The 72,089-nt window shown below is 38.6% G+C and overlaps 3 protein-coding genes across 7 annotated transcripts; 2 read left to right on the top strand and 1 right to left on the bottom strand.

Annotated features, from left to right (window-relative positions):
* LOC109226559 (WD repeat-containing protein VIP3-like) lies at positions 30,541-33,296 on the top strand. The gene is made up of 2 exons (XM_019391348.1): positions 30,541-30,970; positions 32,515-33,296. Exons 1-2 carry the CDS (start codon positions 30,632-30,634, stop codon positions 33,148-33,150), a joined length of 975 nt encoding a protein of 324 aa, XP_019246893.1. The 5' UTR covers positions 30,541-30,631; the 3' UTR covers positions 33,151-33,296.
* On the top strand, positions 37,279-43,505 carry LOC109226557 (long chain acyl-CoA synthetase 8-like). 2 transcript variants are annotated; one of them, XM_019391346.1, is made up of 12 exons: positions 37,279-37,410; positions 38,367-38,976; positions 39,084-39,164; positions 39,251-39,523; positions 40,372-40,503; positions 40,641-40,814; positions 40,897-41,126; positions 41,263-41,380; positions 41,866-41,997; positions 42,081-42,215; positions 42,622-42,828; positions 43,127-43,505. In XM_019391346.1, the coding sequence occupies exons 2-12, from the start codon at positions 38,428-38,430 to the stop codon at positions 43,289-43,291; spliced, it is 2,196 nt and encodes a 731-aa protein (XP_019246891.1). In that variant the 5' UTR covers positions 37,279-37,410; positions 38,367-38,427; the 3' UTR covers positions 43,292-43,505. The 2 variants fall into 2 exon arrangements, with proteins under 2 accessions (XP_019246891.1, XP_019246892.1); XM_019391347.1 differs by lacking the exon at positions 43,127-43,505 and adding an exon at positions 42,899-43,120.
* LOC109226556 (nuclear transcription factor Y subunit A-7-like) lies at positions 44,050-49,784 on the bottom strand. Of its 4 annotated transcripts, none has more exons than XM_019391342.1 (6): positions 49,600-49,784; positions 47,561-47,779; positions 47,087-47,172; positions 46,946-47,020; positions 46,427-46,588; positions 44,050-44,699 (listed from the first exon to the last, which is right to left on the bottom strand). In XM_019391342.1, exons 2-6 carry the CDS (start codon positions 47,757-47,759, stop codon positions 44,394-44,396), a joined length of 828 nt encoding a protein of 275 aa, XP_019246887.1. In that variant the 5' UTR covers positions 47,760-47,779; positions 49,600-49,784; the 3' UTR covers positions 44,050-44,393. The 4 variants fall into 4 exon arrangements, with proteins under 4 accessions (XP_019246887.1, XP_019246889.1, XP_019246890.1 ...); XM_019391344.1 differs by having other exon boundaries at positions 47,561-47,723; positions 49,600-49,782; XM_019391345.1 differs by having other exon boundaries at positions 47,561-47,720; positions 49,600-49,782.

Genomic DNA, 72,089 nt, shown 5'->3' with positions numbered 1-72,089 from the left:
CACGAGGTGGCTTGTGATTGATATGAGGTCGAGAGCTTGTTTATGATGCCACGAGATGGCTTAATATTGCGCTTGGGCCGTAAGGGGGGCCTCCCGGAGTCTGTACACCCCCAGTGAGCGCGGGTACCCATTGTGATATGAGATATAGCCCGAGGGGCTGGTATTGTTCTATGATATTGCCCGAGGGGCGGTTCTTTTGTGTTTACCATTCTAGCTGCTTTTCCTTTATTTGTTTAATTGTTTAAAAGGTGTTTCATGAGATTTCACTGTTTAATTGTGTTTATTGATTTTGATCTGCCTCTTATAGCTTATTGTTGTGTTTAACGTGATTTTTTTATCACTCAGTCTTCATTTATTGTTATTACTCACTGAGTGGGAGTACTCACTTTACTCCCTGCACCCTTGTGTACAGATTCGGGCGCTACATGTCCTGCTAGCGAGGGTTGAGAGTTGTCCAGCAGATTTCGGAGATTCACTAGGTAGTTGCATGGCGATTCGCAGCCCAGTGATTCTCCCTCTATCTTGTTTCTTTCTGTTTCAGTTATGTAGTAGTGGAGTAGACTTTCAGACTTGTAGTATTACTTTAGATTCTCGTGACTGGTGACACCCCGATGTCAAGCTTTGTTGGTTTTAATTCCGCAATTTGTATTGTTTACTATTTATTTTCGGATTTTAATTCTGTGAAAGACTTAGTATTTATTATTTTAATTGCTTAAAGTGAATTGGAAGTGTGTCGGTTGGCCTTGTCTTCACAAGAGGAGCCATCACGACCGGGTCCGGGTTTAGGGTCGTGACAAGTTGGTATCAGAGCCTAGGTTACATAGGTCTCACGAGTCATGAGCAGGTTTAGTAGAGTCTCGCGGATCGGTATGGAGACGTCTGTATTTATCCTCGAGAGGCTGCAGAACCTTTAGGAAAATTCCATGTTCTTGAAATCCTTGTCGTGCGAATCTGTTGATCCCAGTACTAAAATTCTGTTATTCTATTCCCTCACAGATGGTGAGGACACGCGCTACCGGTCAGGATGGATGACCACCAGTACCACCAGCTGGAGCCACTAGAGGCCGAGGACGCGGTCGAGGCCGTGGTAGGGGCAGAGGTGCAGCCCACACAGCAGCTGGGGCAGCACCTGCAGATCCACCAGCCGTCCCAGTTCAGGATCAGGTCCCAGTTGTGGACGCTCCAGCAGCACTAGCTCAGGCACCAGCTGTGCCCATTGTGATTCCAGGTCTTCAGGAGACTTTGGCCCAAATTTTGACAGTATGTAAGAGTCTTGCTCAGGCGGTCGCGGTTTCTACTGTCGTAGCCACTTCTCAGGCAGGGGGAGGCTCTCAGACTCCCACCGCCCACACACCCGATCAGGTGGTTCAGGGATTGCAAATACCGGAGGCACCACTAGCCCAGCTAGTGGCAGTTGCTCAGGGTTACGTAGCTCCAGTTATGACAGAGGACGAGCAGCATAGATTGGAGAGGTTTGGCAGACTCCAGCCTCCTACTTTTAGTGGTGTAGAGGGCGAGGATACCCAGGGTTTCTTAGATCGATGTCAGAGGATTCTTCGCACCGCAGGTATTCTGGAGACCAGCGGGGTTGCATTCATGACCTTTCAGTTTACCGGAACTACCTTCACTTGGTGGGAGGCATATGAGAGGCGTAGGCCTGTTGGTTCGGCACCTCTTACTTGGCACCAGTTCTCTGCTCTTTGAGATGTATGTCCCACAGTCCCGTAGGGAGGAGCTGCGTAGGCAGTTCGAGCAGTTACGACAGGGGGAGATGACTGTTACTCAGTACGAGATGAGTTTCTCAGAGTTAGCTCGACATGCTATTTGGTTGGTTGCTACGGAGAGAGAGAGGATCAGGAGGTTTGTTGACGGCCTCACCTACCAGCTTCGGGTTCTCATGACTAGGGAGAGAGTGTTAGGTACTACGTTTGAGGAGGTTGTGGATATTGCTCGTGAGATTGAGTCAGTTCGTCGCCAGGAGCACGAGGAGAGGGAGGCCAAGAGGCCTCGAGGTCATGGTAGTTTTGGGGGCGCTCCTTCAAGGGGCCAGTATCAGCACGGTAGAGGCCGTCAGTTCAGGCATGCTCAGTCAGCTCGCCCAAGTTATCGTGGGGCATCATCAGGCCATGGTTCTCACGGTTCTCAGCAGGGTAATTCCTCACTCAGTGCACTTCCAGCCCAGGGTTCTTCCCGTGCTCCATCAGTTCAGGATTCTTCTATGCCAGGTGCATCTGCTAGTCATTTCGGTGCTAGGGGCTCCCATCAGTCCCCGTCTCCAGCACCCGGGAGTTGCTATGAGTGTAGAGAGATGGGTTATATGTGGAGGCTGTGTCCTCGTCGTCTTGGGGGTTCATCCCAGCAGAGGGGTCAGCCATCAGCCTCAGCCCCAGCCACTTCACCACCCACCCAACTAGGGGTGGAGGACAGTCATCTAGGGGTCGCCCTAGAGGGGGAGGTCGATCCGGTGGTGGTCAGGCCCGATTCTATGCACTTCCAGCTAGGCCTGATGCGATTGCTTCAGCTGCGGTGATTACAGGTATTATCTCAGTCCGCCTCAGGGATGCTTCTGTGTTATTTGACCCTGGTTCTACTTTCTCTTATGTGTCGTCTTATTTTGCCCATTATTTGGATATGCCTTGCGTGTCCCTCGTTTCTTTTGTTCATGTCTCTACGCCAGTGGGTGATACTATTGTGGTAAACCGTGTGTACTGGTCGTGTGTTGTGTCTATTGGGGGTCTGGAGACCCGAGTGGATCTATTGTTGTTATGTATGGTGGACTTCGATGTTATTTTTGGCATGGATTGGTTATCTCTGTGCCGGGCTATTCTGGACTGTCATGCCAAGATAGTGACTTTGGCTATGCCTGGTGTGCCACGGATTGAGTGGCGAGGTTCGACCGATTATGTCCCCAGCAGGGTGATTTCTTTCTTGAAGGCCCAGCGCATGGTTGGTAAAGGTTGTCTTTCATACTTAGCATTTGTGAGGGATGTCAGTGCATAGACTCCCAGTATTGACTCTGTTCCAGTCGTGAGGGATTTCCCCGATGTATTTCCCGCAGACCTGTCGGGCATGCCACCGGACAGGGATATTGATTTTGGTATTGATTTGGTGCCGGGCACTCAGCCCATTTCTGTTCCTCCGTATCGTATGGCACTAGCGGAGTTTAAGGAGTTAAAGGAGCAGCTTCAGGAACTCCTTGACAAGGGGTTCATTCATCCTAGTGTGTCACCGTGGGGTGCGCCGGTTCTTTTTGTGAAGAAGAAGGATGGCACGATGGGAATGTGCATTTATTACAGGCAGTTGAACAAGGCAACAATTAATAACAAGTATCCTTTGCCTCGTATCGATGATTTGTTCGGCCAGCTTCAAGGAGCGAGAGTGTTCTCCAAGATTGATCTCTGTTCAGGTTATCACCAGTTGAAGATCAGGGACTCAGATATTCTTAAGACAGCTTTCAGGACCTGATATGGTCATTATGAGTTCTTGGTGATGTCTTTCGGGCTGACCAATGCCCCAGTAGCGTTCATGCATCTAATGAACTGCGTGTTCCGGCCGTATCTCGGCTCGTTTTGTCATAGTCTTTATTGATGATATTCTCGTATACTCGCGTAGTTAGGAGGAGAACGCGGAGCATTTGAGAGTGGTGTTACAGAGATTGAGAGAGGAGAAGCTTTATGCAAAGTTCTCCAAATGTGAGTTTTGGCTCAGTTCAGTGGCTTTCTTGGGGCACGTGGTGTCCAGTAATGGTATTCAGGTTGACCCGAAGAAGATAGAGGCGGTTCAGAGTTGGCCCAGACCGTCCTCAGCCACAGAGATTCGTAGTTTTCTTGCTTTGGCGGGTTATTATCGCCGGTTTGTTCAGGGGTTTTCATCTATTGCATCGCCCTTGACCAAGTTGACTCGGAAGGGTGTTTCATTTCAGTGATCTAATGAGTGTGAGGAGAGCTTTCAGAAGCTCAAGACTACCTTGACCACAACTAAAGTGTTAGTTTTGCCATCAGTTTCAAGTTCTTATACCGTGTATTGTGATGCTTCGAGAGTTGGTATTGGGTGTGTTCTGATGCAGGACGGTAGAGTTATTGCTTATGCTTCTCGTCAGTTGAAGCCTCATGAGAAGAACTACCCCGTTCATGATTTGGAGTTAGCCGCCATTGTTCACGCGTTGAAGATTTGGAGGCAGTATTTGTATGGTGTGTCTTGTGAGGTGTATATTGATCATCGTAGCCTCCAGCACTTGTTCAAGCAAAAGGATCTCAATTTGAGGCAGCGGAGGTGGTTGGAGTTGCTTAAGGATTATGACATTACTATTTTGTATCACCCGGGGAAGGCCAATGTGGTGGCCGACGCTTTGAGCCGAAAGGCGGTGAGTGTGAGTACGTGATTTTTGCCACGCTTAAATTACTCCCATAGAATTCATTAGAATTATGATTTTTCTTTTATTATCTGAATTTTATGAATTAATTACATGATTTTTGTGTTTTGTTTGCATTTTTGTGTGCATTTTAATTGATATATTTCGAAAAAAAATAATACAAAATACTACGCATTTAATATTACAAAAAATAAAGAAAATAACAAAAATGGTTCCTTGCATGTCTACTTTTAATTTTTTTAAAATTTGTCTTAAGTTTTCTTTTAAATTAGGACCTAGTTAATTTTAGGAAATTTAATTAGTCTCATTCAGAATTAAATCAGGTTTTGGCTACTTTTAATTTTTGCTTCTTTGTAAAATCTAAAATTCAAAAAATAATAATAATACAAAAAGAAAAGAAGAAAATAAATAAAAAGGAAGTTGAAATTAAAGAAAAGGGAGCAGGCCACCATTTTGGGCCAATGACAAGCTAGCCCAAACCAAATCCCCCCCAAACCCCTGAATTTCGGCCAAAATGGCCCAAATGACCTGCTGATCCGGTCCAGTGCTTTTCAAAACGACGTCGTTTCAAATTAATCAATCCGGGTCGTCCATCCACTTTAATCCAACGGCCCCCAGTTGATCCTGATTTTACATAAAAGTGTCCAAATATTTCACAAACCCTAGAGACCAAAAGCCTCCATCCTCGTACCCCTGTTCAGCCCCACCGTTCTCCGCCGCCCTTCCGCCGTCGCTGCCGGCCGAAAATCGTCTCCGCCGGCGGCGAAGCCCCAATCAACCCAAAAAATACACCTTAGAACCGTCTTCCCCTCCTCTTTCCAAACCCCAAAACAATTTCCTTCAATTCTTAGCCCATCTTCTCGAATATTGATTTGAAAATCCGGCCAAAACACCACCACCTCCAAACTTCGCCAAATTAACACCGCATGATCTCCTTACACCCATCATCCCAAATCCACAACCCTTAGCCTTCGAATCATCCCCATTTGGTTCGAATCTCAGATCGAAGATTGACCTCAAAACCCTAATTTTTCAAAACTTCGTAGTTCGTTTTATTTTGGACTGTGATAGTCCTTAATCTTGTGTTTCTCATGGAAACACACGATTAAGGACAAGTTTCGGTCCGGATTTTGCAAGGGCCTGGCCGGAATCACAGTTTTAATTAGGTATTTTCCTTTTCTTATTTTAATCTTGATTTTTATTTTTTGATTCTGATTGTGTTGAGTCAAGATTTAGCTAGTCTATTATGATTAATCATGCTTTGGTAATTTTGATAATTAGTTTAGTCTTTGGTTTGAATGCATTTGATATAGCTTTTAATTCAGTAGCTTTTTCGTTTATTTCTATTTTTTATTCTTAGTTTTGGTTTCCGTATGTGTTTCATTCTGTTCTAATAATTGTTTTGTAGTTTAATTTTGTTTCATTTTTGTTTAATCCTGGGTTGGTAGTTTTAGATTTTAGTTTAATTTTTGTTTCAAATCTGTTTTTATTAGTCTTGATATTCTTTAATCGATCCCATTTGGGCACTGTTTGATTTTAGTTTGTTTAATTAGTAATTGTGTGTTGATGTTATTAGTTAGTTTAATTAGTTTAGTTTAGTTCATTTCAATTTAATCAATAATTGTCCTTTAGTCAGTGTTTGTTTTCAAATAGTCCTTAGGCTTAGTTTAGTTAACCCTAGTCAAATAAATTGTTTGGTTATAGCTGATAGGTTTAACTAGGGTAAAAGGGATTGGGGGTTTAGTTAGGCTAGTTCAGTAAATTTCAAATCAAATTGAAGGGTAGTGTAGGCATTCCTAAATAAGAATAATGTTGTAGATAAAGCTGGAACACTCTAGACTCTTCTAGAAGAGGGTCTTAGTTTAAATTTCAGTAGTTCTAGGGTGATAACTTAAGCAACAAGTCAATACTTTAGGACTAAGGAATAAAATCTGAAAATAAAAGAGGGGGAAAAAGTGTGAGTGAAATCTAGAAGCTTCCCCCTGAAATTTGCCTATAAAAGGCAGCCCCCTTGCCTTCATTTACAAGTTCCAATCTCTGAAAATTCCCCAAATTTCCAGCTTCTAATACCCCCCCCCCCCCCAAAAAAAACCATTTCTGCAAATCTGAGCCTCAAAATTTGAATTTCAAATCAAAAGAAGTTCAAAATCTGAACTCTCATAGTTCAAAACTCCTTTTTAGATATTAATTTCTTCCAAAAATCAAAAAAACAAAAATACAGTAGAAAACTCCAAAAAACACTATTTCATTGAATTCTCTAGGTGAATTTTGAGTTCTGGGCATTGATTCTCACCTCTCAGCTTGATTTTTAATTGCAGAAAACTTCAGAAGTGTCCTGGGTTCACATTCGAGTTAGTTTTGGGTATATTTGAACTGTTTTGGGTGTTTCATTGATTGAAAGTGGTCTTGGTTGGTTAATATGGCTTCCTGAACTTGTGAGCTTCCGATTGCTGTTGTTGAATTGCTGTGATACTGCTGAGTCTTGTTGTTGCGATTTAAATTGCTGCTGACTTTCCTCTTTTCCTTTGTTACCTTACACTTCCAGGTACGCACCTGAATCTGCACTGATGTAGCTTTGAATTGGAGTTAAAAATTTGGAAAAATGTTCACCAGATCCATGCTTGTTTAATTTCCTCTGTATTTGTAGTTTAAAACAGATATTAGTTGATATATATTGCTTAGTATAGCTTTGTTTTGATATATATTTTTAAACTTCTAGACTGTGTAATTGGACTGTTATAATTAGACTGTGTAGCTGATCCTAATTGTATACTTTGTTAATTCATATGCTAGCATGTATATAGCTCCTAATGACTGTGTAATCTGGATTGTTTTAGACTATTCTGGACTGTTTTGAAATTCGTCATGACAAAGTATAGTGCTGATTAGGAATAGAGCTAATTTGGTTAAGGTTGATTGTTCGAGCTTCATGTTAATGTGCTGTTAATTAGATAGTAGATATGATGAGCATGCACAGTCATAATCCATATAGACAAACCTGTTAGTTTAGCTGTTAGATTTCAGTATTTCGATTAAAAAAAAATAAAACTCAAAACAAAAATTGTATTTCAATAAAATAGGAACCTTGAATATTATGTTAAGCAATTCAAATTTGGTCTTTTAATTGATTTCGTTAGTTTTGGATTTGAAGAAGCAAATTTAGAGTTAAATCGACAGTTGCATTGAATTTGAATGTTTTTGTTCATTTCTAATTGTCTAAGGCTATTGCAATAATTTTGTTTGGGGCTTATTCATAAGCCCAAAGCTGACAGCCCACTCCACGTTTGTTGAGCCACAATGCACCAACGCCAGGTCAAATCCCAGGCCTACTTGCTCTTCTCGAATGGGCTTTCCCCAAGGCCCAAAAGTTGGTCTCAGTTACAAATGATCTTGCCTTATGTTGCTGGGCCCATTAAAACATAAAATCCAACTTCAGGGACCTGAACTTGTACTGGGTTCGGAGACTGAAATTCACAACGTAGGGTTTGGGCCTTCCAACACTTGGTAGAAAATCGTAGTTTACTTTAGGTTGGCCTTTAAATAATAAACGAGGTGCGCCGTGCCAAACAAAATTCCTAAATATAGCGTGGCCCTCTTAATTGTTTTCTGTAAAATATTTAGACCTCGGGACGTGCCATTTAGCGAATTTCATGGCTTCCCGCAAAATTAATAATACGCTAGTTGCTTTAGGCCCGGCATTTAATAATATTACCTTCTTAAACTCGGGTGCACATTTATGTGACCCAAATCCAAATCCCAACGAAGTTGAAATGTGTCAAAAATCACGGGTGCATTTATGTGACGTGGTTCGAGACATGTTTTCACGATGTTGCAATTCTCTTTAAAAATAATAATGAAAGCAGTTTAAAGTCTAAAAGCACATAGGTTGAAACATGTCTTAAAATCAGATAAATAAGCCAAATATGACAGTTGAGCGACCGTGCTAGAACCACGGAACCCGGGAATGCCTAACACCTTCTCCCGGGTTAACAGAATTTCTTACTCGGATTTCTGGGTCGCGGACTGTTAAACAGAGTCAATAATCTCCTCTATTCGGGATTCAACCGGTGACTTGGGACACCATTAATATCCCAAGTGGAGACTCTGAAACTTAATAAACAAATCCCGTTTCGATTGTCCTTTAATTGGAAAAACTCCTTTACACCCTTCCGCGGGTGTAGGAAAAAGAAGGTGTGACAGTGAGTATGGGGAGTTTGGCATATATTCCAGTTGGGGAGAGACCCATTGCAGTGGATGTTCAGGCTTTGGCCAATCGGTGCGTGAGGTTGGATATTTCGGAGCCTAGCAGGGTATTGGATTGTGTGATTTTTCCGTCTTCCTGATATGAGCGCATCAGAGAGCGCCAGTATGATGATCCTCATTTGCTTGTCCTTAAGTACAGAGTTAAGTATGATGATGCCAGAGATGTGACTATCGGTAATGATGGGGTGTTGAGGATGCAGGGCCGGATATGTGTGCCTAATATGGATGGGCTTCGGGAGTCGATTCTAGAGAAGGCCCATAGCTCGCGTATTCCATTCATCCGGGTGGCGCAAAGATGTATCAGGATCTGAGACAGCATTATTGGTGGAGCAGAATGAAGAAAGACATTGTGGGGTTTGTAGCTCGATGTCTCAATTGCCAGCAGGTGAAATATGAACATCAGAGACCGGGTGGCTTGCTTCAGCGGATGGATATTCCAGAGTGGAAGTGGGAGAGGATCACCATGGACTTTGTAGTTGGGTTCCCACGGACTTTGAAGAAATTCGATGCTATTTGGGTGATTGTGGATCGGCTGACCAAGTCCGCGCACTTCATTCCTATGTGTACTACTTATTCTTCAGAGCGGTTGGCAGAGATCTATATCCGGGAGATTGTTCGGTTGCATGGTGTCCCAGTTTCCATCATTTCAGATAGGGGTACTCAGTTTACTTCGAAGTTTTGGAGGTCTGTACAGCGAGAGTTGGGTACTCAGGTTGAGTTGAGCACAGCTTTTCACCCTCAGACGGACGGGCAGTCCGAGCGCACTATTCAGATATTGGAGAATATGTTACGCGCTTGTGTCATTGATTTTGGAGGGTCATGGGATCAGTTTCTACCACTCTCCGAGTTTGCTTATAACAACAGTTGCCAGTCGAGTATTCAGATGGCTCCATATGAGGCTTTGTATGGGAGGCGGTGTAGATCTCCAGTTGGTTGGTTTGAGCCGGGCGAGGCTAGGCTATTGGGTACAAATTTGGTACAGGATGCTTTAGACAAGGTGAAGGTGATTCAGGAGAGGCTTCGTACAGTGTAGTCGAGGCAAAAGAGCTATGCGGACCGGAAGGTTCAGGATGTGTCCTACATGGTTGGTGAGAAGGTTCTGTTGAAGGTTTCACCCCTGAAGGGTGTCATGAGATTTGGAAAGAAGGGTAAATTGAGTCCATGGTTCATTGGGTCTTTTGAGTTACTTCGGAGGATTGGGAGGTGGCTTATGAGCTTGCTTTGCCACCCATCTTGTCGAGTGTGCACCCGGTATTTCATGTTTCTATGCTCCGGAAGTATGTTGGGGATCCGTCTCATGTTCTGGATTACAGCATGGTTCAGTTAGAGGGTGATTTGACCTATGATGTGGAGCCAGCAGCTATTTTGGAGCGTCAGGTTTGAAAGTTGAGATCAAAGGATATAGCTTCAGTGAAAGTGCAATGGAGAGGTCGGCCCATGGAGGAGGCTACTTGGGAGACCGAGCGGGAGATGCAGAGCAATATCCTCACCTATTTGAGGCTTCAGGTACATTTCTGGACTCGTTCGAGGATGAACGTTTGTTTAAGAGGGGGAGGATGTAACGACCCGGCCGGTCGTTTCATGAGTTACTGCTCTATTTCCCCTATTTTTGCTTCTATTTTCTTTGTTTATCAGTTCTATGTGTGATCGGATTGGTTGGCTCGGGTTCGAAAGGTTCTGGTAAGGTTTTGAGACACTTAGTCTCTTATAAGAAAGCTTAAGTTGGAAAAGTCAACCAGATGTTGACTTATGTGTTAGCGGGCTCGGATGTGAGTTCTGATGGTTTGGATAGCTTCAAGAGGTAATTAGGGATTTAGAAGCGTGATCGGAATGTGTTTTGGAGGTCCGGAGTAGATTTAGGCTTGAATTGGCGGAATTGAGTTTTTGGCGTTTTCCGGTTGATAGGTGAGATTTTGCTATAGGGGTCGGAATGGAATTCCGAGAGTTGCAGTAGTTCCGTTGTGTCATTTGGGATGTGTGTGCAACATTTCAGGTCATTTGGACGTGGTTTGGTTGGGTTTTTGATCAAAAGCGTAATTTAGAAGATTTTGTAATTCTTAGGCTTGAATCCGATGCAAATTTGGTGTTTTGATGTTGTTTTGAGTGTTCCGAAGGTTGGAACAAGTTTGAATGATGTTATGGGATAGGTTGGCATGTTTGGTTGAGGTCCCGAGGGCCTCGGGTGAGTTTTGGGTGGTTAAACGGATGAAATTTCATGTTGAGAAGTTGCAGATTTTGCTTCAGGTTTGTTGCAGACCGTTTGTTCTCCGCGATCACGTATAAGGGGTTGCGATCGCGTAGGCTTCATTGGGGGCTGAGGCAGAGTTTCCCTACGCGACCGCGTGGAGTTGGTTGCGATTGCGTGGGTCTGTGTAGTGTATCTTCGCGTTTGCGTGAGTCTTGTTGCGATCGCGTGGGTCTGAGTGCTAAGGCTTTGCGATCGTGTGGAGCTTTGTGCGATTGCGTAAGGTTAAGTGGGGGCAGTCAGCATTTGTGCTTCGCAATCGCATTGAAGGAAATTTAATAGCTGGGCAGAAAGTTTAAAAGACCTGTTCCGCGACTTTAAACCTAACTTCCACCATTTTTTTGAGCGATTTTGGAGCTTTTTGAAGAGGATTGAAGAGGGATTCAAGGGGAAACACTTGGAGGTAAGATTTATGGACTTAATACTCGATTCTTATGTGGATTCTACCTAATCAATCATGGAATTTAAGCCTAAATTGAAGAAACTAGGGCTTGGAAACTTAGACCTAATCTTGAGGATTTGGAGGACCATTTGTGGTCAGATTTTGGAACTTTTGATATGTATGAACTAGTGGGAGATAAGGAATTTAATGACGTAAACTTTATCGAATTCCGAGACGTGGGCCCGGGGGTCGGGTTTTGGTTAATTTTGGGAATTTCATTGTTTTTTTATTGTTTTCGAGTGGGCTTTGTCCCTTTAGCATAATCTGATGGTTACGTTCTGATTTTGGTAGATTCGGAGCATCCGGAGGCCGATTCGAGGGGCAAAGGCATCGCGAGCTAGAGTTTGGGTCGGATTGAGGTGAGTAATGATTTTANTTTAAATATTGTCCTGAGGGTATGAAACCCCGGATTACACAGCGTTAGGCTATGTTGAAGTGACGCACACACTAGATGACGAGCGTCGGGTCGTGCACCATTGGGGAGTGTGACTTACTCCATCCCGAATGACTGTTTTACTTCGTATTTGACTGCAAATTGTCTGATATTATCATGTTTTGGGCTAAATGCCATATTTGGGTTTCATGCCAATTGTTTGGACCCTTAGGTGATATTTACTGCTATTTTCCTCACTATTTTGACTTTATACTTGCACTCAGTCATACTATATTTTACTGTTTTCAAAATTCAGCCATGTTATTCTGTTTTAAACACCTTAAATGATATTTTCAAAAGATATTTTGAGCTGAGCATCATGTTTACTGTTGCCCGAGAGGCTTATGAGATTCTGACTGAGTAAGGCCGAGGGCCTATATTGTGAGGTTACTTTTGGGTCGGGCTGCACGCCGCAGCGGTGATATACTGATTATGATAATAAGGCCGAGGGCCTGAGATTGTACGCCACGAGGTGGCTTGTGATTGATATGAGGTCGAGAGCTTGTTTATGATGCCACGAGATGGCTTAATATTGCGCTTGGGCCGTAAGGGGGGCCTCCCGGAGTCTGTACACCCCCAGTGAGCGCGGGTACCCATTGTGATATGAGATATAGCCCGAGGGGCTGGTATTGTTCTATGATATTGCCCGAGGGGCTGATTCTGTTGTTGTTACTGAGCCCGAGGGGCGGTTCTTGTGTGTTTACCTTTCTAGCTGCTTTTCCTTTATTTGTTTAACTGTTTAAAAGGTGTTTCATGAGATTTCACTATTTAATTGTGTTTATTGATTTTGATATGCCTCTTATAGCTTATTGTTGTGTTTAACGTGATTTTTTTATCGCTCAGTCTTCATTTATTGTTATTACTGAGTGAGTTGGAATACTCACTTTACTCCCTGCACCCTTGTGTGCAGATTCGGGGGCTACAGGTCCTACTAGCGAGGGTTGAGAGTTGTCCAGCAGATTTCGGAGACTCACTAGGTAGCTGTCTGGCAATTCGCAGCCCAGTGCTTCTCCCTCTATCTTGTTTCTTTCTGTTTCAGTTATGTAGTAGTGGAGTAAACTTTCAGACTTGTAGTATTGCTTTAGATGCTCGTGACTGGTGACACCCCAATGTCGGGCTGTGTTGGTTTTAATTCCGCAATTTGTACTGTTCATTGTTTATTTTGGGATTTTAATTCTGTTAAAGACTTAGTATTTATTATTTTAATTGCTTAAAGTGGATTCGAAGTGTGTCGACTGGCCTTGTCTTCACGAGAGGCGCCATCACGACCGGGTCCGGGTTTAGGGTCGTGACATCAATTGAATATGAAGTCCTTATAAGGGAGAATACTGTAACTTATGAGACTAGGAAAATGTACATAAATTCAGGAATATGAATTTCTCTTTATGTCTCGTTATCAAACTCGTGTAATTACGAGATCATGCCAAAATGAAGGAAGGGCTTAGCATAACATACCTGAGCCGATTCTCTTGACAATCTCTCCGACACACGTTGATTGCGACAAAACATGTAACGGAGGATCGAAGTAGGGGAAAATCCATATGATATTCTTTGAGAAAGATTGCACCGTACTCTCTTACAATCGCAAAATCCCACTGCCATAACATTACGTAGTCTTGTATGATTTTTGTAGCGAGATTCACGTTGCTAACATACATGTTCTTCTATGAACTTGCTGAAGACTCCCCTCCTCCAATTGTAGAGATACCAACACCTTTTTAAGTGATTTAAAGAGGCTTTTAAATATTGGTGGGTGTGGGACCCACTTAGGATGACTTAGCAACCTAATTTTCTAATTTTGCCACCTTACCCTATAACATCAAGAGACATTTATTTGTGACTTGTTGGCTGCCATGTTAGAAGCATTTAGCCTTATCCATTTTATGCTTAATTACTTAATTAATCTCCCACTAATAATTTATAATTACCCAATTATCCATATACTTAAGAATTATCTCAAATTAATTAAAATAATACTCACTTTTAACACACTTTATGTACTCTACTATCATGGGCATGTGGTACATTGTATGGCATGAGTCCCTAAATACCGGGTATTATAGCTCGAGCCGTATTTTTTTTCAAATTGCCAAACTTCGACGAAACTCATTTCCTTCGATTTGCTTACCCTCTCTCCTTCACGAATTTACTCATCACGTGTTTGAAATAGCATAATGCTTATAATCTTAAAATAACCTCATTCCCGATCTTACCTCGATTAGCTTCGACGAAACTTTAACGTACGAAAATGCGGGATGTAACATCTCATTTTTCTTGCTTCCATCAATTTACTTATGGCATACTTTCACGTACGAAATTATGGGGTGTAACAAAAATACTTTTTAGCTAATTTTACCTGAACATTTCTTTCATAGCCAATCATTGAGGGGCCGGGTTCTCAATTGGGTTTTATCAACCCCAGTGCCAGGTGATTTTTCTCAAAGTGTTCTCTGCTTAAGGCTTTGGTAAATATATCTGCAATTTGATCTTCAGTGCTGCAGAATTTCATGCATATAAGCCCTTTTTCAACATTGTCTTTGAGAAAATGGTGACGTACATCAATGTGTTTGGTCCTCTTATGTTGAACTAGTTTTTTTTTTGCCATGTTGAGTGCACTTGTATTATCACATAATAGAGGCACTCAATCTGAGAACACTCCAAAGTCATCCAATTGCTGCTTGATCCACAGTAATTGAGCACATCAAGAGGCAGCTGCTACATATTCTGCCTGCAATTAAGAGTGTCACTGAGTTCTGCTTCCTTGTAACCTATGAGATTAGGCAAGAACCCAAGAAATGTGCCATTCTAGACACGCTTTTTCTCTTCGCCAGATATCCTATATAATCAGCGTCAGCATACCCAATAAGATCAAAGTTGTCACCTGAGGGATAGTAGAGAACCAGGTCCTGCGTTCCTTTGAGATATCTCAATATTCTCTTGGCAGCCTTCAGATGAGATTCCTTCTGATTGGATTGAAACCTTTCACAAAGACCCACGCTGAAAACAATGTCGGGTTTGCTTGCAGTGAGATATAGGAGTGACCCAATGATACTTCTATACATGGTCTGATTTACAGAGGAACCAGGTTCATCCATGTCTAGACGGGTAGCTGTGGCAATGGGAGTGTCAATGACTTTTGATGCTTCTATGTCAAATCTTTTCAGTAGCTCTTTGATGTACTTCTATTATCTGATCAATGTTCCCTTCTAAGATTGCTTCACTTGAAGTCCTAGGAAGAAATTTAATTCTCCCATCATACTCATATCAAACACACTCCCCATGAGTTTTGCAAATTCTTCACATTGAGAGTCAGTTGTGGCTCCAAAAATGATATCATCAATATATACCTGAACAATGAGCAGGTTCCTCCCTCGTTTCTTCAGAAAAAGGGTGTTGTCAATTTTCCCTCTTGTAAAGCCATTTTCTAGAAGGAATTTTGACAACCTTTCATACCGAGCCCGGGGAGCCTACATTAGCCCATTGCCTTGTCCAGCTTGAACACAGGCTCAGGATGCTCATGACAGTCAAACCCAAGAGGCTGCTTGACATAAACTTCTTCTTTCAGGTAGCCATTTAGAAATGCACTTTTGACATCTATTTGGAACAATGTGAACTCCATATGAGATGCAAAGGCAATAAGAATTCTAATAGCTTCCATTTGAGCAACTGGAGCAAATGTTTCATCATAATCAATCCCTTCTTCCTGATTGTAGCCTTGAACTACAAGCCTTGCCTTGTTTCTTGTTGTATTTCCAAACTCATCAAGTTTGTTTCTGAATACCCACCTGGTTCCTAAGATAGTTTGATCTGCAGGTCGAGGAACCAGGTGCCATACCTTGTTTCTTTCAAATTGATTCAGTTCCTCTTGCATGGCTGTGATCTAGTATGCATCTTTCAACGCTACTTTGATATTTTTGGGCTCTATTTGGGAAAGAAAGTCTAAAAAGGCAAGTGAGTTTCTTCTCTTGATATGGTTTAAACTCCTAAGTCTAGAGGGGTGATTATGTTGTAAAGAGGATGTGAGCTTTTGTGCTTCCAATTTTGGTACATGAATCTCATTGGTAGAGAACTCAGGTATGTCTGACTGAGGTTCTTGGGCGTTTCATACTTCAGCAAGTGGAGTACCTTGGACTGCATAACAACTCTATTTTCAGCTTCAGTTGATGTGATCATGGGACCAGGTTCCTCTCCAATAGATGGAGGTTATAACGACCCGGCCGGTTATTTTGGGAATTTACACCCCGATCCCCTATTAACTGCTTCCCACGTATCTATTTATGCTATTGTGACTTGGCGGGGTGATTCGTTTTGAGTTTGGAGTGTATTGAGACACTTAGTCCATAAATGAGAGCTTAAGTCTTAGAATTTGGACATTAGTCGAAACAGTGTGAAGACGGCTCCGGAATGGAGTTTCGTCGATTCCGTTAGCTCCGTTGGATTATTTTGGGAGCAGGGGTGTATCCACATTGTATTTTGGAGGTCTGTAGCTTATTTAGGCTTAAAATGGCTAAAGTTGAGTTTTGTTGGAGTTTCGGGCCGGTAGTGAAATTTTTTATACTGGGGCCGAAATCCGATTTCGGAAGTTGGAGTAGGTCTGTAGTGTTGAATATGACTTATGTGCAAATTTGAGGTCAATCAAATGTGGTTTGGTTGGTTTCGGCATAGGTTGTCGAATTTGGAAGTTTCAAGTTCTTTAAGGTTAAATCGGAGGTTGATTGATGTTTTTAGCGTTGTTTGATGTAATTTGAGTGCTTGAATAAGTTCATATGGTATTTTAGGATTGGTTGGTATGTTTGGTTGAGGTATCGGGGGCCTCGGGTGAGTCTCGGGTGCTTAACGGATTGGTTTGAGACTTATGCAAATTGCTGAAGTTGTTGCACCTGGTGTTTTCGCACCTGCGCACTTTGGGCCGCAGGTGCGGAGCCGCAGAAGCGGCCGTGGAACCGCAGAAGCGGAAATAGGAAGGAGATCTGGGATCGCAGGTGCGAGGGGAGTTCCGCATCTGCGATGCCCGCAGGTGCGAGTGAAGGAATCGCAGGAGCGGTCTAGGACCACAGAAGCGGACAAGGGTCCGCAGGTGCACACACGCAGGTGTGACCTCTTGATCGCGGATGCGGACGAGGTGCTTTAAGTGAAAAGCCGCACCTGTGATGGAAATTCCACAGGTGCAGGACCGCAGATTCGGTCGTTGGCCCGCAGGTGCAATAATCGCTGGGCAGAAAAGGGTAGATTCGAGGGTTTAAAATTCATTTCACAAAATTCAATTTAGAGCTCGAAGGCAGGCGATTTTTCAAGAGTTTTTCATAGGAAATCATTGTGTAGCGATTCCTAATCCTATTTTGATCATATTTCATTAATCCATAGTTGTTTTCTTCATTAAATTAATGAATTTGAGTGAGGAAGTTGGAAAATTGGGGAAAAAGTTCCCCAACCAAAAATCTGATATTTGAGTAGGATTTAGGCGTCGGATTTTGATGATTTTTGCACGAGTGATCTCGTGAGTGAATGGGAGTTCATAATTTGTGACTTTTACCCGATTCCGAGACGTGGGCCCGGGGAGGATTTTTGGGCGTTTCCTATTTTAGCTTTGATTTTATTAGCTAAATTAGTTGTTTGTAGCTATATTTACGTTATGTAATTGATTTGGCTAAATTTGGGCCATCTGAAGCCGGATATTCGTGGAAAGAGCATTATTTCGGATTGATTTTTGAGCTTGGTTCGAGGTAAGTGGCTTGCCTAACCTTGTGTGGGGGAACTCCCCTTAGGATTTGGTACTGTTTGATATATGAGCGTCGTGTACGTGAGGTGACGAGTGCGTACACGGACTATTTGTTGAAAAACTCCATTTTAATTAGGTAAAATATTTGTTTACCTTAAATTGAGCCATATTAGCCTATGTAATTATCCTGTTTAGTTTAGAAAAGCATGCCTGCGTGCCTTAACTGCCTATCTGAACTCTGTGTAGCATGTTTAGTGAAATTTCATGTTCTTCCTTGACTCGGACTTAGCGTAAATTGTGGTTTTCTTGTTGTAACTATTATTTATATTAGTTGAGTTGCATATTTACTTTGGGACTACGAAACGGTACTCCGGTAGATCCCCCTGTATATTTACTTTGGGACTATGGAACGGTATTCCGATAGGTCCCCCTGCATATTTTCTTTGGACTACGGAACGGTATTCCGGTATATCCCCCTGCACATTTACGTTTGGCACTATGGAACGGTATTTCGGTAGATCCCCCTGCACATTTATGTTTGGGACTACGGGACGGTATCCTGGTAGATCCCCTGTTGTTATCTCTGCGTTTGAGCTGTTGATCTTCTTCGCTTACATTCTTGTTAAATTTTAGTAATTATTCTTACTGCAATATTTCATTCTGTTATATTTTATTATATATATACTAGTAGGGCCCTGGCCTGATCTCGTCACTACTCGACCGAGGTTAGGCTTGGCACTTACTAAGTACCATTGTGGTGTACTCATGCCCTTCCCTACACATGTCTTTCGTGTGCAGATCCAGGTACCGTTTATCAGCCGCATTATCAGTGAGGCGAGCCAACTGTAGAGACTTCAAGGTATATCTGCCGCGTCCGTAGACCTCGGAGTCCCTATCTACTCGTCCCCCATATCGACACTTCCTTGTATTTCCTTTGTTTAGACTCTGGAGTATAGAAATACTATTTTCCTTTTGTAGTTTGTGACTTACGATATTCCGAGTCTTGGGAGCTGTTATACCCCATTTTAACACGGGTCAAACTAGAGTATAACATATTGGTGATTCTGAAGGTTTAATTAGTTAAAGAGTCGCCACCTAATTATTTCAACGGTGAATTAGGACACCAATTTTAGCTAAATAATGCTTAAAATTAACTCTGTTTTTATGGTCTGCTTAATCTTAGAAATTTTAGGTAAGGGTTCAAATTAATCCTATAGGGAAGGTTGTTAAAGCACCCTATATGATCCGTTAATTACGGTTAACCGGCCAAACTTAGGTTAATTAGTTGAAAGTATTTGGAGCGCAACTAAATAATTCACTTTGAAAACACTACAAAATGCCTAAATAACTGAATGGATATGCAATACAGATTAAGAAAACGGCCTTTAAAAGTGAACTCTGAAACATGATTTTGTTTAACTCCAAATACGATACAAGTCCAAAAGCGTTGAACTCTATAACTTAAAAAAGAAAGCCTGCCAAATTCCATTTTTGAAAAAGCTCACGTTTTTTAGAAAGAAAAGTGTTCCAAAGTTTTTTTGACTTATTAAGACATGCCCATACGAAATGTATTCTTTTAAGTCCTTTCTCAAAATAAATATTTTGCCAAAAACTAAAAGTTGTAATTTTAAATGATCAATCATAGTTTCAAATAAAAAATCACGCAGATTAACAACGGCAGACAGAGTAAGTAAAAAACAAAAGCCGCCATAGGCGACCCCAAGCAATTCGCTTGTTTTCTTGCTATTGGGTGCTAGAAGGAAGATGGTATGCAATGACTCCATGTGGTGGTGGTGGTAGTGTTGAGTCTCCATGAGACTCCACTGCGAGTGTCCCGAATTAAGACTCCATTTGCTCCAAAGTGCACATGCAAAGAAGAGAACAAAATAAGAATTAGAAAGAGGACTGGATCCTTGATCATGCCTAGCAAGACACCAAAACAAAAGGAAATAAGATCACATAGTTATTCAAATTGCAGTAGCTTGGGAGCTATACTAACAGTTTCATGGCATCATGTTTCACGTTTTAGTGCAATTCGATTCTTAAGTTGAATACCATATTTCATTTGAAGTCTAGTAAGTAGTAGTAGTTATGAACTTATCATGATGCTCCAGAACTGGAATTCAACTCCATTGATAGTAGGAAGAGATATAAGCCCATTTTCTTAATTCAGAAAAGCACATTTTTATTCACACAATATCCAATTTAAACTTGAGTCTTCTAAGAATCCCTATTTCATACAAGGTAGTCCTAACACGTCATTACGAGAATACATACACAAGTTCATCTATGCTATAAGTAACGGATCAGGGAGGCAATATGAATTTATCCTCAAGTTCAACAAGTAATCTATAATTTCCAAAAGACTTGTCCGAAACCATGAATTAAGTGAGAATAGGGGCTCTAATTAACAAGGTCTCATATAATTTATAAAACTACATTCCCAGGTAGAAGATCTGCCCAGTCAAGGAATATGGCTCATGACTTTTCTAACATGTAACATATATGAAAATTGAGAAGAAATATTTCATATATACATGGTATCTAGTTCTTTTAATGAGAGACAATTTTTAGATCCAAGGAAAATAGCAGCTTAATTTCGCAACATTCTAATCAGAAAATAGGTACTTCATCGAACGTTTGTCAGTCATGATCTAATAATGTATAACAAAATATAAGCCCTCATAATAACATGCTTTCTGTTTGTAAATAAACTTCAAATCGTGAGTTTGTATCCTAATTGAATGGTATGCCGTACTTTATCAGAAAGATAGCTTAATGACAAAGATTATAACTTCATAGGACTAATAAAATTTAGAAGCATAACCTCCGCTTTATACAAGTCCTATTACATGATTTCCATTACATGTACAACAGCTAGATTTTAGTTTCTTAAGAGAAAAACTTTAATCTTGGTTTCTAACAAAGGAATAAGAATAGAAGGGTAACAACTTCGATCTGGACAAACACTATAGATTAACAAGTGACATGCTAAAATACAGGAGTGAAAGGAAATTAACAACATTTTCACAATATGGACAAAACATAAACATGTTTAAAGCTTCAGAATCAAAAATAAAAGGGAAACCACTGACCTATTTTGAAGCAGTGAACCGGGGTGGGGTCTCAAATCTAACGGACTCCGACCTCGATCTCGCTACCTCGAATTAACTTTAATCGGAGAGCAAAAACAAAAATAATTCTCTGTTGGCTATAAATCAACTGAAGTCGAGAGATTGCAAGAGGGAAATAACTCGATTTTCAAGAGGGCGAGCGAAGGCAGTAAGCTTTAAGGGGGGAGAGAGAGCGGTTAGACCATAAGTTTAAGGTGAGAGTAAGCGGCTAAAAACCATATACTGGAAGGGTAATCGAGTGGCGGCTAAGAGTGGTCGTGAAAATAGCTACAAAATATGTATTTATAGGTGTAAAGTTAGGGTTCTTGAGCGGAATTTTGAGGTTTGAAATCAAGTAAAAATACCCGTTTGAATCCGATTTTTGAATTCCTAATCGGACAAAAGAAGAATTCAGCTTTTGCAGCGAAAGGAAGAAAAATCTAATGGAAAGAGTCGTTTCTTCAAAGTAAAGACGAGTTTTGCTTCAGAGTGAAGACGAGTTTTGTGCGAAAATAGGGTGTACTTCTTCTGTCCAAAGCTGAAAGGTACTGGGTTTTAACATGTAAACAGAAAAAGGAAGAAGAAGGGGCAGCGTTTGTTTTTGCAAAGTGAAACAGGGAACCCTAGGCTAACTTTAGGATTGGGCTTGATACTTTTGATTGGATCAATTGGCCGAATTGGGCCTTTCTTCAATTTAGTAGTAGTAGTAGTAGTAGTAGTGATAAAAATTAGTGATAGTGATATTAAGTAAATAATAATAATTACGTCTAGTTTGTGCTAAAAAATGGTAAAATAACTATTCTTACATTATTAGATTCCTTTACATGACTCATCATGTCTGCTTTTCCATTTGCCATGTCAATAACTTCTCCTGGAACAGATAAGGGTTCTCCATCTTGATCAACATGTCTGTCCTTCTCACAAGAGAGGTGAGATTCATCAAAGATCACATGTATACTTTCCTCAACACATTGAGTCCTTTTGTTGTACACTTTGTAAGCTTTTGTTTGAGATGAGTATCCCAAAAAGATTACTTCATCGCTTTTGGCATCGAATTTTCCAAGAGCTTCCTTTCCATTGTTGAGAACAAAGCATTTACACCCAAAAGTCCTTAGATGTGTCAGCTTGGGCTTCCTTCCATTCAGCAATTTATATGGAGTTTTGTTCAGAAGGGACCTAATCATGCACCTGTTCACCAAGTAGCAAGCAGTGTTGACAGCTTCTGCTCAGCTTGGGATTCCTTCATCGCTTTTGGCATCGAATTTTCCAAGAGCTTCCTTTCCATTGTTGAGAACAAAGCATTTACACCCAAAAGTCCTTAGATGTGTCAGCATGGGCTTCCTTCCATTCAGCAATTGATATGGAGTTTTGTTCAGAAGGGACCTAATCATGCACCTGTTCACCAAGTAGCAAGCAGTGTTGACAGCTTCTGCTCAGTTGACAGCTACCTTATTACACATCTTCAGTTGGATCTTTTTGACAAAAGCAACGAACACTTCAAAGGCTTCATCCTTGGTTCTGAGAAACAAGGTCCAGGTGAATCTGGAGTAGTCATCAACTATCACAAAGATGTACTTCTTTCCTCCTCTGTTTGGCACCCTCATAAGTCCACATAGATCCATGTGAAGGAGATCAAGTGGCCTTGAGGTACTGAATTTCTTTTTGGGCTTGAATGAGGATCTAACTTGCTTGCCTTTTACACATGCGTCACACACTTTGTGATCCTTGAAAGTTGACTTGGGCAGACCACGAACCAGGTCCTTCCTGACCAATTTGTTCAGCAATGTGAAGCTTGCATGACCCAGCCTCGTATGCCATAGTTCAACATCATCATCTACGGCACTTAGACAACTGAGATCACCATTCTGCAGAGACTCAAAATCAGCAACATAGATATTTTTGTATCTTTTTTCTACTAGCACCACCTCACCAGTCACTAGATTTGTGACTGCACAAATTTTTGACACAAATTCTACCTTGTTTCCCTTGTCACGGATCTGGGAAACACTTAGCAAGTTGTACTTCAACCAGTTTATGCAGTACATATTTTCGATTGAGTGTGAGAGAGACTTCCCAATCCTTCAAACTCCCAGAATGTATCATTTCTTTCCATTTCCAAAGGATACACTCCCTCTTTGCAGGGCCTTAAGTGAAAGGAAATCATTTGTACTTCCAGTCATATGCTTTGAGCAGCCACTATCCATGTACCATTGTAGACTGCTTCCTTTCATTATTCCCTGCATAAGAAAATCAGGAGTTAGACTTAGGAACCCAAACTAGTTTGGGTCCCTTGTAATGAGGAAAAGGGTGAATGGGGGATCTTCTGGTCCATGCAGGCATCATGCGTTTTTATATAAGGGACAAGGTTTTCTACCAGTAGTTACTTTTCAGCAAAAAAATATATTTTCCTGTTGTGACTGAAATCTGGTCTACAGTTTTCTTTAAAGTGCCCATATCGCAGTGAGTGCAAAGCCAATTGTCAGGTACACTAACGTACTTGCTATGAGGGTTGTAGGGAATCTTTTTCCTTTGAAATCCATTCCCTTGCATGTTTACTCCATTGTTGGTGTACATGACAGTGATAGCATCAGAGGACCAGGTCCATTTGAGTGACTTTTCAAGATCACTCTTCACTTTGTCTAGTTCTTCCTGAAGTTGTTTGTTTTTCTCAAGCTTAGCACACAGACTAGACTTCACTGAATTTAACTCACTTTCAAGCTTAATGTGTGCCTCGCTTGTAACTTCCTTCCTTTTTGAGAATTTTCAAGCCTACTCTCCATTTTAAGTTCCCCAATTATTTCCTTCAAGTCCACTACCACCACTAATAGGTCATTTCTCTCATGCTCAATGTTAGCAACTCTCTCTACTAGGACTTCTTTTTCCTTTCTTACACACTCAATGGTCTCTTTTAGGTCTACCACAATGACCATTAGATCATCTCTTTCATGTTCAATATTTGCAATTTTTTCATCTAAGGCATCTTTCTCTTTCTTCGGGTTCTCAATTGTTTCCTTTAAATCAACTACAACGACTACTAGGTCATCTCTGGTCTGTTCTGCTTCTCCTAACTCCACAGTTAAAGCATCTTTATCATTTATAAGACTGTGATAAGCATCAATTAACACATTTGCCAATGACAAGAGTTTTTTAGGAGAATAAGATTTTAGATTTCCCTAAACATCCAAAAAATTTACCTCATCATCGTCGTCATCTTCATCATGATCAAACTAAGCCATCAAGGAAAAGATTGAATCATACGCGGTTGCTTCACTTTCCACTGCCATCATTGAACTATCACCATGATCATTTTCTTCTTCAGATTCACTGGAGGAGTCTCGCTAAGCCGCAAGAGCTTGCTTTATAACATTGTCAGCGACATTCTTTCTCTTGAAGTGTTTATCAGGAACCGGGTTCCTCTTGGCTGCTTTATCAAAGTTGTTTTCTACTAATCTTGCTTAAGGAGAGGGCAATCCTTGATGAAGCGTCCTGGATTGCCACATTTATGACAGAGGTCATAATTTTTTGGCTTGCTAGAGCTTCCCCTTTTTAGAATGCCCCCATTCCTGCGAACCATCTTCTGGAATCTTCTTGTCAAGTAAGACATATCACCATCCTCACCACTTGAGTCATTTTTGTCCGTCTTGAGGACCAGGTTCTTCTCCCTTTTGGGCTCTCTTCTTTCATGGTCCTTCTTTTTCTTCATTTCATATGTTTTCAGATTGCCGACAAGCTCATCAATGGTTAGCTCCTGCAAGTCCTTCGCCTCTGTAATAGCGTTCGTTTTGCTTTCCCAAGAACTGGGCAGCACACTAAGGATTTTTCTGACAAGCTTGTTTCTTGGAATAATTTCACTAAGAGAGTGAAGCTCATTAATGATAGAGGTGAACCGAGTATGCATATCTTGGATGGATTCATCATCTTTCATCCTAAAGTTCTCGTATTCAGTTGTGAGCATGTCGATCTTGGATTGTTTAACTTGTGTTGTTCCTTCGTGAGCTGTCTGAAGGGCTTCCCAAATTTTCTTGGCTGACTGACATGCTGATATCCTGTTGTATTCATCAGGACCAATGCCGCAAACAAGAATTTTCTTTGCACGAAAATTCTTTTCTACTGCCTTTCGATCAGCGTCATTGAATTCATTCCTCATCTTGGGAATGGCTACAGCTGGCTCGCCAAGATTCTTGGTAGGAACAAAGGGTCCATCACAGATAACATCTCATAGCTCTGAATCTTGAGCCATGATGAAGTTGTGCATTCTATTCTTCCACCATCCATAATATTGTCCGTTGAACCTTAGTGGTCTCTAAGTAGATTGGCCTTCTTCGAAGTTTGGGGAGCAGCCATGAGGATCCTTTCTAGGTGTTAACCTGATAGAAAGAACCCGCTCTTATACCACTTGATAGAATTTAAGGGTTCACCAAACTTTATAGAGAACCAGGTTCTCTATCATTTTTAATAGAACACACGCACACTGCAGTAAGTAAATGACAAGAGGAATTTTACGTGGAAAATTTCCAGCTCAAGGGGATTAAAAATCACGACCTACCCTTGTAGGATTTCAACTTCACTATTGAGCAACTTTCAGATTACAACCTATGCAACCTAGGAATTAACCTCTTAATCCCTCACTAACTTGAATACTTTATTACAAGCCACTTTGTAATAACTCTATTACAAAGACTTTACAACTCGACTAACTCTAGCCAAGACTCAAACGCAAGGGTTTAAGATTTACAAAGAGTTTCCTACATATTACTTCTAAACAAGCTAAGTAGGAATTACAATTGAAGAACTATTACAAAGTTACAACTCAACTAAGGACATACAATGACTTGATGTGGGGAACTGGTCCGTAGTAGTGTTGTTCTTTGTTCTTGATGCACTTGAGAATTGTTTGCTTGATGATCAAAGACCGTGAGAGTGCTTGAATAAATTCTCTAAGTGTTCAAGTGATTTGTTTTACCTTCCTTGGTGTTAGTAATACATTTGTGACATCACTTGGGATGATGTAAGCAAGGTAGGTAAAAGACACTCCCCATAAAGTTGACTGTTGCACTGTTTCTGCACTGTAGCGTATGTAGACAGCAACTTTACAGCTGGGGCAGTTGACTTGTGCAGTTTCCTCGGGAAACGGTAGCTATCTGTTCCCTCTGTTGTTCCTCTGACTCTGAAGAGTTAAAGCATATCCCAACCTGGAACCTTTTGATCTTAAGGTCTTGAGAATATGTAACAGGTTCCTTATCTGGTTCTTGACAGTAAGTTTGTTAGATCCTCAAAACATAAAACAAGGTACTTGTAACCTATCATTTAAGATAAAGAAATGGTGTGTAATAGTCCTTTATTGAGGAGATATAAAACAAGCTTACCTCCTTCCTTTCTCAATCGCCTTTTGGTCATCTTATTAGTAGATGTATCTATTGGTTCGAGTCCTATGAAGACTCGCTTTCGCTACGGCTCTGTGGTTCCAACTTCCAAGTACTTCAACAAGTGCCAAGAAAAAGTATTCGTTTGGTGGTATTGCAACTATTAGCCAGGTTTGGTAAGCTTGCAATCAAGTTATTACTATCTTATGAGCGTCTCATGTAAGACAACTAACTACACCTCAATGTGTTGCCGAGGCGTACACCGAGCAGGTTCAAATTTCGTTGTTCCGGTGCACAATGTAAGCACATAATGGGTATGTAAATCTTTGGTCTGTCAATATTGCCCATATTGGGATGACTCCATTTTTTACGCTGATATATACCTGAAAGATGTAAGTTAGTAACAATTCCATGGGTGAATTGCTATTCAGTTCTTGGACATTTCAAAAGAAAGACTATTGACATAATGCTAAATGTGTCATCCCAAAAATACTTTTACTATTTTGCGATCTTCGACATCGTACAAATTTCAATAAGAATATGCCATAATGGCAAAACAAAAATATTAGAATTAAATAGTTTCTAAATTTGAAAATGGCCACCTTTCAGAAACAGTTGTCGTCAAATCTTCTATCTTCTATCTACGGCTCGTTTTAATTCCTTTTCCATTCCCTTTTTGCTTTGGTCAAAATACGAACTTTACAAATATGACTACAAAATTTCATGACATCAGATAAATTTCAAGCAACTCCATGCAATGGAATTTAAAAGTTAGAGTAGTTTGAATGTGAAAAATTCCGGATCGCTACAAGCCTGAAATACCTTATTTGATAGAGTTGATATTGCAAGATGCAAAGGTAACATATTTATAATTGCTTTAACTTTTTTCTTCCTCTTCTCTGCTGCTATGGTTCGTAAATTTTTCAATATGCAATTGTTTATTAGTTTCCAGCAATCCTCAAAAAGATGAAACTACCTGCTTGAAGTGATTATGCGGTATAGTCTTATTTCTATTTCTGTTTGTGAACATCTGATTGATAATTGCTTACTTATTTCCAGCAAAAATAAATTATTAATAATATATTACATCTTATATAATTCATCCGAGAACCAAAATATGATGTTCCTCCTGAAACTGCTGCAAATTCTAACAATATGCATATATTATGCCAAAGGAAGTTACACTGTTTGTTGACAATTGTTTAATCTCTATAGCTATTGCAAATTCTAAAAATATGCACATTCTGCCTAAAAACTTTACAATGTTTGTTGAAAATTATTTACTAATTTCCAGCATTAACAATTTATACCAATCTAATACATCCTAATAATTAATATGAATTTCTAGGGTGATCGTATACATGCCTCAATCGGGAAGTATGTTATTAAGTTCTTTAGGAATAAGATACAGGAAGTCGGCTTATATCGCATGACCTACTTTTTTGTCGGACCAAATAATTTGAAATTAAAGACTACAACACACAAGTTGAGGCTGACATTTTCGCAGATAGTTGACGAAACTACTGATACTATATTTCATATGGACATCTTTAACTTGCGTTCTTTTGACCAATTCTCAAATTAATATGATGTCGATGAGGCAGAATTATCTGGTAATTCTTCTTTTCCATTTAATTTTAATACTACGTATATTAAAATTCTGTGATTAACTTTTATATTTGTAGATGTCGTTGGTCAGGTTTTGACCTATGAAGCTGTTCAGACCTTCAATCAAGGAGACAACAAAAGTGTCTTTATGAATATTGAACTTGAAGATGATCAGTAAGTCATTCACAAATAGAAATAATACTTTGTAGTAAAACTAACTATTTTTTATTGTGGTTTATCCATGAAACATATAGGAGGAACATGATTTCGACAACCTTATGGAGTGAACTTGTGGATCGAATTCAACCTCACTTGAAGCATCTACGACTGATCCTTTGATTATTGTTCTTCAACTTATGAGAGCTCAAAAATTTCGAGGTTTTCCAATAGTTACATTTATATTTAAAAACCAGTTTCAACATAATTTATAGTTTTTAATTTATAATTTTTTATTTTATTCATAGGTAATTACTTAGTGCGTAGTTGTTGGTATGCTTCAAAAATAAGGATAAATCCTGTTTTTCCACAATTATCGAGTTTAAATCCAGGTTTGTCAAGGGTATAATTCTTATTTATATGTACTAAAAATATAATATTATTATTTAAAACATAAAGTTTTTGACTTATGCAGATTAGATGCAGCGCTCCAATACAACTACAAATAATTTGGCTTTTCTTCCCGTCCTCTATTTAATAGAGTCTTTACACATTCCAAGTTAAGTTTGAATGTCAAAAATCAGTTGATTATGATATCTTATCACTTTATCTTCATATTCCAGTGCAGTCAATATTTATGAAAACTGAATATCTTACATTTTTGAACAAAGAAAGTTAACCATTAATTGTAATTTTTTGGGATGCAGAAGAAAGTACAAAGTGAGGAGATGCAAAGCAATGTGAGTAGTGAAGGATCGGATAATTTAGTGTCCAATGTTCCCCAGAAAAACTTGTTTAAGGGCTATTGCCCAACCTGTTGAAAATTTTATTTGTTTCAGCCAAGTTGCCTTTTATGATAAGATAATATACAATAGAGTCAAAAAGCTTATTAAATTCGTCAGCCTTTTTAACTTTATTGATTAAAGTGGTAATTTTGTTCAACAACCTTTCTTACTTTTAGTAAAGGATGACCATCTTTTATAGTTTGATTGAAAATTTATGATTATTTGCTGTATATGAGCAAGAATTGTGTGTTGCTAGCCCATACTTTAATTTGCAAGGTATTCAAACTTCAAACGTTATTATGCATACATCTTTGTTGCCACATAACCTGCATACAACATTGGTTAGACTACCTTGAAGAACAAGGATGTCATAGTTCCTGAAATATACTCATCTACAAAGGGCACAACATGTTCTTTTACACCACCTTCTCTCAGCATATGTTGAGAAGGTTAGTAAAAGTTGGCTTCCATATCTTCCATAATACTCTAATATCATATAGCTTGATAAATTAAGGTTTTAAAAGAAACCAAGAAGCTGAAGAATTCATGTGTTACTGATATAAAAAAATCTTTATTGATGACCATGATATAGAGCCTTATACATTTTTATTTCTTTCTCTTGGAAAGGTGAGATGTTTCCTCAGAAGTTTTCTAATTATTTTTAATGCACTACGTTTGGTTTAGTTGGGATTGAGGCACTATTATTACTTGTGGCCAATAAAAAGCTGGCTTTCGAAAATGTTGACTAATAGTGGATTGCAAAACTGGTCAAATATAACTGAATTCAAAACTTAAATTATGACTTTTTTTCCAGTTGATTGCTTATGGACAAAGTTCAGCAATGACTAAAATATATTCCTGCGGTGCTTACAAATTTGGAGAAAAGGGAGGGAGAAAAAAAGGAGGACTTAAAGTGAAACCATATAGTACTATAAGTTATGTTATAGTCATAGATCTGCTGCATTTTCTTATTGATAATGAGGTTGAAAGGAGACTAAAGGTACAACTTTGTAATAGTTGAGTGCTTTTACTCGGTTTAAGAATTTCTATTCACACTTTTCATAAGGTTCTAAAGATCTAAGTGTGCTTAGTTTGTTTCCTATTTTTAATTTTCGCTTCTACAATTTATGGCTGAATGTTATGCGTATTATTACTTAGCTTATAGTTGCTGCCATTGCCTATGGTCTGCACAAGAAAGCTTCTAGGTCATTTTCTCACTAGATGTATTATAAGGGATAAGTCTATTTCTATATGACTTGAATGTATTAATGTGTTTCCTTTCTGTCTATCGTATTTCCAAATAATATTTTCTTTTGAAATGTTATATTTAACATTTTTCACGCAACGCGCGAGTACGGATACTAATAAAAAATAACATGAGTAACAAGTGGCTTTCGCATTTTTCTTCAACATGTCTATTACGTCTTTCGCATTAGAAAAAATATATATTTTCCTTCGTCATTATGGATCTTCTTCTCTATAACTTTTTTGACAGCAAGCGCTTCGACAATCATGTTTTTCACTCGGAATTGAAGAGGGAGATAGCACCAAAATCACCATTTGCTTTTTTTGTATCAACATGTAGTCCTGCAATTACAAATAAGCAAATCTCATCTTTGAGTATAGACAGTGGCGAATCTAAAAATTTTAAGTCATGGGTGCTGAAATATTATTTATCTAAAATTACTATTACGACCGGGTGCTCAAGTAATATATTTGTAAGAATTACTAGCTTTTTATATAAATCATAGTCCATTACCCTAAAAGTAATGGGTGCTTGAGCACCCATGACCATCAATGTACATCTGCCACTGAGTATAGATAGCGAAAACTCATAATTTTCTTGTAAAGTACCATTCAAAGAATTAGCAAGCATTATTCAAGAAATTCATTAAAATGTAAATAAAGGCTTTGCCACAATATTAGGAGGCTTAATTAAATCATTATTAAAGCAACAAAAATTTCTAGACGACCAAATATGTCACATTATCATTAAAGTCCAAGAACAAAATGAAAATATCAAAACATAAAGGGTTCAATTGCCAAAAAATACACATAAAATTCAACCGTCTCCTTCTCTGTTTGCGAAATTCCTAGGGTTTTAACATTTTAACCAAAAGCCAAAAATCACCATGAAATTAGCTCCACTAGACAGTATACAAAACGCACACGACGACTCCATTTGGACGGCGTCATGGATTCCGTCGACGGAGGAATCGCCGGCGCTACTTCTCACCGGAGGTCTTGACGAAACCGTGAGGCTCTGGGATCCGAAAAACCTCACTTGTATTCAAACTTTCACCGGTCACTGCCTCGGCGTCGTATCTGTTACATCTCATCCTACTCGGAGAATTGCGGCATCGGCTTCTATAGATAGCTTTATTAGAGTGTTTGAGGTTGATACTAATGAGACCATTGCTACTCTCGAAGCTCCTCCTTCCGAAGTCTGGCAATTGCAGTTTAGTCCCAATGTAAGTGAGGAATAGAAAATTTATTGTGTTTTCATTCAACATTTATGCATAAAAGTTATAGTCTTTACTAGGTTTTAATCGGTTTGGTTAGAGATTTGTATGATAGTTCTAAGAGACCTCTTTTTGTAACTGAGAAATCCTCAAGCTTTCCATTTAAATAGCCAAACATCACAAACTGTGTTCTTACCACTAGAACAAAGTGCTGTGGCTAGTGCTAAGAGAACCTTTAGTTTAAAAAAAAACTAAAATATCTGTCCTAAGAGACGGATTATTCACCTGTATTTGAATGATATGGTCAGGTCCAGTACCAAGCGGAATTGACAGTGACGATTTAAATAGGCGACCAACTAGTTTGAAGTTGAGGCTTAGCTGATTAAATTGATTGATGTTTACTGGTAGTCGATTATCTAGTAGTTTCTCTATTTCCTTATCTTTTTGATTGGCTGTTGGACAAATATAATTTATTCTTCTAGTGCTAAGTGAACTGTTAATGTTTGTCCTAGGAGTTGATATTAAGGTTTGGGAATTATGCTTGTAAATTGCATCGCTATATTAAACTCCCATTAGGAGCTCGATGTAAATGTCAGCCGTGGTATATCTAGCTCAATACTTTAAATCGGTGTAACGATATGGGGTCCCCTATTTTCATGTTTTTGAAATGTAATAACGGCTTTTACTAGTTTAGCTGATGACCTGTGGTGCCAAAACTCCTCATAGATTTCAATGCGTAGACCCCTCAAAAAATTAATTTAAATGGCTCTTTGGAATGTCTTGCTGTTGTTAGAAGGCCATAAGATCCATACTAAGTAGAAGGATCTGGATCCCTAAATTCTTCTTGACTGATTCCTGATTGTGAGGAGTAATGAAGATCTAGCTCTTGAGATGTTGATGGAAACAGCTAACCTATTTGACGAAGTGGTGAATATTATTAAGAACACACTCTGTGTCAACCAGTACTTCGTGCTGTCTTTGTTGTAAATATGCTTTGCAGTTTGGTGCTCTCCTCATACTTACCTTTGAGGTTTGTTCATGTAATTGGACGTAAGAGGTTGGAATCGCAATGGCAACAGAGAAGTGGGTAACTTACTGATACTGAAATAGCTGGGATCTGCTTATATTATTGGATTGAGACAAAAAATGAGGAACTTTGTTTGATTGACCTATCAAATCAGTTTAACTACGTTTGAGTCCTAAGCAAGTTTGGGTCAATTGACCTATCAAAAACAGAATAAAAAGAATAAGAAATTCTGTTTGATTATGTTCTACATGGTCTTCAGTAATTGTGATTCTTTCCTTTATAAGAGTTAAATGGAGCATTTAGATGTTTCCCTGTCATTCCCACATGTATCATCTTGTTTGATTTTGACACCTGTCTCATCATACATCACGACTTGCTTCTGCCAGTATGTATGTTACTTGATCCATTGTCTTATGGTATTCAAGGTTTGTGATAAAGCAATGCCTCCTTTCTAGAATTTAAATTTCCTGCACACATCTTTATGGAAAGTTTTAGGTCGCCCCCTTATGGTTCTCACACTTTCCAGGGTAGCACTCTGGCAGCAGCTGGTGGTGGTAGTTCATCGGTCAAGCTATGGGATACTACTCAGTGGCAACTTATTACCACATTGTCAATTCCTCGTCAAGGAGCCGCCCCACAACCATCTGAGAAAAGCAGCAACAAGAAATTTGTCCTTTCAGTTGCATGGAATCCTGATGGTAGACTTCTTGCTTGTGGTTCAGTTGACGGGACTATCTCTGTTTTCGACGTAGCACGTGCCAAATTCCTTCACTTCTTAGAAGGCCATAGCATGCCTGTGCGATCTCTCGTGTTTTCACCTTCGCTTCATGATTCAAGGATACTCTTCTCAGCATCAGATGATGGTCATGTACATGTATATGATGCTGAGGGTAAAACCTTGCTAACATCTTTGTCGGGTCATTCAAGTTGGGTTCTGAGTGTTGATGTCTCCCCAGACGGGGCAGCAATTGCAACAGGATCAAGTGACAAGACGGTTAGGCTGTGGGATCTTAAAATGAGAGCGGCTACACAGACTTTGACCAACCATACAGATCAGGTTTGGGCTGTGGCTTTTGGACCAACATCAAGGACTGATGTTCGGTCTTGTATGCTTGCAAGTGTCTCTGATGACAAGAGTTTATCGTTCTATCAGTACTCTTGATTGTGGTGCGCTAATTATCTATTTCATGCTTGTATGTCCGTAGGATGTAATGATGTATCAAGAAAATCTTTGGCTTCTTTTTTGTGGCATGCTATCATCTTTGAAGAAAATATACTGAATTAGAAGCTCAATTTTCCTCCTTTTTATGGCATTTTCATGTCCTAAACTTTATTTTCGCTTCCAGAAATTAATCCAAATATGAAACCACAGGCGCCCTACCTATCAAAGATTTCAAGCAGATGTTTAACCAAAGAAGCATATCAGTTTTGCTTGAGATCCCAACACATTTAACACAAGGTTGGTTAACTAGACATACATAAGTTTCTAGAACTAGAATGTGAGACGTTCTAATTATTTTATTTATAAGGGGAAAAAAAAGATTTTTTTGAAAAGTGAAGTCGTTTGTCTATCTAGCATTTATTAGAATTTCTCATTAAAGCCATTCTCGTCTTCATCGAATAGTGGATATTAAGTTGGAAGTTGGTGGCTTTTAATTCTCATATGTTTTTATTTTCGAATACCTAAAGGATTTTTGACCTCGGAAAGTGAGAAAAACTTCTTTCTATATATCATATTCCAATGCCAGCACCAGCAGTTGTTTGGTTGTCCAATAATGAGTAACTTTACTCCGCATTAATACTCCTGACATTTAACCCAGAATAAAAAAAGAGCTCTAGCATCAAAGTTACTAATTATAGCCTTGTATTTAATTGCAAAAACAAAACTAGGTAATTAACTATTCTAAACTCATGTAGCAAGTTTTTTGATAGGTTTACTACTTTAAAATCTATTGTAGGGGTGGTAATTTAAGGTCAAATCTATTGCAAAAAAAAGGTAATTAACTGCTCTAAACCCAAGGTTGGGCCGCTCTCGACCCATCCCATCTCAGCTCATATAAAGTTGAACTGATTTTTATTCCAAATTGATCCATGACTAACTTTGCTTAAATATCTTTAAAATAATTCTTTTTTGTTTTATATGTTATATATATATATGACCATAACAAATGAAAAAAGTCTTATTTGATAATTAAATAATTCATAAGCAAATAACACACATTAATTAAAGCTTGGTAAGAGTTGGATGGATTGACTATGACCCACATTTTAGCCCATTTTGACCCGACTCATTTCAGCCCAAGTAACTTTTGGACATGACTCACCCATTTATTGACAGTACATTTTGACTCGCCCAAAATTTATGATGCGCCCATTTATTGACTCAACACAATCTGACTCGCCCATCAGCCTAACTCGTTCATTTGACACCCATAATCTATTATAATAAACTAAAAACAATGGTACTATTCGTTTAGCAAAACAAAGATCATGTTGTAGTCTCACGTTAGTTAGGTTATAGATTGTAGTCATCTTCATATAAATTTAGACAATTCTCAATTCATGAACTCGTCGCTGGAATTAATTTGAGCTTATGATACTCTTAAGAGGGTAGTAGAGCCAGAATCACTCCTTATGTTGAGTTATCAAATATGAAGCTTTATTTTATTTTTTGTTCACGCTACGAATGTTCATTTTCGAGCAACAGGGTCTAACAGACCAGTCTACTAGTGATACCGTTCGCTTTGGGCTTGCACAACTTTAAAACGCGTCACTAGGATCTAAGGCCTGTTTACTTTGCCCCACTACCGTTCAAGGTTATATGCGAAGTGACTCTGATACCATATTTAAGTTAAAATATCATGGTATAGCCAGTTTTCACACTGGTCAATGAAAAATAGCCAGAGTTTATCAAGTCAATGAAAAATAGCCACTATTTTGCTGCAACAGGGACCGGTCCAGTATAATATACGGGAGTTCTGGTGCATTTGTGTACGAAATCCAGCATATTATGCTGGACCGGTATACTTTGCTAACTCCTGTAAAATTTGCGGGAGACTGGAGCACCAGTGCTCCAAACTCCAGTATATTATACTGGACAATTATACTTGCTGGAACTCCCGTAAAATTTGCGGGAGTTCCAGCATAATTATGCTTGAACTCCCGTAAAATTTGCGGGAGTTCCAGCATAGTTATCCTGGAACTCCCGTAAAATTTACGCGAGTTCAAGCATACTTATGGTGGAACTCCCGTAAAATTTGCGGGCGTATTTTTCCGGATTTTGAACAGTGTTTTCGCTCAGATTTAAAGTGGCTAAATTTCGATGACTTTTGAAACTTGGCTATTTTTCAACGACCAGTGGTAAATCTGGCTATTTTTGAATTTCTCCCATATTTAACAGTCCCGCCCACAAATGATATTGTCCGTTTTGGGCCTAGGCCCGCACAGCTTTAAAACACGTCACTAGGGTCTAAGACCTGTTTAAAATACGTCACTAGCATCTCTCCCGTATTTTGTCGATGTGTAATTCACCTAGGGTGTCAGACGGAAAATATTAGAATCCCACATTAACTGAACATATCTCTTTTAATTAACGTTTGAGATTGAGTTAGATTCAAAACAGATTAGGTTTTGTTTCCAATTTCATCACAACTTACGTTATGGCATTTGGCAGAGAGACACACATGTTGCTGCTGTTGTTGAGACGTCGGGAGATTCTCCTTCTAGATTAAAGCATCAAAACGACGTAACGGGTGTCAAATAGAATAAAAACGGTATTGAAGTTAGAATTTTAACTTTATGGGTTCTTGGGTTCTGATTTTTAAAATGACGATTTCAAATAATAATATCAGCATTTAAATTGTTAATGTGTATATATTTAATAAAATCTTTAACATATATATATATATATATATATATATATATATATATATATATATATATATATATGCTATTTGAACAAAATAATACTTCTATTTTCGCTCCTCCTCACTAGGGTTGTTCAAAACCGAACGGAAAGCGTTAACCGAATCGAACCGATGGCTTATTGGCTTATTGGTATCAGATTATCGGAGTAATGGATGGCGAACGGATTGAGATTTTATAATTAACGGCTTAACGGTTTGGGGGCGGATTACTCAATTTTCTTACCCGTTAAGAATAAAATATTAGCCCTATGTATATAAAGTACTATTAAAACCTAAATGGCTAAATCTCTAATTTCTAATTCTCAATAGAACTGTCGTCTAATTGTAGCCAAAGGCATTGGCAATCGTCTTTGGCTTCTAACCAGGAAAGCTACTACAACTAACAGAGACAGCTTGAACTATGCATTTGGCCGTTTGGTATTGATTGTTCAAAAATTTTCTATTTGGTTTAGCCGATAAACCGCCCGATAATTATCAATCTGATACCAAACCGTCTGTTTTCTTATTATGGCTAGCGGATTACTATATTTATAATCTGATAATCGATAAGTCAAACCATTAAACCTAATTATCCGACCGATCCGTCCAATAAGCATCCCTACTCCTCACAACATAAAATGGAGGTACGTGCCAAAATCATAAATTGAAAGCCATGTGGCTGTAGCTTCTGGTGCAGCGGTTCAACTTGTATTATTAGTCACATAAATACTGATATGGGTCTTCTGACAGGTGTCAGTCCCACATTGCCTAAGAAATGAAAAGATGGCATCGATTTCGAAATCACAAATTTGGAAGGCCTCCAGTGACAACTCTTTTTTTTCTTTTTTTTTTTGGCTTCAAAATTAACTTTTACTTTCCATTTTCGCAAATCAAAAGAAAGACATATTTTTTTTTATCTTTTATCATTAACGATTTATTCTCTAAATTTCTGAAGACCTTTTAAAATACTATTATTACAACGGATATTATAATAAAATATGTATTTTATTTATTATTTTTAAAGGAGTACAAAGTCCATTATGAACAAGTAAAAGTGAACATGAAGAGTACTACTAAAGTTTATTAAAAAGGAAACTAACATCATCATTACATCTGCTCTTTAGATAAGAGAGGTTTGATCATTATTACTTAATATTTATCTTTCTCATTATTTATTATTTAATCATATGATAAGATAATATTGATTTAGTGCGAGAATCCTAACACAAAAAAGCAAGAAACAGAATAATTGGAAAGACTTCTACAAAATTCGGGAGTGAATTTGCAATACTCAAAAGTATCGGCGTTATAACGTAAATACACAGAGTTTCGTGCAAATCCACCCTTATATATATTTCAACAGCAAACTGAATAAATCCATTCTTCTGGAAACTGAAAACTTTTCATCAACTTTCCTCATTTTGCATGACTTAACCTTCAAAAACCAACAAAAGCACACACAAAAAAAAAAAAAAAGCTTTATTTCAATTTTACACATTCATAAAAGTCTCCTCAAGGTAACTTTTTCGTGAATTTTCCAATTTCACTATATATTATAGATGATCATTTTCTTATGTTCAAAGTTAATCCATGAATTTTAAACAAATAAAATGTGTTGTGAAGTTATGTGGGTGCGATGTTTAGTTTAAGTATATGTTGTTTTTATGGTGTTTTATGTTAGTTAAATATAGAGAACTTCTAGTACCTTTTATTTCTATGTTTATTTTTGTATGAATTAATTGGGTAAACATGGTCACTGAGGATTTATATAGCCGACTCCAACTTGTTTAGGAACGAGCCATAGTTGTTTGTATATGTGTTATATTGTTTTGATGATATTTCAGTGTTTCATTTTTGTCATCAACGGGTTTAGTTGAGAACATTTTATGTTTTTGTGTCTTCTAGTTCCCATGCTTTTATTAAGGGATAATGTAGAGTTTTGGGAATAGTCAAGTCATAGTGGAAGCTTCAACTTTGTTTATCTTCTAAATTACAGAAATATTCATGTTAACGGTTGATGGTGTTTGTTCTTCCCGCGTCCCGATGCTATCCTTTTGCTTTTTATATCTTTAAAAACTGAAAAGGGTTTAAATTAGTGAGGCTGAGGATTTTGCTTAATGGGTCGTTACTCATTTAAGCACTTGAAAGTGTTCATGATGCTCGTCTTATGAGATATTACTTTCTTTTTGATAATCAAGAAATCTCCAAAGGGCTGGTGGCACACGGTTCGGAACTTGGTGGAGGACCTGTGACGTGAATTTTTGCTTATAAGGCTCAGATCTTTGTTTGTTTTGTGTTTTAGCTCATTGGTCATTCATTTGATGTATTTCTTTGGGCAGAGAATGCCACACTAATTGCATTAATTGGTTCATGTCATTGGGGAATGCCTTTTTGTCCGAAATGCCACATTTGTATTGCTCTTAGTTGCATGCAGACAGTGAACTATGGTACTGATTTATGTATTATGTCTTAGGTATCTCTTTGTTCTATTTTGAAGATTATTCTGTAAGCGTAGAACCGTATAAGCATATAAAATGGAAGGTTTTGAAGGAAGTAATCCAAATATGAATGTGGTGGATAGAATGGCCAGCAATAGTTATGTCTCCTTCTTCAAAGACCAAGGGTCATTTGGGTTTGTTGGTGCTTTTGTAATTGCGATTGTAATACCTTTATTCCTCTCATTGGTACTTATGGGGAAGAAAAAGGCAAAACAGAGAGGAGTTCCTGTTCAAGTTGGTGGCGAGGCAGGTTTAGCGATGCGCAACGCTAAATCGGCCAAATTAGTTGAAGTTCCATGGGAAGGGGCTACAACTATGGCAGCTCTATTTGAGAAGTCCTGTAAAAAGCATTCGAGTAAGCGCTGTCTTGGAACTAGAAAACTAGTTAATCGGGACTTTGTAACGGCGAGGGACGGAAGGAAGTTTGAGAAACTTCACTTGGGCGAGTATCAGTGGGAGACTTATGGGCAAACATTTGATCGTGTTTGCAACTTTGCCTCTGGACTAGTTAATTTGGGTCACGATGTGGAGACTCGTGCTGCTATATTCTCTGAAACTCGTGCGGAGTGGCTCATCGCCTTTCAGGTATTCAAGTTAATCCCATTTAATATTGAAATAATTACTATAGTTGTTCGTTATCTCATCACTGCAGGAGTCCAATAAGTTTTAATAGGTGAAATTATTGTCTTCAGGGATGCTTCCGCCAGAATATCACTGTTGTTACTATTTATGCTTCTTTGGGAGATGATGCACTTATACACTCGTTAAATGAGGTGCGCCAATTTAAAATTTTTTTTTCCTAGATTAACACGAGGTGCCAGTGACGTGATGAATTGAATTCAATTGTGGTCATTGACAGACTCAAGCATCCACATTGATTTGTGACGCCAAGCAACTTAAAAAATTGGCTGCAATTGGTTCTAGCCTGAAAACCATCAAGAATGTCATATATCTTGAAGACAATGAGACTGCAATAGATTCAAGCATTTCTATGAATACCGACAACTGGAAGGTTACGTCTTTCTGTGAAGTTGAAAAACTGGGTAAAAGTAGTCCTATTCAGCCAATACTGCCTATAAAGAAGGATATTGCGGTGATCATGTATACAAGTGGCAGCACAGGAATGCCTAAGGTATGGTGCAACTTGCTTTTAATTTTTCCTTCTGATATGATATTTAACTTTAAGCTATGCAGGAGAAACACAACCAAATATCTTCTCGATTCCTCAATGGGATAGAGTATCAGGGCTTTTTCACATGGCCAGATCTTTTCTGTTATTTAATGATTATAAGGCTGAAGTTGAACAATAAAATATGGCTCATCAATCTTGGCTCCACGGGTAAAAGCTCGGTGGTTAATGCGATTAATAGAGTTGATTCCGTAAAGATGTATAGATGGAGATGTCTGATCACTTTTGCAGGACCCAAACAGTATTTCGTTATACCCATCTTTAACCATTGATCGCTAAGGTGTTTTCTTAAAATCCCTATACTAGATTTCACTTGAATTCCCACTAAAAGCGAGAACTCATGGCTGGAAAAAAGCGAGTTCCTTTCTTTTCTAACTTTTGTTAGGACAACAAAGCTTAATTCTACTTTGTTATAGCGGATTCTATAGCAGCATTTTGCCTGTTCAAAGACAAAGTAGTCATGGCACACACTTGGCTTTTTCCCTTAGGAAAAGTTCAACCCTAGTCCTGGAAAATGTTTCTTCTTCCAATCCCCTTAATTTACGCTAAAAAAGCTTCAACCGGGTGAGAAAAATGAAAATGGGCATTAACTTTTGCCATAATGCAATCTCATAAGTCTTGTACGCTAGATGTCTATCTCCAATGCAATAATTTTTCCTCAGTGAAAAAAAATTCAATACTTGTTCTCTTTTGGCTTTGAGTTTAATCAAACTTAATTTTTTTAACCTCTTTGTTTGTTAAAAAAAGTTTGCTTGAAGTGTTCTCAATTAAGCTCTTTTTTTATGTTTTAGGGTGTCATGATAACTCATGGCAATATCGTAGCCACTGCAGCTGCAGTTACGACTGTTATTCCAAAACTTAGAAGCAGTGATGTCTATTTGGCATACCTACCTTTAGCTCATGTTTTCGAGTTAGCTGCTGAGGTAATCTTCAGAGTTTATATATCGTTTTTGTTTCCTTGAGTCCTTATGTAGCAATGAAAATTGTTTTGTTTTTGTTTCCTTGAGTCCTTATGCAGCAATGCAAATTGTTTTAGTTCTGAGCGATTCTGGTCCTGCAGACTGTTATGTTGACTGCTGGTGCATCAATTGGTTATGGCTCGCCTCTGACGATGACAGATACATCAAATAAAATCATGAAAGGGACACAGGGAGATGCCTCCGCTTTAAAGCCTACTTTAATGGCCGCCGTTCCAGCCATTTTGGATCGTGTTAGGGATGGTGTTATAAAGAAGGTTTGAGCTGCAGCATATTTTAGTTGGAGTATAGGGCCTCAAATGAAGTACTAATCTCTTGGTTATGTTTTTCTCAATCTAGGTGGAGGAGAAGGGAGGATCTGCCAAGAAACTTTTCAATATTGCCTTTAAGCGCCAATTGGCCGCTATGGAAGGTAGCTGGTTTGGAGCATGGGGTCTAGAGAAACGATTATGGGAGGTAATTGTTTTTAAAAAGATACGATCAGTACTCGGAGGAGATATCCGTTTCATGCTTTGCGGTGGTGCTCCTTTGTCAGGAGATACACAAAGATTTATCAACATTTGTATGGGGTAACTTTTCCGTTTTCTTGACATTAGGAAATTGTTCTGAATACAGTTTACTTGTAATATCAGAGTGAATATGTTCCTTTTTTTCATCACTACTCTCTGGATGGGCTGCTTAAATTTTTATAATCATTTGCTGCAGAGCTCCTATTGGTCAGGGATATGGCTTGACAGAGACATTTGCAGGAGCTGCCTTTTCCGAGTCGGATGATCCTTCTGTTGGTCGTGTTGGTCCACCTCTTCCTTGTTCCTATATAAAGGTATGGTGGGTACTTCTTGGTAAAATGATTGATAACATCTCACGTATGGATAATCTGGGATTGTCCGATTCATAACCAGTCTATAGAATTCCTTTGAGACCATCTGCTACATTCAATCATTTGTTAAAAGATCTATGTTCTAACTATTAAACGAAGTTGTTCTGAGTAGATACATTTGGTGGAATTTCATGCAGTGGACAAAATAATCTGACTCCAGGGAAATTACTGTTCATTTACTTAGAAGAGTAATACCAACAGGTCAATTAATTTCTCATACATAAGAGAATTCAGCTTCCTGTTTGAAATCGATCTGTTGCCTAAACTGCATTAGCAAGTGTCAAACATTTCCCTTTTTAAAGCTTATGAGTTTTACTCAACAAAAGCCTGACCAGTCTTCTCACCCTTGTGTTTATCACATTCTAAGAATTAAGGATAATATCATAAATTTTTCCTGAGGTTAGTATGTCCTGTGTTTAACAATACAGCTTATTTCTTGGGAAGAAGGAGGCTACAGAATTGTTGATAAGCCGATGCCTCGGGGAGAAGTAGTTGTTGGTGGGAACAGTGTTTCTGCTGGTTACTTCAACAATGATGGCAAAACTAATGAGGTGTACAAGGTAGTACTAAGATTTTCCTTGTGTAAATGGAATGAATTTGTTATAACACAAGCCTGTTTATGTCGTTATTGTCTCTGATGCAGGTTGATGAGAGGGGCATGCGTTGGTTCTACACTGGTGATATTGGAAGGTTTCATCCTGATGGATGCCTTGAAATCATTGATAGAAAGAAAGATATTGTGAAACTTCAGCACGGGGAGTATATCTCACTTGGAAAGGTATTTACTTTTTCATTTATATATTTTGGATAGGTCGGCATTCACCATTCTCTTTTTCCCTTCATCACGTCATTTTCCAGAAATATACATTTAATGCTTTGCCTGGTGCTACTATGAACATAATCTGGTTTGATTTAGTGCATCTGACTGTGACTTCCGAGTTCATTTTGGTGGTGGATGTATATTTTTTTATTTTGGATGCTCGCTCAATGCAACTGTGTATTATACAATGGCAGTAGCGGGCATTATAAAAACTTTATATTATATTTACTGGGATTTTCTTTCTGTTATTTTGGCGTCTGATCTGAGTTTGGTATTTCTTGCTTCAAATTTGTCTTACCGAATTTGTTCTCCTCTTTAAGTCTTGATTTCTGGCAATAGTTTGATGAATTAATGTTCATTTCAGGTTGAGGCAGCACTTTTATCAAGCAATTATGTCGATAACATAATGGTCTATGCAGACCCCTTCTACAATTATTGTGTGGCACTAGTTGTTCCATCACGAAAGGTGCTTGAGAAATGGGCGCAAGAAAATGGTATCGAGCACAGAGCTTTTTCCGATCTGTGCAACAAAGTCGAAGCAGTCAATGAGGTCCAGCAATCGCTTTCAAAGGTTTGTCTCCTTTTTCATGCCAATTATAATCACGACGATCCTACTGTGAATGAACCTCGCTTGTATATAGGCCTCTGACAGCTCGGTGTTAAGCTCTACATACGATAACTCGACGCTATCATAAGACATAACATCCCAGAAAACGTAATTGAAGAATGCTACCATTGTCATTGCAGACAGTGAATGGGTTGTATCTTTTTGCCAGAAGCACAGTATCTCTAATTTTCACGGAAATAATTTGCGACTAGTTTTGAACAATAGAGTGATGAATGTATAGGTGATGTTACTTGAAATGCAGGTAGGAAAAGCTGCTAGATTAGACAAGTTTGAGATTCCAGCAAAGATCAAGTTGATACCCGAGCCATGGACTCCTGAGTGCGGATTAGTTACTGCAGCTCTCAAATTGAAGCGCGAACCCCTGAAGGCTAAATTCAAGGATGAACTTCAGAAGTTGTATCAGTGAATTGTCATCTAGTATTTGACTGATTTATCCCCATGTAGCAGGAGAAACATGTAGTTTATTGGCAGTTGAAGAGTAGTAATAATTATAATATCTTAGAAAAGCATCAGTTTTCCTCTTGAAGTGCAATCACACACCTTATTTCCTTGCTGTATTAGATTTCTATCAATTATGCTAAAGGTCAGTTACCCCTTTATTACATTGATGTTGTTCTCAATATGCTAGTCATTCTGAGTATATTTTTCAACTGTCAAAACAACCAATCTGTCCTGACCTCACCCTTGCTCACCTTGTGGGTCTCAAATTTATACTGGAGAAAGTGGGTTCTCAGATGTATATTTAACTCTATTTATACTTTTTATTGTACATATATATAAGATTTGATGTTAAAACACAAGGTTTTGCCAAACGCGCGAACCCATTGTTGGATCCACCATTAGTTACCTTCAATACATAGATGATTCATCATCCATCTTATAGAAAGCACCAACACCAGGGGCGGAGCTAGAAGGTTATGTATCGGGTTCGGCCACACTCAGCAGTTTTAGTTCAAACCTTTACTAACTCCTAATGTCAGTATCCTAGAATTTAGAATTCAGAAAGTTCAAATTCTAGCTCCGCCACTGACCAACAAATTACAATCCAAGTAATGTGTGGGTTCATAGATACTAATACAGTCCAAGGAAAATGTTTTACATCCTCTCTAAGTAGTTCCAAAACACTTTTCAAGCTACCTCAGATTCAAGAAAGTCCACTGAACACATTGCACAACTTTTTCTTATTAAATTTGGCATTATACATCAACATCTTGTTCCACTCAATACACCGCAACATTTTGTTTCTTTTCTTTTCAGTTTCATTAACAACTTCCACTGCATACACCATTCCATGCTAGGTGCAGACGTGCAGCAAAACAGATCACTAATTCACAACAAAAAGCTTTCTTTTCATAATCTAGGTTCAAATCTAGGATTAGCAAACCAAATTCACTATTACAACAGTGGAAATCCATTTGACACTTACAAAAACCAGAGATACTTAATAGAAAGGATAAAGCCAAGGATGATTTGCCTGCCGGTGACTACCTTTGTTCAGTTAGAAGTTATCACCGGACAACTGGAGCACGTTGCTGAGTCCCATTGCCTTGCATGGTAATCGCCATGTGAGAGGATACACCAAAGGCCCTGTGATCAGGTTGCTGCTGGAAGCTGACGCCGTTGTTGACATCTTTCCGGACACTTGAGAAAGCAGAAGTTGAATTTTCGCGCTCAACTGAGTCTTGAGAAGAAGCTGAGTTAGTGGGGTAACTATTTGGATCAGATTGATGCACTTTCTTTGAGCTAAGAAAACGTCCTCCGGAACCTCTAACTCTATTCACTGCATGAAGATGCCGTGACTCGTGAAGATATGGCTGCATGCAATAAAAGATCAGAAGAATAAGCTTACCCCAAATTCATCTTGAAGAATGATAAAAGTAAAAGCCAACAAATTTTAGAAGCCTATTTTTTTGGATCGGAAAAGGGCTAAATATACCCCTGTACTATCAGAAAAGGTTTATATGTACCCCTCATTATACTTTGAGTCTAAATATACCCCTGTCATTATACTATCGGTTCAAATATACCCCTTTTTCGTTAAGTTTGTTCAAAGTGGCATCCAATCCTACGTGGCACTGACATTTGATGAGGTGGATGACACATGGCTTGCCACCTCAGCGCCCTAACACATTTTACACCTCCTCCTATTTTTTCCACCACTAAAATTTTCTTACCCTCCACCACCATTGCCACCATTACCGCTACCATGAAAAATATTGTATTTCATTTAATTAGGAGCACTGAGGTGGCATGCCATGTGGCATCCACCTCATCAAATGTCAGTGCCACATAGGATTGGATGTCCACCTTGGACAAACTTAACAGAAGGGTATATTTGAACCAATAGTATTACTACAGGGGTATAGTTGGACCCAAAGTATAAAGGATATAATTAAACCTTTTCTCATAGTACAGGGGTATCTTTGGCCCTTTCCCGTTTTTGGAATACCCTGTACTTCCTATTTCCTAATGGTAGTCACCCTACTTGAGTTGCTTATCATATCCTGTTTGGTTACTGGTGACCAGCTTGAACAGTTTATATTGTTCCATTCCCTTCCATAAAATATGGAAATGCAAAATCACTAGTAGCTACAATCCCCCCACCAAAGGAAGAAGTTGCCAATTTCATTTTTTTCCTTTCCTTAAATCTCTCCAACCAGCATATTTGCCTGTTTCTTTTACCATAGATGATCGTTATGACGAATCACCCTACTTGAATACGACAGCAGACAATTATCGAAGAACCACAGTAAATAGAGACAAAGGGAATCATGACTTCCCCACAGAAAAACACTTATGTAATGATACAATGCCTGATCACATATTGCGGGTTCCTAAATATAATTGCATGTCTTAGATTGATATTGTAAAGGGATTTGCAATTCTTATTATATCTGCATTTCAATAATTTTGTAACTTTGCATCTTCTTGATGCCTTTTGCTAATGGAACACCTTATTTCATTAAATATGTGTGTGTGTGTGTGTGTGTGTGTAGTTGCATGAGAAAAAAATTGCAGCAGATTGATTGTCCTCGGAATATCGCATGGGTTAATTACAATATGCTTTTCACTTGCCTGTACAACTAGCGCTTCATAAACATGAATCAAAATTTTAGTGAAAGAGAGGACTTTGATTTGAAAAGTCCTTATGCTCATGCAAATACATTGAAGAGTAAGTACAAATAGCTATTTGTTAACCGTTAGACGGGCTGATGAAAGTTTGTTAATATCAGAATGTCCTGCTATAAAATACCAAGTATGTTGACTACTGTCATTTTATGCAGAAATACATATAGCATGCTTTGTTTCTTGATGAAAAATTCCTCTGTTTATTTGTTATTAAGGAAACATTGTTAAGCACGGGTTAATACTAAAGGATAAGATAGTTCAGAATTGCCACCATTTTGCTACTTTTAATCTGTTTATCATCTTTTTCTTCATTTCGTGCGAGTAAATACTGCAGTTCATTAAATGAAATGAGACAGGGTTGTGAGCTTAATGAACTAGAAAAACCGGGGAAGAGCAGAAAGTATCCAAATACCTTTCTATTTTTGACAAGTTTGTTCTGAGCCTCAAGCTTAGCACGTATCTGTCTCCGCCTCATGATCCCATGGTACTGTTTTGCATTTACATAAATTGGTCCATCCTCTGCAAGATCTAAGGGGAGTGGGACGCGGGTAGGCGCTATCCCCATCATTTGTGGCTGCATTGACCAAATATCAAAATTAGAACTTTTACGAGAGAATTAGGAGTCAATATGTGATACTGTTATCCATCTCCTTTGCAAATTGCAAACTTAGTGACAACTACATCTATAATGACAGAGTTCTATTCAATATTTATAGCGCGTGACTCAACAAAATATTGCACCCGGTGTATCCCAAAATTACTTGTACCAAATCCGTAACATTTTTGAGATTTAAGTCAAAGAAGAAAAAGGTCAAACATATATGCAATCAAGTCATGTATACTAGAAATTATGCAAACATCTCATCTTTGTAGATATAAAGAGGAAACTTCAAAGCGAACAATAAAAGCGACAAAAATGAAAGCCGTGTACCACAAAAGCTTGAGGTCCATAAGCAGTATATAAGCCACTCATATAGGGATCAGAGTAACCAATAGGAGAGAAACCCTGCAATGTAAAAATTGATAAATTAGATTATGGCAAAAGCTAAAGCAAAAGTCTCTAGAAACATACTGTTGAATGGGCCACTTCATTTTGCGACGAAAAAAGAGCAGGCTTTATTTGAGCTTGCATATCTCTTCCATATCTTTCATCATGAACTGGCAAATCAAAAGCAAGATGTAAGATAATCATCGTTATAAGCAAAAGAACTTCGTCAAGTAAAAAGTTAGTCTGTTGACAGAAATTCTAAGAGGCTACTTATACATCAGAAAGAAAACTTGCCCTATTGACAAATTACATTTTTGCTATTATATATTTAAGAAACTCATTAACTTGTTAAGAAGAAATAATGTGGTATAAGCAAGGATCACCTGTACCAATCGAGATGTGTCTCTACACACAAAAAAAAAACACCAGGAATTCATTCATTATTGTAATTTGAGTTATACAGTTCTCGGTCATTATATTAAACTGAACTAGTGAAGATTAAATGATATGTAGAAGGGAGTTGCAATAAGAGTTTAACAATCTTTAAAGTATGTGTACCGTATTCGGAGGAGGCACATTGATCTTGAGAATTTGTTTTCTCCGAGGTAGTCATTTCGTCTTGGGAGTTAATAGTTGAATGTGTCAACCGCAATGTCTCGCCTTGTAAGTTTGGATCCAAAGACTTCATCTCCTGACAGCAAGGAGACGGAAATACCACCTTCTGAGGCAAAAAATTTATGTGAAGTTTCTTGTTCATCGGAACTCCACCATGATTAGCTATTGACAGCAAAATGATGCATAAAACAGATGTAAGCTCTAAGCTTTTCTTTGGTAAAATTATACTAGTATAGTACAGCCATTTACTTATCCATAATGAAGATTAGTGACAGATTTCCAGACTATGCTTCAAGAGTATAGAGCTAAATCCTCAAGGATACTAAGCAAAGAAGATTAACATGGCATAAGACATACCAAGTCCAAATTTACTGAAGACATGCTATCAGAACTGCACACCCTTATATTGCAAAGACGAATATACAGATACTCTATCAAGAACTGCAGTAATTTAAAATGTCATCGACCTGTTACATGAACAACTACCTCCCCATTCTGCTATTAAGCACGTCGATATAAAAAGATGGATTAGCGAGATGAGTTGACAGGGGAACCAGTGGACATAGTCCCACGTATTGTCATGGAACAATTTAATACCATGTGCAAAAGATCGCCAAGAAAGGAACTGTAAGGTCTTAATTGGGAAAGGAAGTACAGAACTGCAATATGAACTCCAAAAGACGATAAACTACACAAGGACAACAGGCTTATGCAATGCTAATACATTTAAGCATGAAAATTTTATTAAATTAGTAGTACCATGGTTGATGAGCAGAGCACCCCATACAGAGTAGACAAGAATTTTGTGTCTGACATTTACACAAAATATAGACCCTAAAAACGTATTAACAAAAGTAGTTCACCAACCTAATATAGTCCATTCATAGATATAGACCCTAACATAAAGGATAGGAACAAATAGCAAAATGACCACCTAAAATGGAATCAGCTACACCAATTACAAAAACAACAATGACAACAACTAAGCCTCAGTCCAAACAAACAGGGGTCGACTATATGATTCCTCACTGACCATGCAAAGGCGGATCCAAGATTTAAACTCTATGGGTTGAACCTCTAAGGTTTTTAGCATTGAATTCATTGTATTTTTAAAATTATGGGTTCATACCTACTATTTGTTGTAATTTTAATGAATTTTTACTTATAAATTTATAATCCACGTCCCAAGTACTGGATTCAGATGAACCCAAGATTACCATGTTGCATCCGCCCATCTGACCATGTTACTTCATATAAACTCATCCCAGACCAATATTATACAAAATAAAACTAAAAAATACAAAAAGTTCTTTATATTTTCTAGTGACGTATAAANGCCACGACGTTAAATGCGGTGCTTGGTGGGAGGCAACCCATTTGTTTTACTAAAAATTTTGGTCTATTTTGTAAATTTTCTTTTTTAGAATAGCTTAGTATATTAATAAAAAGAAATTAAACCAAAAAAAAACCACATGCATCTTGTTCTAACATCAATAGAAACTTATACCCTGAAGATCATGACTTGATCAAAATGCTATTTTATCAGAAACCAATTCTCATAATCCAAGAAAAACAGAAGGAGAAAAACACTAGATCAGAACAAGAACACAAGATCGTGAAAAAAGTCAACAAAATTTTCAGATCTTTATTGCATCAACGACTACACAATCTACAAATATTACTACCAGAAGAAAAAATACAGTTTCCTATCACAACCCATAAACAGAAAATATACAGAAAACCAATAAAAATAGCAACTTTACCCAAAATTATCTTACAAAAGACATGCCATTGACTCTAAAGTCAACATGCATTCAAGATTTTCACTAGAACATTCTTTATCTAACCAAACCAGCATAATACACAATACCCAATAAAGGAAATTTTGAAAAATCAACAGCAAAATGAAATAGTACATGAGAAAATACAAAAATAGAAAAAGCAAAGAAGAAAGAGAAGTGAATGGAGAGAATTTTAAGGACCTGTGGAATCTGGTAAAGTTAATAAGATAGTAAGAAATAAACACAAGTGCTGTTTCTTGTTGGGTTGAAATCAAGCATGTCTCCTTCCTTCAAACTCTCTCTCTCTCCTCTCTCTCTCTCTAAAAAGAAATCTCCTTTTTTTGCCGTGTAATTTAAGTGATGGGTTATAAGAATCTCTGTGCATCTTTCGTCCTGGCTATGATGTGTACAGTAAACTAAACAATTGTTTCATCTATTAATTTATTCATTCTTTTTCTATTTAAGGACATCAAATATGTGACACCAATTTACTAGTATTATATTCTCCCTACTTAATTTTTTTTAAAATCATCGTAGTATTTTTTTCCTATAATTGTTGTGTCTACGTTAGTTTGCGCACATCAATTTTATTGGGTATTTACTACCTCCATCAACAATAAGTATCATATAGCTCTATCTATTAAGACTTACATAGATCGGAAGAAATCACTAGTATTTTTCGTCTTCTCTTGGAATTGAACCTGACCTCATGGTTTTAACCATCTTCATTGACCACTAAATCAAGTATCTGAGTTAGCTTGCGAATACTTCAACTATTTTCCACCATACCGAATAATATTATCCACTAACGCTTGCTCTCTTTATTAATTCGAATTATCCTTTTTTGTTGTTTAAAATGTTTGTCACTATTTGATTTTAAATTTTTTTAAGAATTTTAAAATTTCAAGTTCATTAATTTATTTTAGAACTTGGAATTAAAATTTTTGACTTCGTTTTGATTAGTCTCCTATGAAATGAAACAGAAGGGGCATGTTTTGAACCTTTAAGATTTAATTGAGACAATGCAATTGTTAAATGATGTGATGTTCTTTTTTATTAAATTAGTCATATTCATTGTATCATTATTATTATTATTGCTATATAAAATGTTAATTAAGATGTTGTACTTTGTGATTAGTTAAATAAAATCATAAAATTGAAAGACGTAATTATTCCCTACATTTAAATTTATGTGTTTTATTATCTTTTTTAATCAGTTTCAAGAAAGAATTTCATCTTTGTACATTTCAAAAGTTCTAATTCCTGTATTCTCATTTTATCTTTAGTAATACTTTTTTATAGGAATGATATGATATATTTAAGACCATAAGATTTATAAGGTATTTTTGTTATGCTGTTAGCTTACGATCGCAAGATTCAAAAGTTTCCATTATATTTTTCACACTTTATCTCCAATCAAACGAGGAAAGGGTACAACATAATTTTTTAACATTTGAATAGAAGAAAGCAAATCTCGCGTTTTATTTTCACATCTCTTACATATAAAACTAAGATGTCTTGGGAGGTTTTACTTTTAAAAAAAAAAAAGTTGTAATGGCCTACGAACCAATTGAGTATAATCAAACTTAGAAGCATAAAAGGAAATGAATGCATTATTATTATCTTCGTTTTAGTTTATGTGACAAACTTTTCTTATTAGTATGTTTAAAAATAATAATTTAATTTTATATTTGAGAATAATTTAACTTTAAACTTTTTTATTTTATTTATTTTACTCTTAATAAGAAGTTTCTATAGTTACACAAATGATATAACCCACAAAACTTTTACCATTCAAGATTTTAAGATTTAAATTTAAAAAGAAAATTGCATAAATTTCGTTACGAGTCAAACTATCTCATATAAATTAAAATGAAAGGAATACATAATTTTTGTCATTTTCTCAGTACTTAAAGAATTAAAATTAAGAAAGGTCCAAATATAAAAGATGCTAGCTCCCAATAAGGAACCCATTAAAGCATCATCAATATTCAAACCTTTAACCATTTTGAGTTTTGTTTTTTTAGCACTTCTTCTTCTTCTACTTGAATAGGTCCAACTTGGTCCACTCAAAAACAAAGTTATTTCCTTCACTGTCATTATCAGCTTTGTACACTCTGCTGTAACTCTAGTATTAGCTCCCTTAACCACAGTTCTTAGCCGCCCCACCACTGTTCAATGTACTCCATCACGCGCTTGCACTTCTGTTGCCCGACATGTTTCTTAAATGGCAATAGCTTACTTCTCCCATCTGGGTATGTGAAATGAACGCGCTAAACTTTGGAGTGGGTTTTGGAAATGTAGATTTGATTAATGTTCCTAATGGTGAGGTTATTAATTGGTTATTCATTCATCGGACTGATTTACCAATAGAGGAGAGAAATTCAAAAATAGCCAGATTTACAAGTGATAATTGAAAAATAGTCATAGTTTCAAAAATAATTGATATTTAGCCACACTTTTTATGTAAAGATAATCTGAACAAAAATACTGTTCAAAATCCATAAATATTCCAGTATAATTATATTGGACTTCCAATCTAATATACTAGAAGTTCATACACAAGTACTCCAATCTCCAGTATATTATGCTGGAACTTTTCGTGTGTTGGAGTTCCAGCATAATATGCTGAAAGTTCATATACAGGTGCACCAATCTCCAGCATATTATGTTGGAACTTTCCGTGTTGCAGCAAAATAATGACTATTTTTCAATGACTTTGCAAATACTGGCTATTTTTTAATTATCAGTCCGAAAACTGGCTAGCCCGTGCTATTTTCACCCAAAAGAGAATATGTTCGCACGCTTAGGAAAACATTAATTAAAGTATAATTTGATCACATTATACTTTTTTTTATTTATAAAATTTAATACTACTTCTTACTTTCATCACAAAATCCATCAAATGAAATGGAGGAAGTAGTTGGGGGTCATTTGCTTCAAAATAATGTTATAGCAAATTTTAATTTTAATCTCACTTTTTGTATGAAATAATTAAATGGTACTCCTTTCTATTTATAATAAGTGACGTTTAGACTTTTTTTGTTTGGTCCAAAACAAGTGATCTTTTGTTCAATTAAGAAAGAATTAATTTTTTTTTCTCAATATTTGTCTTTATTTATATATCTCAATATGTCAAGTGTACAATATGTAAAATTTTCATTTAGGATAATTTAGTCAAAATACCTTTTCTTTTCTAGGAATTGATACTTTTTCAAGGGGTGTGCCAAAGACCAAAAGGTCACTTATTGTAGGTCGGAGGGAGTAGATAAATACAACTGCAATTAAAAAATAAATAGATATAATTGCATATTAATATTGGTACATAATCCCGATAACCAAACAACACATTAATAGCATGTTTAGTCAAGCTTCTCCAAGTTCAAAAGTGTTCTTTTGCCAAAAAAAAAATTAGTTTTTTGAAAGTTGAGGTATTTGGTTAAACTTTTAAGAGGAAAAAGTGTTTTTGAGTAAAAACAAAAGCTACTTTTGAGAAGCTCAAATATGTAACTTTTTTCCAAAAGTACTTTTGAGAAAATACACATAAAAATACTTCTTAAAGGCCTAACATTAATTACTGTTGAAAAATACTTTTTAATTGATTAACCAAATATAAATTATTTTTCATCAAAAGTACTTTTTGAAAAGCACTTTTCAAAATAAGCTAATTTTTAGAAGCTTGATCAAATATGCTATAAGGACTCATTTGGCACGAGAAATAAAAAATAATTAATTTCGGAATTAAATTTAAGATGAGTTTATCCATTATTTAGTTGGAATAAAATCACAGTATAACTAATTTCAGAATTAGATATTCTGAGATTATAGTATTATTTTTATCCTTATAAAAAATTAAAATAACTAATCTCGGTATAATTAATTTAGAATAACTTGTTTCCAACCAACCGATCCCATTCTGTCCCAATTCTTCACGAAAACATTTTTGTATAACAAGGGGTAGTTTGGTAAAAGTGAAAGTCAATTAAAGGCAAGTAGATTGGGTTGTACATTGATCCACGTAATGTGGCACCACGCGAAAGAATCTAATTTTAGGCGAACACGTGTCAGGTTTTAGACATCCTTAATCCGGTGGTTTTTGGCGGCTTTCGGACACAAAACGACAGCAAATAAAAGGACAAGAATAGATCAATGGCAGGCCAATCCAAATGCCCATCTTTTGTCAACTTTCCAAATTTGTACTATTCATTTTCATCTATAAATTGTTTAATTAATTGCAAACCAATTAAAAACGTAAGTGCGAATCTACAATATTACTTATGGATTTATATGTACGCAGCAATTTTTTTATGTTCTAAATTCGTATTAAAAAATTTATTAAATAATTATAAATATTTAATTATAAACTTAACTGTTATAGTATATTAATTTAAGATCATTGTTGAAACTTATAAAATTTATTTACCCAAGAGAGAAACAAGCATAATAAGTTTTTTGTTTTTAATAATAAATTTAAGAAGATAGTGCCTTCATTTTATTTTATTTTATAATCTGTCAATTTTAAATTACAGAGTACTTAATATAACACAAGATTGAACAAGAGTTAGTGATTGTCAACAAAATTTACACGTTCAAGAGCAAATATACCTGTATTGGTCTAAGTTTAGCGACTCAGTAATGACAGATACAGGATCGAAGATGGGGTCGACCACGGCGTAATAGCGAAAAATCGTCTTCAAAAGGATTGTAGTCGAGGACGGGCAACTGGGGTAAAGAAATAACGGTAGGATAGATTTGGGAATGAATACAAGGAATATTCCTTTGGATATTCCTTATTTTGTACTTTTTAATGTTTCTTGGAAATACCCCTTATAAATAGGAAGAGATAAAGAATAATAGGGGGATCATCACTTTCTGATAAGAAACACAATGTAAAAAATGTTGACTTGAGAGAATATACCAAAGTTATCTTGTTCATTGATTATCTTATTCAAGCGCACGTTATTTGATCTTTGTTCACAATATCCAAAGATTCCATAACCATCTTCACTTCTCTTCTTTCCACGTTGCTGTCAGGAGAAAGAACCATCAAAATCATACAATAATTGGGTGGTAGATTCTTTCTTATTACATTTATTGCCATTATCTACATTTATTGCATGTTTATGTTATCATATTTACTAGCATTCATTGAATACAAACGTGCTAGTTAACGATGTCACACATCATTCATCTTACCGATTTTCTACAATATTTGATCTAGAATTTATTATTTTTAACTAAGATTCATCCTTCATTTCATCATTAATTAGTTTAACTAAAAGGCTCACCACTCTTTGGTCAAACAATTTGGCGCCGTCTGTGGAGAGTATTTTAGTTAAAATTTTTAGTTTCTTCTAGATCATAAAAGACAAACATATTTTTCTCGTCTGCACAAACTAACAATGGTAGGGAAAGGAGATGAAAGACAGAAAGCAATAATGGGTTTCACTACCAACATCTTAAACACCATCAACGAGGATGACAGAGAAGATGACACGCCGGGTGTTACACCCACACGGAGTGACTCACCTCCCCCTCATGGAAGTGTAACCGCTTCACGTGAGAGAGGAGCTTCCACACCCACAGCCGAAGAAGCACCACCAGCAGTAAAAAAATTACTGGAGGAATGGCTGACAAGCACTCTAAATAACATACTCGAACAAACCCGCTCAACAGATGAGTAGGAACGTCATACAGGCAGATACCACATCGATCACCGACGAGCAACCCGCTCCCCCAACATGTAATACTCACACTGCTATTGATGCAGGTAATGACGCGCTCACGTACATCCTAAAGAAAATGGAATAAATGGAAAACGAGAACAAGGAACTCCGCGACCAGATGAGGGAACATCAAAAAAGGGTCGATAAAATACCGGGCACCCCAAAACTGCTACCAAAAGGGGATGTCGGCCGATTCGTCGAACAACCATATAGCGAGGAGGCAGCCTTACATGCCATACCCAAAACCTTCAAGATTCCAGCATACTTGAAGATATATGACGGCATGACGGATCCCGAAGATCACATCATTCACTGCGTCATAGCAGTGAAGGGTAACGACCTCTCAAAGGAGCAAGTACCATTAGTGCTACTAAAAAAGTTTGGCGAGACCTTAACCGGGGGAGCCTTAACTTGGTACTCACAATTATCAGCACGATCTATAACAACGTTCGAGGAAATGGCCGACAAGTTCGTCACCGCCCACGCCAGAGCTAAGAAAGCGGAAGCCAGGGTAAATGATATATTCGCCGTTAGGCAATCGCCTGGCGAGGGACTCAGGGAGTTTTTAGCCCGGTGTAACAGGGTAAGAATGAGCTTACCAAATATATCGGAAGGGATGGCGGTGGCAGCTTTCCATAACGGATTGAACAGGAATAGGTCAAGAGCGACAAGAAAACTATTAAGCAGACTCATGAAATACCCTCCCACCACTTGGGAAGAAATTCACAACGCCTATTGCGTCGAGGTGAGAGCAGACGAAGACAACCTTAACGGTCTGATACAACGGTTAACATCGGTTCAAACAGAGCCGAGGAAAGAACGTCGTAGCAACGGTCAAAGAGATCAGTTAGGACCCCGCCTCAACCGAGACATACACCAACCTTATGTCAGAACAGCTATCCTACCATCTCCTCGCCATGCGGAAGGACCGTCCAGGCCGCATACAGGGACTCAGCAGAATGAAAGAGGTATGCCTCCGCTCTTATCTGCTCACAATTTTTGTGTTTCTCCTTCAGAGATAGTGTACGCACTAGAAAAGCTCGAACCGAAGGTAAAGTGGCCGCAGAAGATGAAATTGGACCCAAGTACCCGAAAGTCGAACATCCTCTGTGAATTTCATCAGGAGCGAGGTCACAAAACTGAGGATTGCATAGCCCTACGGCAAGAGGTAGTGAATATGCTCCACCAAGGGCACCCGAAGGAGCAAATGAGCGACCGAGGAAGAGCCAATTTCGGCCGCGGAAGAGAACAACACCAAGGCCCACCAAAGCCGCCCTCCCCTGCCCTCACCATTCAAATGATCATCGGTGGAGGCGACAAAGCATCAATCAACCACATAAAGTTTACCACCACACACAAACTGAAGCGGTCGATCACCCACGAACAGTATGATGACCTCGGAGAAAGTATTATCTTTGATAAGTCAGATACCAACGGTTTGATTTTTCCTCACTCCGATGCTCTTATCATTACTTTACGTATTTCAGATACTCATGTAAAAATAATAATGGTAGACGACGGAAGCGGCGCGTGTATTATTCACCCTCGAGTTCTTGCGCAAATGCAACTCGAGGACAAGATAGCACCATGCTGCATAACACTAACGGGTTTTAACAATGCAGTCGAGCGAACCTCAGGAGAAATAACGCTGCCCATTCTGGCCGGGGGCGTCACCCTAGAAACAACGTTCCACGTCATGAACCAGGACACATCTTACAACGCAATCATAGGACGACCATGGATACACGCCATGAGGGCCATCCCGTCCAGCTTGTATCAAGTAATCAAATTCCCTACTCCGTGAGGGATATTCAGCATTCGAGGCGAACAGCGCACAACCCAAGAATGCTACCACATCGCCCAAGATTGTACATTCACTCAACAGCTAAAAGGAACAAACTCAGAAGCATATCAATTATCAAAGTCGGGGTCCGAACTCAACGATCAGAAAGACGTTATCAAGGACCCCGACGTCGTGGAAGCCGCGGGATCAACAATAAAAGATCTTGACCCCATCCAATTAGACAACAACAACAACAGCAAAAAGGCTTATATAGGCCATAAGCTCTCCGAGCCAGGTAAATTTCATAAGTTTTTAATCAATAATACCGATCTGTTTGCTTTTTTCCATGCAGATATGCCAGGTATTCCGAAAGACATTGCAACGCACAAGTTGAACGCTGATCCCTTCTACCCCCCAGTACGGCAAGTAAGAAGAAAATTCAATGTCGCAATCAACGAGGCCGTCAGCGAGGAAGTGGATAAACTACTCGCTAACGGCTCCATCCGAGAATCGAAGTATCCTCAGTGAGTCGCCAATGTAGTCATGGTAAAAAAGAAAAACAAGAAGTGGCGGATGTGTGTGGATTTCACGGACCTGAACAAGGCTTGCCCGAAAGACTCCTTTCCCTTGCCTCATATCGATCAGCTAATTGATGCAACAACAGGGCACAAGTTGTTGAGCTTCCTGGACGCCTACTCAGGTTACAACCAAATCCTCATGGAGGAAGAGGACCGGGAGAAGACTACTTTCATCACCCATCAAGGAACATACTATTATCGAGTCATGCCATTTGGCTTAAAGAACACAGGGGCGACTTATCAAAGATTGGTAGCCAAAATGTTCAAGGACCAACTCGGCAAAACTATGGAAGTTTACATAGACGACATGTTGGTCAAATCAAAAAGGAAGGAAGATCACATCGACTACCTAAAAGAAGCCTTCGGGATACTAAGGCAATACGGCATGAAGTTGAACCCCAAAAAATGTGCCTTCGGCGTAACTTCAGGCAAGTTCCTCGATTTTTTGGTGTCACAAAGAGGCATCGAGGTCAACCCCAACCAAATCAAGGTCATTGAGGGAATACCCGAAGTGTTTACCATCAAGAAACAGGTGTAAAAGTTGACGGGCCGCATATCTGCCCTGTCAAGGTTCATCTCGCGATCCTCCGACATATGTCACAAATTCTTTAACGTGCTCAAAAAGGACAACGGGCTCCAATGGAATGCAGAGTTCATCGAGGCCCTAAGAGAACTAAAGGCGTACTTGTCTTCGCCCCCACAACTCGCCAAAGCAGAACACGGTGAACGCCTCCTAATATACTTGGCCGTATCAGAGGTCGCGGTAAGTGCAGTATTAGTCCGCAAAGATAAAGGTACGCAATCTCCGATCTATTATATTAGAAAAACTCTCGTCGACGCCGAAACGAGGTACCCTCACCTCAAAAAATTGGCCTTGGCATTGGTTATAGCTTCACGGAAGCTTAGACCCTATTTTCAATGCCACCCCATATCGGTGGTAACGACCTTTCCCCTATGAGGTATCCTGCATAAACCCGAGATATCGGGGAGATTGGCCAAATGGGCCATAGAGTTGAGCGGGCATGATATAATATATCAGCCGCGAACAACGATAAAATTGCAGGTACTCGCCGACTTCGTCGCCGATTTCAGTGCCAAGATAATGATTGAGGTCGAACAAGAAACTTCTCGTACCTCGTCCAGTCTACCCGACCTATGGATCCTATACACCGACGGCGCATCCAAAATGTCAGGATCTGGACTGGGACTCATACTCGAGGTCCCAACAGGCGAAGTCATTCGCCAACCCATACGGTGCCCTAATATGGCTAACAATGAGGCTGTAATTGCAGGATTAAAGCTAGCTCTCAAATACAGAGCGCGACGAGTCGTCCTTAGATGCGACTCGCAAGTCGTTGTCAACCAAGTCATAAGGACTTTCCAAATCAAAGAGCAGAGGCTACAAAGGTACCGGGCAGAAATTCATAAACTGCTGCCAGAATTTGACGAATGTCGACTCGATCAGATACCTCGAGCACAAAACATCGAGGTAGACGGTCTCGCTCAAATTATTTTACATTCGACCTCGCTCGAATTAATTTACATTCGACCTCGCTTGAATTATTCTACATTCGACCTTGCTCGAATTATGTTACATTCGACTTCGCTCGAACTACTTAATATTCGACCCTGTTCGAAATCTTCAACGTTCGACCGCGTCGAACATCGATCTCATCAAAAAATAGGGACTTCCCCGCATAGAAAATATAAAAGAGAACGGAAATCAAGAAACACGTAGCAAAAAGGGAGTTGTTCCATTACAACTGTCAAATTACAATACTTTTTACAAAGGGCCCAAAGATGCCCTCACAAAAATAGCAAAACAATATACGACGGCTTTACGCCGCGTCATCCCCATCGGCATACTCATCATCATAACAAGAATCGGAGGTGAGCCTATCCGCATCATCGTCAACATCATCCCCACCAGGCGTACCAGGGGCGTAACCACAAGCTTCACGGGCCGCACGTGCCTTAACACGGACGCCCTCGAGTTCTAATTCAAAAATTTTCCCAACGGCATTCAAAGACTTATACACATCGAGCTGAGCCTCAGCGTGAACCACATCTCATACAACTCCCGCGGCACGCCGAGATTGGCAGAAGTATGAGACGTAGATGGTTGAGACTGCCGTCGCACCTCCTCGGCCTTCAAGGCAATGACCTGCTTGTTCAATCCAGATAACTCCGCCTCCAGATCCTGGATCCGCTCTTCTAACCTCGCCACCATAAGTGCCGATGTCTCCACCTCATTATCCCGCTCGGACCTACAAATGCGGAGGGCATCTTCTAAGGCCGCCGCTTCATCCATAGCGGACACTCTGCCTTTCTCGGCACGAGTCAATTCTTCGACCTTGGCGCTTAACTCGCCCCTTAGATCGACAGCCTTCGCCTCCCTCTGCCCAAGTTCAGCAGTTAAGGATGCCACCTGCGCTTGAAGATTAGCATTCTCAGCCATCACCCCCTTGCTCACCTCGAGCTCGTCCTCATTGGCCTTTTGAGCTGCCTCAAGCTCGCTGCACCTACTGATGGCTCTCATTAGCTCATCATCCCTCTCCCTTAGCTCTTCATCTTCCTTCGTCAACTCCTCATCTTTCTGTTTAAGCCCGTCACGAAACAACTGAAATTTGCTATCCCGGTTAAAGACGTCGGCCAACGTTCAGTGCTTAGTATGGTACTCCCTGTACTTGGAGGTCACCTTCTTAAAGATGGCCGTTCTCCGCTCCTCCCGTCGGTCACGCTCGATCCCCATGATAAGAGTCTGACATACAAAAGAAAGGAGTCAGTAAGAGCAAATTACACATGCGAAACAAATCCTAACATTAAAAAGCACTTAATCGCAGAGCCATGCCAGATATACTCAGTGACAACTCCGCATCGCTCATCGCCTGTAGTACCGTGTTCTCAAAAGCCGCGCACAGGGGGGCAAAGGACGGCACCGCCTGTTCTGAGTTGGCCAAAAGGTCATAACCTACGGGAATGATCACGTGCCGGTTGGGACCCTCCGTCCTTACCTCCACACGAGTATTCCTCTCCAGGAAGGCTCGTACCTCCTCAGGATCGACATCCAAGCCAGAACCGTTGTCCCCTGCAGGTACCGCTCTATTTCCCCAGCCGCCGATGACGTGCCACCTTTTGCGGCCCTTATAAGCTCCCCGTCATCACGCACCCCCTCGGCCCCAGAGCGCCTCCTCTTCATAACGACACCCGCAGTAAAAATGGTCCCTACGTCTGGTGCAAGTGCAGACGCCGCTTCCGAAGCAATGATTTTCTCCGGCTCAATGTCAACGACGACGACCTTCCCGAGCTCCATCCTTCGCCTTTTTCTTGATGGCGACTCCTCTCTATTAGACGACTCGTCTACAAGATGATAGATGGCTGGGAAGAGATCTCATCTCGCACAACAACAGTCTGAGAGGCGGAAACCCTCATTGCAGAGCTTGAGTACGACCTCCACGAGTAGACTCGGCCAAAGCAAATTGCATCCCAACCGATGCGATAGCTTGGCGAAATGCCGGCACTGGAGCCTTCTTCTTGGAAATTCGTCGACCTAGCACAAAAGGGAGGTCGCATCAAAGAGCAATGGCGAACAACAATAAGCTGAAGCAGAAGTAACACTTACTAGACGGGACCTTGGGTCCAAAACATTTGTGAAAAGACGCCCAATCACGAATCCCCACCATGTGAGGTAACACGCGAGCCACCCAATCTTCAATGTCAAAGACAGGAGAAGGTGCACGCCTCTCAGCTGAAAAATAAGGAAATCGCAAGTGAGCTGAAAATGAAAGGACGAAAGAAGATAACGAGCGTACGACAAAGACACTTACGATTATGGTTCCACGGCTCGGGAAACCCAGTCGGGTCCGCCACCAGGTGCTCGGTCTTGATGAAGAAATACTTATGCCAGAACTTTCGATTCGTTTTGTCATCCATCCCGACCACCAACCCTCTGGTCCTACGATGTCACAGGTGTATCATAGTAACTCTATAAAACTAGGCGAAAATAAGTGCAACAGGTGGTGAACATCGACCTCACAGCCAGCCAACTCCGCATACTTCGTCAGCATCAAGAAAGTTTTATACAAGTAAGGAGAGAGCTGCGCCGGGCAGACGTTGTAAAACTGGAAAAATTCCCCCGCTAGTGGGAGGAGAGGAAGAGTATAACCAATCAAGAACGGGTAGACATAGAAGGCAATATACCTGGTTCGAGGAACCTCCACGATGTCGCCTCCGACCGGAACTATTTCGACATGGGGAGGGATGCGATACTTGGACCAGAGGTCGGCTATGTGAGGCGGTCCAGTCTCGGAGAGCATCTGAGCGGGAGATGGAGCAGGCTCCTTTGGAAAATCATTTCTAGCCAGAGAGTTTTTTGGGACTATCTCCTCCGCGGTAGGGAAGCTATCATCCTCCTTAGCCATGAATTCCTCACCGCTGGGAGGAAGGGCCACCGATAACGGAGTGGCATCGGAGACCTTGTAGACATGTGATTTTTGACCCTTCCCAAGATTTTATATATTTTAGCATGTAAATATTTAGTTTAGGCCTAATATAGTTATTTCAACTAATTTTGATTCTTTTACTTTATTTTTTCACAAAAAATGAAAAATTACAAAAAATAATTTCATTAATGTTTTGTTGTCATTTTTAATCTTGAAAAAAAAATATACCAAAAATAGGTTTGTTTTAACGGTTAGTGTTATTTTAATAGTTATTTTATTTAAGTAGGATTAATTAGTAGATAAGGTAGCATTTCAGTCTTGCTCAAAGAGAAAGAATACAATTTGAGCTCAAATAACCCATTTTCTAGGCCTAATTTTCGGATCTAGCACAAATAACCTTAGCCTAAAAAAAAACCTACAAAAAATAACCTAGTAGCTAAAGACCCTAGACCTAGACAGACTTCAGGAATCAGCCGTGAATACACAAAAAGAGGACAGCCGTTGCATCATCTTCTTCACCAAAAAGAACAACTCCTCCATTCCAGGAAAATTTATTTTGTGTCTCATACAACTGACACTAGTTGTATGAGGTAACCTTTTTGACTCACAGTTTTATGGACTCAGATTTCTGTGGACCCAGAAGTGTAAGATTGGGGTCCACAAATTTGTGAGACAATATGGCCATGGAGCTCGGGTAAAAACCAAAAAGGGATTGAACCATAGTTGTTTTAATGTCTCAGTTTTCTTCTGTTGCTTATCGCTAAAACCGACCACACCCGGGTAGGCGAACCTTTAGGCGCATTTTGAAGTTATTATCGTGGTTATGTACACGTTTGTGTGACATGATTACAGTTTCTAAAATGAATATTCGTAGAAAAGCCTTTAGGCGCGATTTAATCTACTATTGTGATTGTGTACACGTTCGTGTGACATAATTACGATTCTAAAAAACTAAATCGGAGTATGCGTTCGCGCAACTTCGACCAAACTTTCTCAATAATAATAAAATTGTTATTAATATAGTCCGCTTTAATTAAATATAGTACTTTTAGACCGAGGTGTGCCATCCATAATTGAATCGCTTATGGCCCTCTTGTTAAGTGTTGTAAAAATGATATTCGTAGTTTTCTTTAGGCACGTTTAATATACCATCGTGGTTGTGTACACGTTCACGTGACATAATTACGATTCTAAAAACAAACCGGAGTATGCGTTCGCGCAACTTCGACTAAACATTCTTAATATTAATAAAGCGTTACGAATTGTGGACACATTCACGTGACATGATTTTTGACGCGCCAAACAAATGGGTACATGCACGCGTAACCTGTTTTAAATTTCTTAATTAAAAGAGGCAAATGCACATAGGTTCTAAAATAAGTAATTAGACAATTTGATTTAAGCCAGGTATGATCAAAGCGACCGTGCTAGAACCACGGAACTCGGGAGTGCCTAACACCTTCTCCTGGGTTAACAGAATTCCTTACCCGAATTTCTGTGTTTCGCAGACATTAAATCAGAGTCAAATCTCCTCGATTCGGGATTCTAAATCGGTGACTTGGGATACCATAAACTATCCCAAGTGGCGACTCTGATCTTAAATAATAATCCCGTTTCAATTGTCACTTAAATTGGAAAAACTACCTTAATACCCCTTTTCGGGGGTAGTATAAAGGAGGTGTGACAAACCTCGTCATGAATGTGAGGGGGTTGTGACATATTTCAACAATGAAACGTATTCTACCAAGCCCGAATAAGAAGATAACAACTGGGTAAGAAAGAGGGCAATGGAACTGAAGAAGCTGTAGGAAATCAGGAGCAGAAATTAGGGAAGAAGATCAAAAGAAGAACAATACTCATGTAAAGTGAGGAATGGTGAAAATTTCCGAAAAATGGAACCCCCATATATTTATAGGGTTGGGTGGCTCGAGAATCGAAGCAAAGAATTGTCAATGGCACCAAAACTAAAGCGGCAGACGCACAGACGCTGCATCGGGAAGATGCGTAATGATGACGCGTGTGGCCATGACGTCACCTCACGATAGCCATACCAACCACAGCTTCGCTGGCTGCGCCGCTTTCTCGACCTTGGCCGATTCGATCAAATCAACACGACCAAATTTCTTCTAAATAGACGCAAATTAGGTCCGCTTATCGAGGGCGTGCAAGATCATGACCTCAACAAGCGGAGGGACTAACTGTATTGGTCTAAATTTGGCGACTTGGTAGTGGCAGATACAGGATCGAGGACGGGGTCGACCACGACGTAATAGCGGAAAGCCGTCTTCAAAAGGATTGTAGTCGAGGACGGGCAACTGGGGTAAAGAAATAACAGTAGGATAGATTTGGGAATGAATACAAGGAATATTCCTTGGGATATTCTTTATTTTGTACTTTTTAGGGTTTCTTGGAAATACCCCTTATAAATAGGAAGAGATAGAGAATAATAGGGGGATCATCACTTTCTGATAAGAAACACATTGTAAAAAAGGTTGACTTGAGAGACTATACAAAAGTTGTCTTGTTCATTGATTATCTTATTCACGCGCATGTTATTTGATCTTTGTTCACAAGATCCAAAGATTCCATAACCATCTTCACTTCTATTCTTTCCACGTTGTTGTCAGGAGAAAGAACCATCCAAATCATACAATAATTGGGTGGTAGATTCTTTCTTATTACATTTATTGTCATTATCTACATTTATTGCTCATGACCAAAAAAAAAAAAATTTATTGCATGTTTATGTTATCATATTTAGTAGCATTCATTGAATACAAACGTGCTAGTTAACACTTCAAACATCATTCGTCTTACCGATTTCCTACAATATTTGATCTAGAATTTATTATTTTTAACTAAGATTCATCCTTCATTTCGTCATTAATTAGTTTAACTAAAAGGCTCAATATTTTTTGGTCAAACAATACCCATGTAATTTAAATCGCAATTAGATTTATTCTCAAAAACACATTATGCTCAAGAGCAAACATCTTATTGGCACTATTTTTTAGTATTTTTTATTTATTCTTATATTGAAGGTTGTTCACATTAGTTTTGCTCGCGTCTTTGTTTTAGCTTCCAGCTGAATCATCCTTGCATGAAGTCTAGACTGTTAAGCTAAACTGTAAAACGTTCTTGAAATTTATTCTAATCTTCCAAATGAAATTGTTCTATTAAAAATATTTCTCATATGTCTTTAGTCGACGGTCTATAGGAAACAATGTTTTTGCCCTCCTAAGATAGGAGTAAGGTTTACATACACACTATTATACCCCCATCAGATCTCACTTATGGGAACTCACTAGGGTTTTGTTGTTGTTATTATTATTGTTGTTGTTGTTATCTGCTTATCGCGATAATGTTTAATTAAGATCTCTCTATTTACGTAGAAGTTGTTCTCGAAGGTTGCCTGCCTAGATGTGTGTGGAAGTTTCAAGTATTATTAGGGAGTGATTTACTCCTCTGATAGATTTACCTAGTGCGAATCTGAATTAATCAATTAATGAGTTTAATTTAAAACAAAAGAAGGAAGTTTGAGTACAAAAATGCCAAGTAGGCAAATAAAATGAAGTGCATTGTGTAGAATGTGTTGGTTTCAAGTACCTAAAAGAGTTTAACCCATTATCTTTATTCTAAAAGCAGGCCCCCAAGTTAAAGCATCCACTATTCAGGCCCATGCTGGAAGAGTTCTTACCCCCAATTTGGCCCAAATATCCAACTAATGTTCTTGGCATCCTCTATTCTTTTTTCTCTTTCTTTATTTTCGGGTTGCAGTCTTTCCGTGAACCCTACGTGAATGAGAATGATTTGTGCACCGGACTCCCCTTTGTCCTTTTTTATTATCAGGGTGCAAAGTTAAAATGATGCATATCTTAGAGGTGCAAAACGCAAACAACTCGGATCTTGAATCATGGATAATGATAACATTAGTTCTTGCAAAAAAAAAAAAAGACATTAGTATGAGTTATTGAGATAATTGCACGATTTTTTCGTTCATACTCTCGTTGAAGACCGTTATGTCTAGATTTTCAGTGTCAATTATAATTTAAAATGCCAAATTTTACATCTTATGCTATTTCTCATGTAGGATCTAATTATTCAAGTTATACGTTTCAAGAGGCAATCCGATAATTTTTTTAATTTCAATCTTGGAATTAGTCAATTTGACCCTAGAAAGACAAAAGACAATATCCAGTTGGGGTTGGAGGGAGAAGATTCATAAAGTTCTGAAGTGGCTTTTCAGTAAAAACTTACCCGCTCCGGGTGTTTATACCAAACCAATAGATATATGACATGTGTCTTGCATATGGACTTCAATCATTTAACCATGGTAAATTACGTGCATTCTCATCTAATTAAATTAATTAATCATAGTAACTTAATATAGTTTGGTGTAAACACCCGGTGCGGGTAAGTATTTCCCGTGGCTTTTCCCCCATAATGGTGCAATATTGTCTCCAATTCTCTCAAAGTTTCCAATGAGAATGATGAATGTGAAACTTGACTGGGACCTCCATACCTTTTCCCTTTATTATCTGTTGAGTTTAAGTTTTCTGCATTGACAATGTATAAAATTCTTATATCATTAGAATAAGTTAACCAACAATTATCGATATCTATTTACTTATAAGATAATTACATATAATTATCTTTGATAACTAAGTAATTACAACTTGGTAAAAATAGTAACTAACATGCCATCTCGTATTAAATTATACTGATAGTGTAAAAATATTACGTTGTCATGTACACAACTTTAAATGACTTTCTTTTATTGGTTTCCTTCTTTGTTCCTTCTTGTCTCCAAGGGAAATAACCTAAAAATAGATGCACAATTTGCTAAAAAATTAGTCCAATACATAAAACATCTCGCGCTCATGCATGATTCGGGGAAAGACTCTTGGCACGTTCGAAGACGAACGTATGTTTAAGTGGGGGAGAATGTAACGACCCGATCGGTCGTTTTGAGCTCTAGTATTCCTTTCGGTGGTTTGAGACTTTGAGTAGCTTCATATGATGTATTATGACTTGCGTGTATAGTTGGTTTTAGTTTTTGAGTGGTTTGGGATTGATTTGTCGATTTGGAGGCTTTAAGTTGAAAGAGTTGACCAATGTTTGACTTTTGAGTTAACGGACTCAGAATCAAGCTCTTATGGTTCTGATAGGTTCGTATGATGATTTTGGACTTGTGGGTATTTTCGGATTCGGTTTTGGAGGTTCCTAGAAGGATTCGACACTATTTGTCGAAAGTTGGCAATTTGAAGAACTTAAGAGTTCATAAGTTTGACCAAGAGTTGACTTTGATGTTATTGGACACCAATTGGTGTTCCGAGACTTTAGGTAGGTCTATATAGTTGAATTGAACATGTGTGTAGAATGTGGAAGTAATCCGAAGTATTTAAGTGTGATTCGGACACTCTTTTGAAAGAATGAAGATTTAACAACTTAAGAGAAATTCTATTCGGTTTGAGCCTCGATTCTTTGTTGTGATGTCTCCGTGGGTGTTTTAAGGCTTAGGATAAGTTTGGATAATGTATTTGTACTTATTGGTATGATTGGATGGGGTCTTGAGGGGCCCCGGTGTGTTTTGGATCATTGGTTGAGAAACTAGTTAAGGATTTGGAGTTTGAGCGTGGTCAATATCGTTTCAAGATGACCTCTTGTCGGTATTTGAGTGCGCGAGCAGGTTCGTAGTATGTTTTATGATTGAAATGCATATATGGTTTGTGTCCGGGAGGTTTCGAATGAGTTTTGGGTGCTAAAACAAAGATTCTTTTGTTGTCGATTTTCTGGTGTAAAATAATTACAAAAATGTCATTTTCGCCCCTTAAATTTTCGGACTTCCTTTAAACTTTAAAATATCATATTTCCCTCATTTTAATGCCAAATTGGGTGATTCAAAAGGCTATCTTGGGAGTAATCTCGCAAGGATTATGTTGGGATTATCAAATGTGAGTTTCAGAGTCATCTAGGATATGATTTGAGCTATAGCAACTGCTGTGTTTTTTTTTTTACTCGTTTTGAAATTTGGTCACTTTTTCTCACAAGGTTTTGGAGCTTGGATTTGGGCGATTTTGAAGGCTATTTTTACCACATGGATTAGGGTAATGTTTCTACTCGATTTTGATTATAGTCCATGATTCCATCTTCGATTTTAGCATTTGGTTGATGATTTTAAAGAGAAACTGGGATTTTTTGTCTAAATTTTTCTAAAGTAAATATTTGAGATTTGAACATTAATTCAGAGTCGGATTTGAGTGAAACTAATATGGTTGGACTCATAGTTGAATGTGTTGTCGGAGTTGTAGGTTTTGTCGGGTTCCGAGGTGCGGGCCTAGATTTGATTTTTCGGTTGACTTTGGATTTTTGACTAAAGATTCAACTTTTATCGATTGGGCTTGTTTATTTTGACATTATTTGATGTTTTTGAGTTGCTTTTGGCTAGTTTCGAGCAGTTCTGAGGTTGATTTTTGTGGGATGGCGTTTCTAGAGTGTTATTTGGCTTGCTCGGTATTTTATTTGGCTTGTTCGAGATAAGTAACATTTCTAAACTTGGAATTGAGGGTAATTATCCCTGGGAACCATGTTATTGTGATGTGTTGAGGTGACACACATGCTAGGTGACGGGCGTGTAGGCGTGCACCGGGGTAGTCATGACTCAAATTGACTTTTAGACTATTATCAGACTTGTTCTACTATCACATCCTGTTATATCCGTGTTTTTTCTACTTGTTTGGTTATTTGAGCTGTGATTCATGTTAAAAAAAAATCATGTTTAGGCTATGTGCTTATTTAATTGAGACCTAATGAGGCTGTTTACGTTGTTTTGAGTTATCTGATTTAACTGTAATTATACACTCAGTCATGGTTCTTTATTTGCATATCATATCTCAGTCTCTGTTCATCATTCATCGCTACATTACATGCTATCATTGTTTCTCCATATGCGGAGTTATTGGGCTGATGGTATGAGATTGTGAGCCCTTGAGACTTGAGAGGTTGATGACGGAGATAGGCCGTAAAGCCGAGTTGAGAGTGTTGTTGTGGATCGGGCTGCACGCCGCAGCAGGCCATACTGGATTTATTATAATTGTTCTTCTTCTTCTTCTTCTTCTTCTTTATTATTATTATTATTATTATTATTATTATTATTATTATTATTATTATTATTATTATTATTATTACTATTATTATTATTATTATTATTATTATTACTATTGTTATTATGTGGATCGGGCTGCACGCCGTAGCAGGCTTTATAGGCTTTTCATTAGTGCTTGAGCAGGATCCGCCCTTCCGGAGTCTGACATGCCAGTAGTGAGCGCATGCACAGTGATATATATATATATATATATATATATATATATATATATATACACATACACGTGCTTTGTGAGGGGCTTATGAACCAGCACCCGTACAGTGACTGAGTGATTGTGTGTGTGTGTGATGAGGTGGACATTTGAGACAGACAACTTGAGCATGTTGAGTGCGAGAGTACCTGGGATAGCACCGTGAAATCATTCATTTGACATGCACATGTTGTAGTATATTAGCATTGTATGCGTCTTTTGATTCTTTAAAATGCCCTTATTATTTCCTGCCACCTCATTAAATGTAAGGACCTTTTAGTCTTTCTACCAAAAGATCTCCCAATTCGCCCTTCTTCATTCCCTTTGATACAAATTCTTCAGATCCTTGTAGGTTCCATCGCCGGCGAACAACAAGGATATAGGACTCTACTTTGAAATTCGCTAAACATAAATTTTAAATCCATATTTTAATTACTATATCTACGTGCACATTCTTTTCGGTTATTTTCTTATATTTACTGATAATTTGGATTCCAAGATTTTTGAGATCTAAATTTGGATCTATAGAACATTGGGTATTAAAGAAGTATATCAATTTTTTAAAAATCAAAGATAGTGTTTGGATTCGTTTATTTCCATTCCAAGTGTACTAATTTCAAGCTGTGGATTAAAAACAATTCTCCTTTCAATCCTTTGTTTTAGTTTACCTTGTATTGGAACTGAAAGTTGCAATCTTTAGCATTTGGATATTTTTTGTTATTTGTTAGAAAAAAAATAGATATGGATTTGGGTAATATGTTGTGGAATGATGAGTATAAGGCTATGGTGGTGTAACGATCCGACCGGTCGTTTTGCTTTCTAGAACCCCGTTCCCCTAAATAAGACTTCCCGTACTTGCTTTTACTGATTTATGACTTGCGGGGATGGTTGGTTGATAACTAGGGATTTTGATACATTTTATACTCCTCCTTGCTTATGTTTTGATTAGAAATTTGTACAAAATAGTCTCAAAAGGCTCACAAGTTGTGCTTGATTGCAGGTTTGATCAACAAAGTGACAAGATGTCAAAGTTCAGCTCAAAAAGGAGTGAAACTTGCACAAGTACCAAGACAAAACAAAGCTCAGGCAAAACAGGCCCAATGCTGCCGCACACCATTCTGTGCGGTCTGCACAAGTGAGATTCAGAGAAGGTGATTTCCAGGCCAACAGGCAATGCGGCCGCATGAGATTTAATGCGGTCCGCATTGGAGTCACTACGGCCGCACTTGATTTAGTGCGGTCCGCAGAACCAAAGATCAGAGAGATGCCAGTTTTGGAGATTGAAGCCAATGCGGTCCGCGCTCCATTTCATGCGGACCGCACTAAAAGCCACCGCGACCGCACTCGATTCTGTGCGGTCCGCATTGCCTGAGTTCAGAGCGCTGGAATTTTATGTTCAGAGCCCTAGTGCGGCCACACACCATTTTGTGCGGTCCGTACTAACCTCGCAGGGGTATTTTTGTCCAGACATTTCAGCTTAGTATAAATATCTTCTTTTCCATTTTTAGGTTAGGCAGATAGTTAGAACTGAAGGCTGCGCTCGTGACTTCCATTTCTTTAGCTATTTTGGGCAATTTTATCTTCATTTCAATATTGAATCTTCAAGTTTAATTTAGCAATTAATTAATATGAGTTTTTCTTCATCTATTTCTTTGTTTCTTTCTCTAATTATGAGTAGCTAGACCCATCAGCTAGGGTTGTGGCTCAACCCTAGTGTGGGTAATTGATGAGTCTTGTATTTTAGAGCTTGATTGACTATGGGTGTTTGATATTTGGGCTAATTCCATGTTTAATTGCTAAATTAGTGGTTGCAAATACTAGTTTGTGTTTAGTTGACTTTTGCTCTATTTGAGAAAGAGAGCCTAAGTCTCTAGAATTAGTCCAACAAGGAATTGGGGCGTACTTAAGAGAATTGATAGCCCCAATTAAAGGGTTAAATCGAGAGATCGTAATACCCGACTTGATTCTCAATTGCTTGTGCAAATTCGCATACCCAATTGGTCTTGAAAAAGTCAATTCGGGCAAAATCACTCGAACTACCGAGAGGTATAGAGTGAGTAGAATCGAGTAATGGTTATATCATACTCCCCAATTGTGTCAATCTAGCTTTAGAATCAAGAATCCGTCAACTGACCACCTAGGCGAAAGTCACTACCCTAGTGCCCTTTAATTCATTTGAACAACTTGTAATAGTTTAATCCTAGCTTATAGTAGTTTAATTGAGCATTATAGTTTATAGAATTAGAATCATAACTAAAACCCAAAAATGTGTAGAAGTGCAATTTGGAGCAAATACACAACTCCATTTTAGATAGAGACCCAACTCCAATATCTAGCTCTCTGTGGAATTCGATCCCGACCCTAAATCGGGTAAAAGCTGCTTCGACCTCTCTCGCTACTTAATAGTAGTGCATGGTTAGCTGCGATCAACTTTTTGGCGCCGTTGCCGGGGAGCTAACGGTGTTGGCTATCTATCTAGATAGTTTTGTGTTTTGTTCTTCTTTCCTTCTTTGTTACTAATTTGTGTGTGTCACAACTTCAGGTACAAAATGGCATTAAATGCTAATGACCCTCTTGGAAATGTGATTGCGGGGGAGAAGGCAGATGACAATGGAGAGGATTAGGTGCCTCTTGTACCTCAAGGACAACATAGAGGCCGCCAGGCCAATGCAAATGAGAACATCCCAGACCCTCCTCCGCCACCTCCAAGAGTGGCTCCTAGAGTTCTTCCCAACCAAGGCTATGCAAGTGCAATTGTTCCGCCCCGGATCCGGGCGGGCAATTTTCAAATAACCAATGTGATGCTG

Source organism: Nicotiana attenuata, chromosome 6, assembly GCF_001879085.1.
Source record: "Nicotiana attenuata strain UT chromosome 6, NIATTr2, whole genome shotgun sequence".
In the NCBI taxonomy this organism is placed as follows: domain Eukaryota; kingdom Viridiplantae; phylum Streptophyta; class Magnoliopsida; order Solanales; family Solanaceae; genus Nicotiana; species Nicotiana attenuata.
This window is presented reverse-complemented; position numbering and strand designations above follow the sequence as displayed.

Excerpts from the sequence above, each read along its gene's own strand:
- LOC109226557 (XM_019391346.1), top strand. The coding sequence starts at position 38,428 with ATGGAAGGTTTTGAAGGAAGTAATCCAAATATGAATGTGGTGGATAGA. Across the intron at positions 41,127-41,262 it reads TTTATCAACATTTGTATGGG|AGCTCCTATTGGTCAGGGAT; the intron begins GTAACTTTTCCG and ends CATTTGCTGCAG. Across the intron at positions 42,829-43,126 it reads TCCAGCAATCGCTTTCAAAG|GTAGGAAAAGCTGCTAGATT; the intron begins GTTTGTCTCCTT and ends CTTGAAATGCAG.
- LOC109226556 (XM_019391342.1), bottom strand. The coding sequence starts at position 47,759 with ATGAACAAGAAACTTCACATAAATTTTTTGCCTCAGAAGGTGGTATTT. Across the intron at positions 47,173-47,560 it reads ATGTGCCTCCTCCGAATACG|TTCATGATGAAAGATATGGA; the intron begins GTACACATACTT and ends TTGATTTGCCAG. Across the intron at positions 44,700-46,426 it reads AACTTGTCAAAAATAGAAAG|CCATATCTTCACGAGTCACG; the intron begins GTATTTGGATAC and ends TATTGCATGCAG.
- LOC109226559 (XM_019391348.1), top strand. The coding sequence starts at position 30,632 with ATGAAATTAGCTCCACTAGACAGTATACAAAACGCACACGACGACTCC. Across the intron at positions 30,971-32,514 it reads AATTGCAGTTTAGTCCCAAT|GGTAGCACTCTGGCAGCAGC; the intron begins GTAAGTGAGGAA and ends CACACTTTCCAG.